Source organism: Gossypium hirsutum, chromosome D13, assembly GCF_007990345.1.
Source record: "Gossypium hirsutum isolate 1008001.06 chromosome D13, Gossypium_hirsutum_v2.1, whole genome shotgun sequence".
Classification (NCBI taxonomy): Eukaryota; Viridiplantae; Streptophyta; class Magnoliopsida; order Malvales; family Malvaceae; genus Gossypium; species Gossypium hirsutum.
In genome coordinates this window covers 61,197,647-61,267,454 of record NC_053449.1, presented here as the reverse complement: position 1 = coordinate 61,267,454, position 69,808 = coordinate 61,197,647, and the positions used below count along the sequence as shown (strand labels likewise).

The following is a 69,808-nucleotide window of genomic DNA, read 5'->3' as shown; positions in this document are numbered from 1 at the left end:
ATGTGGAACAAAATTAAATCCCGTTTCAGATGACGGTGTACTATATTCACCGACATTATCTTCCATCAACATCATCCATAATGAAATAGATATTCTTAATTAATAAAATATTTTAATAAATATGTTCATATTTAAATAAAAATATTAATATTAATAATTAAATCTAATTAAATTTTAATTGAGTAAGTTTTTGTTTTAATCCATTATTAAAATTCCTTTTTAACATTTTAGATCATCTAATAATGAATATCGGAAAAAAAAATTTATTCAATCACGAAAAATATCACTACATATTTCATCACTACTATCATAAAACCAATGAAATCTCAAATCTGATCTCACATGATATCACATAAAAAGGGAAAAAACGCAAAAATGGTTAATGACATAATCAACAGAACAAAGTCATGGCAATAGACATGAAGAAGACGAGAGACAGAGTAGCAACATGGGAGGAAGCTGAGTTGGTCCCGGGTGAACTCGAAGTTCCAGGCGCGGCGGCGCTTGGGGTTCCAGGTGTGGGGGAAGTACTGGTGCGGTTGCCATTTCGGACTTCGACCTTGAGTTTTTGGCCGGCGGAACAATGACCGGGGATACTGCAAATGAAGTAGTGGTCACCGGTCCTGTTGAGGGTAATCCTTGCCGGACCGGTGGTCAAAGTAGATATGGCATTTGCAGCGTTGCAGTCGTCGTAACCATCTTCAGTCACCTCTGCAACATTATGCTGTCCGGTCGTAAAATTAAACACTGAAAGAAAAGAAGAAAAAATCAAACAGTTAGATCAAACAACATTTACATATCATAATTAATATCAAAATTTTTAAATTTAAAAGCTCACCTAAAACATCCCCAACAACGAAGTCTTTATGATCAGCCCAATCCTCATAAAAATCATCATTATTGGTAGGGACACGCCAACCAGTAGAGTCACCCACCGTAAAAGTGGTGGTGCTTGGAGTTACAGGCGGCGACGGAGCAACGCCACCGGTGGTGTTACCAGTTCGAACTTCAACCTTGAGCTTTTGGCCGGCGGAACAATGACCGGGGACACTGCAAATGAAGTAATTGTCACCGGTCTTGTTAAGGGTAATCCTTGCCGGACCGGTGGTCAAAGTAGATATGGCATTTGCAGCGTTGCAGTCGTCGTAACCATCTTCAGTCACCTCTGCAACATTATGCTGTCCGGTCGTAAAATTAAACACTGCAAGAAAAGAAGAAAACATCAAACAGTTATATCAAACTACATTTACATATCATAATTAATATCAAAAATTTTAAATTTAAAAGCTCACCTAAAACATCCCCAACAACGAAGTGTTTATGATCAGCCCAATCCTCATAAAAATCATCATTGGTAGGGACACGCCAACCAGTAGAGTCACCCACTGTAAAAGTGGTGGTGCTTGGAGTTACAGGCGGCGACGGAGCAACGCCACCGGTGGTGTTACCAGTTCGAACTTCAACCTTGAGCTTTTGGCCGGCGGAACAATGACCGGGGACACTGCAAATGAAGTAATGGTCACCGGTCTTGTTAAGGGTAATCCTTGCCGGACCGGTGGTCAAAGTAGATATGGCATTTGCAGTGTTGCAGTCATCGTAAGCATCTTCCGTCACCTCTGCAACATTATGCTGTCCGGTCGTAAAATTAAACACTGCAAAAAGAAAAGAAAAACATCAAACAGTTGGATAAAAAAAAGCATCAAATTTCGATTCAAATGTTGACTTAAGAAACTGACCTAAAACGTCTCCGACAACGAAGTGTTTATTATCAGCCCAATCCTCATAAAAATCATCATTATTAGTAGGGACTCGCCAACCAGTGGAGTCACCCACCGTATAAGTGGTGGTGGTTGGAGTTACAGGCGTCGACGGAGTAACACCGCCGGTGGTGTTACCATTTCGTACTTCCACGTTTAGCTTCTGGCCGGCAGAACAGTGACCAGGGATACCACAAATAAAGTAGTACTCCCCTGTCCTGTTAAGCGTAATCCTCGCCGGTCCGGTGCTCACCGTAGATACAGGATTTGCAGCGTTGCAAGCATCGTAACCAACTTCGGTCACTTCGACAACATTATGTTGCCCATTAGTAAAGTTGAACACTGCAAAACGAGAAGAAAAAAGAAGGAAAAAAAAACAGTAAACAAGAAGTTCCGGTTCAAATCATCAATTGAAGTTCAGATTTTGAGCTTAAAAAACACTGACCTAGAACATCCCCAACAAGGAAATCTTTATTGTCAGCCCAATCATCATAAAAATCATCGTTATTATTAGCAGGGATTCCCCAACCGGTGGAGTCTCCCACTGTGTAAGTTCTGCCATAAGTACTCTGCAACAGATTTGCAGCTAAAATTACTAAAAGAGCAGCCATGGTACTTTTCCCACCCATTTTTTTCTCTGAAAAATTGGTGTGTTCTCTGGTTACAGTCGCCCCCTCCTAGATCTCTCTACTTTTCTTTCTTTTTTCCTGTAATGTGTGACTGTATGTTTATCCTTATCTTAAGGCAAGAGAGTACATTTATAAAGAGAGAGAGTGACAAGTGTTTTGGAAGATGATGAAGAAGCTTCTGGGTATGACTTTTATTCATTATTACGCCCTTAAATTTTGACAAATGATCGTCAACAATTCAAACTAGAAAAAATGGAAGAGATGGGAGTCGGAACCGGACGGGAGTCTGCAGAGTGGTTGAATTGAGACTAGATAGGCTTTTCGGATCGGAAAAAAAATCGAAAATCAACCCGAATCGACGAATTTGGATGGTTAATGAAATGTAAGTTTAAAAATCGCAATCCTTCAACTTGACCCGAATTCTTTTTTTATTTAATATATAATTAATTTTAATTTTTATAATGTAAAAAATAAATATTTTATATCTAAAATAGTAAAAATAACTTAAAAGTTATTGAAAAGTTATTTTTTTAATATTTATGAAAAAGATTTTGAAGTTTTGTCAAATGATATATAAAAAGTCATAAAACAAAACTCATTTTGTCAAAATAAAGTCTAAAATTTCAAAACAAAAAATTAATATCGAAAAAACGAGAACTGAATCAAGCCAAACTTAATTATGATGGATGGTTCAAAAAATCCAAAAAAATTCAACCAAATCGAGTCGATATCACCCTAAATCGTCACTATACAAGTTTCATACATCATAAGTGAATAATAACATGACGTTTAATCGTTGAATAAAATAAAAAATCGTGAAGAATGTATAAATAAATATTAATAATTGTATTCAAATATAATTAATTATTAATGGATTATAACTATTATAACTAAATATTAGAGTAATTTCACAAGACATTCTTAAACTATAAATCTCATTTTAAATTGGTCATTAAACTTTAAAACATTTTAATTACATCCAAAATTATTGAGGTTAAGTTGGTAAGGTGCTTACATTTCTAAAACTGTTAATTTAACCGTTAAATTACATGTCATGTCACATGTGTCCTGATTTAAAATGAAATTTAAAGAAAACGTAAAACTAGAAATAATGTAGAACTGAAAACATAGAGATTGTGCGATAAAGCTTTATTAAAAGCTTCGAAAACTTCAAAATCAATATTTTTTACATCCATTTTCGTAATATTCATTTTTATTTAAAATTTACATTTTAAATTATGTCACATGAAATGCGATGTCTACTTTAAGTGTTGAATTAATGATTTTAGTAATAGAAGGACCTTATTGATATAACTTTGATATTTTAAGAATGCAATTAGAATATTTTAAAGTCTAGGGACTAATTAAAATGAGGGTTGTTGTTTAAAGATGCCTAATGTAATTATCTCTAAAATACTAATAACTTTAAGATTTAGGACTTAGTGTTTAGAATTTTAATATTACTTACAATAATTATTTAAATAAAATTATTAATATTTATTTACAAGTCTACTATTTTTTTATTCAATGGTAAACTACATCGTTAATTAGTATGGGTTAGTTTTGGCTTTGGTCATTTAATGAAAAAAGTTACGATTTAGTCACTAAACTTTTTAAAATTATTTTTTTGTCACTCTGTTGTAGAGGTGCTCATGGGTCAGGCTGGGCCCAAAAAATTTTTGACCCGCATCCTAGGCTTGGGCCCGGCCTTATTAATATTTATTTACAAGTCTACTATTTTTTTATTCAATGGTAAACTACATCGTTAATTAGTATGAGTTAGTTTTGGCTTTGGTCATTTAATGAAAAAAGTTACGATTTAGTCACTAAACTTTTTAAAATTATTTTTTGTCACTCTGTTGTAGAGGTGCTCATGGGTTAGGCTGGGCCCAAAAAATTTTTGACCCGCATCCTAGGCTCGGGCCCGGCCCAAAAAAAATTCCTAAGCACTGGCCCGGCTCGGCCCATTTTTTTAATAAACACCAAAAATTTATTTTAAAAATAAAAAATAAAAAAGTATTTAAAAATATTTTAAAATTAAAAAATATATTTATTATATTCGGGCCGGCCCAGGCCAAAAAAGTGGTGCCCGAGGCCCGACCTGTTTTCTAAATGGGCCTCATTTTTTTGCCCAAACCCATATTTCGGGCCTATATTTTTACCCGAACCCTCTCATATTTCGGGCAGGCCGTAGGGCCGGGCCACCCGGCCCATGAGCACCTCTAGTCTGTTGTGTGAAGTGACACTTTTTAGTTGGTATAATAATAATTTCAGTTCTCAACTTTTACCTTTTTTTCAATTGGACCTTGGTTCTATATAACAATTATAAAAAAAAAATAGAAAATTCTATACAAAAAATCTAGAAAAATAAAATCTCGAAAATGTTGTTATTGAAGAACCAATATGTATGGGAAACAAAGAAAATTATCATTCAAGAGAATCCAATAACAAATTAAAAACAGAGCAAACCCCAAAAAAGTTAAATCACTAATAGTGCAGTTTAGTTAAGTGACCAAAAACGAAAATTTACTCATAGTTTAGCAATTAATGATGTAGTTTACCCTTTTGGTTATTATTTATTAACGGTGCATAGAACATGCATAGAATATTCTCTTCGTATAAAATTTGAGTATGAAAATCGTAAATTAAATAAATTATAAATTATAAATTACAAAAGCAAGTCCCATGTGTGAAGAATGAATAAAATTGTTTAGTGGCCAAAGATAGAGAATCCAACGAAAAGGGGTCCTCATTCACATGCTTGACCACTATAGTTTTAACTTTTAAATCATAAAGGGACTAAAAAAACAAATATCCCTCAGGTGTGCCAAAAAAAGGCACACTCTTTTTTAACGTCTAAACTTTCAACAAAGTTGGATTTTTCTTAATTAAATAATAATTGGAGCTAAATGAATCAGGATTCCCAAAAATTTTATTAAAAGTCTCACCGATTTCACATCAATTCCACTAAGCCCATCATTTAACAAGTTTAAATTAAATTATCAAAACACTAATTCAAACATGGTCTCTTTTGAGGAATAATATATGAGACCTAATTAAAAATTTTTAAAATTTTGAAGGTCTAATTTAAAATTTTAAAAGTTTAAGAGATTTAGTTAGTATTAAAAACAATAATTTAAGGACTTGATTAAAATTGCGAAAAACCTCCAATGAAAAATTACCCCTTTAGTTTTTTTGAGTATTTGTAAAGTTTTAAATTAATTTAATAAAAAAAATTGTATTTTGGCCTCTGAACGCTATCTCCAAATGTAAAAAATTTATAGTTTAAACACTTGAAAATTGTAAAATTTTATATTAGTACGACGAAAAAATTACATTTTTAGCTCTCTCAAAATTTTATAAATCAAATTCGATTTTAAAATTTTTGACTTCTCTAATGCCTATATGTAAAAATTTATTACTTTCTTTTATTAATTTTAATAATCCAAATAGAATATAAATACATTTTTTTTACATTTTATTAATTTTAATCTCATTATAGGTTCCGATCATATTGGTTTTTTTTTGACACAATGCGTAGAACTATCTATAGCCTCTTCCTAACCCATAAATAAAAAGATAATGCGTTTCAACGCGCTCCAACCTGCATTGAGAATTAATAATAATTAATTGAAATGTGATGTTTCCCCAACTTAAAAAAAAAAAGGGAAAATATTTATGGAAAGGCATCCAACACACCTAACAAAAAGCAGTCCATTTAAAAATATAAATAAATACTCGTATAGCAGCCCATGATTCTTTTATAAAAAAAAAACTATTTAAGTTGTTTTAATTATATTAGAGCATTGGGATAAGTATTGTTACCAATGTAAGAAGATATAGATTTGAGTGTACTAAAATACATTATCCTCCTATTTAAGAGTTGAGTAAAGGCTATAGATAGTTCTAGATATTGTATAAAAAAAATACAGATATGATAAGAACCTATATAAATAAATAAAACTTTTAACAGAATAATTAATTTATTTTATAAAACAAAATGTAATCCGATTTTTAATATAAAAACTTCATGCTCTACATTTAAAAAAAAATAAAAAGAATTTTTTTTTTAAAAAAAAGGAGAAATTGCTCGAAATGTGAAAAAATAGGCATAGGTTGGTTTAAAGTTTGGAGTATATGCACGTGCCCTCTTCCTCCCACATTTGCTTTTTATAGCACACCCCGACATTGGTCAAAGAAATTACCTATTTTATATTTTATATTTTATATTTTATATTTAATTGAGCTTACATGAATGTAACAAGTTATAAACAACGTTAGACCGCAATTGCAGAATTAAACAATTATATATTTTTCTCCAATTTATATGCAAAATATTTTACTATCTTTCGAATTTCGATGTGGTTCAATAAAAAATTTCCACAATAACAACGTGACACACTCTCGTTTATACATACAGAGTAAATTAAAGGAATATATATATATTATAAAATTTAAGAAATTAGGATATTTGTCGATTGAGTTTTAGTTCAATTGGCATGCATTGTTATCAATACAGGAGAATGTGAGTTCGAGTATGCCGAATCACAATATCATCCTCCTATTTATAGATTAGGAGGGGCTATGAGTACTTCTAGGTATTATGTTAAAAATATCAGATATGATAAAAAACTATAATGATATTATTCAACAACAAAAATTAATTTGCCAATATATGTCATTTTTGAAGAAAGAAAGTGAAAACGGATATTATAGGGTGTGTTTTTAACCACGTTAGGTAAAAATGAGCACTATAGAATGTGTTTTCATTGAAAATTAATAATGTAACTTCTTTGGTTATAGTTAAATAATAATGTTTTTATCCATGAGTCTTGGGTTCGGTTCTTTTTCTACTTGTATTTGTATTTTTTTTATTTAATGTTGTTTTAAGTTTTTTTTAACTAATATTTTTAATACATTAGCTCATTTAGTTAGATGGTTAGATAATTGCGATTTTATCTTTGAGTCCCAAGTTTAATTCCTTTATAAGCATTTTAATATGTATTTTTATTTCATTTCGTTTCAAGCTTTTTTATTATTATTTTTAGTTAATGTATATAATTAATAAATATATTGTTTTCAAATTTTTATTTTTATTTTTAATTCATCTTTTTAATTAATAATTATTTTTAGTAAATATAATTTTAATATATGTAATATTTAATTTACAATTCATATTAGAAATCGCCATACCCACAATATAGGTGGAGAAAATAAATAAAAGAGTTAGTTGATGTTTATTATTTGATTTTATAAATTAAATAATTATTAATTAAAAATAAAAAATTTAAAAATAATATATTTATTAATTATAAAAATTAATTAAAAATAAATTTTTTGTTAAACAATATGAAATAAAAAATACAAAAATTACTTATAGGAGGAATTAAACCTAGGATTCAAAGACGACATCGTAAATATCTAACCATAATTATCAATTTTTAATGAAAACTCGTTCTGTAAAGCACATTTTCAACTGACATGATTGAAAGCATACACTGTAGGACGCGTTTTTTTTTCTACAACATATCCTAGTAAATAAATATTAAAAAGAAAAACAGCTTAAAGGGGCATTTGAAAGTGGAGAAAGAGTTTTTGTTTTTATTAGTTTTAAGTGAAGCCCAAAGGACTTTCAATTACAACTTGTATAAGAGGAATTTGGCCCAAGCATTTGAATGAGTAATTGGGCTACAAGATTGGTGGGCTCTTTTTAAGAAAATTGTTTATTTATATCATATCAGAAAATTTAGGGTCTGTTTGATTGACGGAATTGATTTTCCGGAAAATCATTTCCAACTTTTCCAGCGTTTGATTGGAGGAAAACATTTTCCATTTGGAAAATGAACTCCAAAACAAGGGAAAATGGGTTACATTTTAGGGAAAATGTATTACCCTTTCAATTTCCGTAAGACATTTTCCGTGCTCTCCTCTCTATCGCCTCCTTCATTCCTTCATTTCCGGTGGAAAACTGCTTCTGTTTATCGATTTTCCAGTAACTTGTTTTTTTAATTATTCAATACTTGTTTTTTTAACACAATTACAAATAATTTATTTGATATTAGTTTTTTTCAATTTATAACGATTAATATTGTAGCTTAATAATTGAGTATTATTATAAATAAATCATTGCAATATATGTAAAAATAATTTAAAATATAAAAATTTATTAATATATATTAATATATGTAAAAACAACTTTTCCGAAAAATATTTTCAAAAAATCTGCCAAGCAGCAGAAAATATTTTACACAGATTCAATCAAATACCAGAAAATATTTTCCAGTAAATCATTTTATAGAAAAGTAAAACATTTTCCAGAAATCATTATACGAAAAATATTTTACTGGCAATCAAACAGACCCTTAGTTTTATTGTTAAATAAACTGTAATGGATTTTTATTTTATTATGATTTTTAGATTTTTTTTCTAATTATTGTTGAATTTTTTATGATTATTTAAATTATCGTGTTATAATGGAATTAATCGATTAAATTAAGAATTAATGATTTGAATAGTTTAACTATCAGTGCGATTCTTGGTAATATTTTTTAATTTTATATTTTAATTATTTATTTATTTTCTATGAAAGAAACAAATTGCTAGTAATTCATATGGCCCAGTACTCCTCACTTCGAATCGAAAGTTACCTAAATTTCTTTTATGAATGGAATTATATGATTTGAGTAAAAAAAATATTTATTTGCGGTGAATGATAAGCTCCATCAACATAATAAATGCTTTAACCTCAGCATCAATAAAACATTACGACACATTGAAAATTAACTTTATCACAACTCAAGTATGACATATCTAGAGTGATTGTAAGCAACTATTACGATAAGAAAATCAGTCTCAGATGGTCCAAAGTGGTGGGCAAAATCGACAAAGGAATTGTGTGGCCACCCAATTGGAGAAGACATCAACAAAACCATCCCGAAAAATCACTTGCAAAAGCAAGTCTAAAAAACGTGTTGAAAGAGCAGACAAAAACTTCTAAAAGTGGAGACTTATAAGCAAGGGAAAACAATATATATAACTAAAGAGAACACGAGTTCAAACCGAGTAATGAAATCATTTATAATTCTGAAATGCTCTCAAAACAAAAACAGATTAAGAAGCCGACGAAGAGCCATTCACTTTCTAAGAGAAATTGTTGGTGGCCGATGGAGTTTCAATGACGATAGACACCGTTGTCCATTACAACTTGTGAAGACAACAGACAAAATAGATCTATAAACTGAAAAGAGAGAAGACACATGGTGCAAATAAGGAAAAAAAAAGGAAGAGGGAGTTGTTAGGAGAGAGAAAAAGGCAGGTGGTAGCTAGCCCGAAGGCTGGCAACACTATTGGGCAAATCAAGGGAGAAGAAGCAACGGTTTGAAGAAAAAAGAAATTAGGGTTTATTATAAAATAATCTTCCAAAAATTACCTAAATTCAAACAACGAAATCAAATGTCACGTAATTTGTTAGTCTATTATATCTCACTCTAATTATTTTTTAAAAATATTATAAATAACTTAAAATTACAAATACAAATAAAAATACATATTCGAGGAACCAGAAGTATCAAATTATTATAGCATAGATTGTCTAAGACATCAAAAAGTATAATCATACCATTCGGCACAACTAGAACAAAAATGAATTCAATTCAGACTAAAGCCAACAAATTGAACTAAAACTTACACATGACAACAAAAACTTAAAAACTCATATATATATATATAATACACGTATAATAAATTTTAAACTTAAATACTCAAAATTAAATAATTTTACATGGATTATTCAAAGATTTTATTTTTTAAAAAAATCGAAATGTTAGTTTTTCTTGTAACAAAAAAAAAGTGATTAATTGTGGTTATCATATCTTAATAAAAAAGATTGAATTAAGTGTGCAAAATTTCAAAAAATGATTATTACTTTGGAAGTAAAAAAGTAACAGGTCATATTTTACCTTTTGATTACCATCATTGGCCCTCTTCTTAAATGACATCTTATCAATTTTAGTTTTTTCTCTTTTATTTGTCAAATATTTAGCTTAATTTTTTTTCAACATAATTTTTATTTTTAATCTCTCAAAATTTTATAATTTTATTTTAAATTTTAAAATCGAATTTTTAATTTTGCCCTAATTTCTAACTTTGCTCATGAAAAGCATCAATAAAAGCTTAGTACTAAAGCCATTTGCTCCATATTTCTTTTGCTAGTGTTGTTGTCGCTATCATGAGTGTGAAATTCTCCAAGGAAAACTTGATGATAGCTTTGCTTTCTTTTTTTCTAAAAGATAATTGTTTTATAAAAATTAGGATATTAATTTCTCTATTTTAAATTGTTAATTTATCGGGATTTGATGTATATGCTTTATGAAAAGTTAATCCATTTAGTTTTGAATCGTATGAAATGGTTATTAAAGTCCTTTTCAAACACTCATTTGTTATAGGTTCAAAAAGTTAACCGGTTATTGTTGGAAAGATTTTAATTGAACACCACCCGACCCGAACAAAACTAAGTTCATATCGTAAAATGGATGAAGACACCTGTAATTGTACCAAAAAAAAAATGATAATACGATTAAACCATATCATTGAATAGATGACTTGAAAATCAACAATTTAATAATTTATATTCAAGAAATTAGTAAAAATTAGTAATTCAAACAATTTATACATAATATGTTAGCTAAACGAGTAATTTTAGTTAATGTACTAAATTCTAACCAAAGAAGTGGTTGATTCTGGAAAGCACAAATTCATGGTTTGACTGTGTTTATGTGTCTCTCATTTATCAGCTCCCTCAAAGTAAAAATACATATATAGGCGGAAAGTGGTGAAGATGAGAGGGAATAATAGTTCAAAACAACACATACGATGATGGAATCAAGTTCCTGCAGATGGATGGCTAATTACTACATCAACTGTCCAAACATACTCCAATTAATTGCACCAAACGTTTCTATTAAATGGTTCGGAATTTCAAAATGTTCTAATTGAGTCTTCAAAAAATATGATAGAGCATATTTAAAACATGTATATACTTTATTTTTAAGGTATCAAATTCAAATGATCAAATACAATTGGCATAAACATAGGCAGACATTGAACCTTTTTTATGTTACTCGAACTTGAATGAGTGTCTGTCTTTGAAGATCACATCGTTATATCCATACGAGTACCGAGAATAAATGTTTGCAAGTTGTGAAATGATCATCTCACGAGGCTACTGAAATATGCCATTGCCAGCCCCCCCTAGTCCTTCAGGTAAGATTCTGATTATTAACCTGAAAAGACCAATGGCATGTTAACCCATGGGCAGTGGTAGCAGAAAAGCAATGACAAAAGAAAAGGTATTTCAACCTCTTGCCATCCATTACCGTCCCCACAAACAGCGCATATTTTCTAACAAGCATGAGCCCCCCATTGGTTCCAAAATCCCAAACCCATCAATCAAATCCCATCATCAAGTGGCTCCAGCTTGCCCTCCCATGTTAGTCAAGCAGGTTCAACTAAACCAATTTCAGAAAGGCAGCTAGCTAAGCTATATTGCATTACAAATACCATTTAAGCCTCTTTGCTATTGACTAGCTTAAGCTGCTACTCTCTGTTAGGCTCAGTTTAGCTTTGTTTATATGCCATTCTAATCAACAAGTCAATTAATCAATTCTCTAGAACAACCTTATACCTTATTGCCAACCTTAAATTCCAACCAAAGTACTGCACTTGCAATCTTGTAAGTGCAGGATATGCAAGAAATGGAAAACCCAAAGGCTTCAACAGGTCATCAGCTTGAGCCAAGGGATACTTACAGAGTTGCTTATGTAATCCATTTCTTGCTTGGTGCAGGCAATTTGCTTCCGTGGAATGCTTTCATCACGGCTGTTGATTACTTCGGTTATCTCTACCCTGCCAAGCATGTCGAAAAGGTTTTCTCCGTGGGTTACATGAGCACCTCGGTGCTGGTTTTAGTTGTTATGATGAGTTCGGGTTCATGCTGCAGGACAAATCTGGCTCTGACTCGTAGGTTTAGACTGAACATGGGGTTTTCCATGTTTCTTCTCTCCCTAATGGTGGCTCCGACTATAGACTGGGTGTGGCAGGGTGGTTGGTCTGAAGAGAAACAGAATGCAGCCTATTTTGTGACGGTCACAGCCGTTGTAATATGCGGTTTAGCAGATGGATTGATAGCAGGGAGCTTGATAGGATCAGCTGGAAAGCTTCCAAAACAGTACATGCAGGCTATTTTTGCTGGAACTGCTTCTTCAGGTAACACTTTCACTGTTTAGTTCCCATCATGATTCTCCTATTGCTTTTCTGAATCAAGCAATCATCTAAGAGTAGTTTTAAACTATATCAATGACAAGAATGAAGTGACTTTTACATTAACCATATACAAGAAAACATGCCAAAAGCTAATATCAGACCTAGTGACCTTCATTGCGTGTCTTGAAAGGATTCTTCAGAGTATGAAATTTATTCCATGAAAGTGCAACCTTTATTCCTCTAATCACCATATTTCCTGTAAGAATGACCATAACAGTTGCTGTGTGATCTGCAATGTTATGTGACTCCAATATCTAACTAAATTCGACATACAGGTGTGCTGGTTTCACTCCTGCGAATAACAACTAAGGCTTCACTTCCACAATCCCCAGAGGGCCTGCGAGCAAGTGCTCACTTCTACTTTATAGTCAGTGCAACTATCCAGCTTTGTTGCATTCTTTGCTGCAATTTGCTATACAAGTTACCAGTTATGCAACAGCATTACAGGATTCTTGGAGATGACCCATTTTGCTCCAGGCCACAGTTTTGGGCCGTGGCGAGAAAGATCTGCTGGCCAGCACTTGGGATTCTCATGATTTACGTAGTGACCCTGTCAATTTTCCCTGGATTTATAGCCGAGAACCTGGAGTCAAAATTTCTACAGGACTGGTATCCTGTTTTACTGATCACAGTGTATAATGTGGCAGATTTCATGGGAAAGTCTCTGACCGCAATATATGTTCTACGGAGCATTAAGAAAGCTACATGGGCTTGCATATCCAGGCTTTTATTTTATCCGCTTTTCACAGCTTGCCTCCATGGACCGAAGTGGCTTAAGGGTGAAATACCAGTAGTGGTGCTTACATTTATGCTCGGACTGACTAATGGATACCTAACAAGCGTGTTGATGATCCTAGCCCCCAAGACCGTACCAGTGTCAGAAGCAGAATTATCTGCAATCGTGCTGGTTGTGTTCCTGGGGATTGGTTTGGTCAGTGGCTCAGTTCTTGGTTGGTTTTGGATCATTTGATCCCCTTCCTCAGCTCCCCTTGTCTCCCAACAGCTTGTTTTCCTTGCAAAAGGAAAAAAGCTTTGCCTTCATGTGCTCCCCAATCTGTGAAAAACACCAGAAGGAAAAAATCCAAGATCTATCAAAAAAATCTGGGTGTTATCTTCTTTAGCTACACCATACATGAGTAATTAATTTGATCACAGTTTTCCTTCATTTTTTTTTCTGCAAAGAAAAGAAAGAACTCATAAAGTTGGATTAAGGCACAATCTTTGATTAATTAAGTCAAAAAGATAACGTGAAAAGAATTGAATATTCTCGCCTGCACAAAGTTTATTACCATCCAAAGGCAATGAATAATAACAAAACAACCAAAAAGGAAAATACAAATAAAAAACAGTGGTTTTTGTCTTTTAATCTTTTGATAAGATCAACAACAGGGAATCTTTTTACAAATGATAATCATCAATAACCTGAATTCACAAAAAGGAATCAAAATAGATGGATTGAAAAGAAAGAAACAAGAACATTCACTGGAAGATTTATTTTTCATATATTATTTATATTCCCTTTTACATTATATGGTATTACCAAGGATGAGAAAAGGCAAAACAGAGTTCTCAATAACTACACATAATTCACTCATATCATTTCTACTTAAAAACAAAGAAAAAGGTAACATGAACAAAAAAAGTCAGAAAAATAGCTAAATATACAAGCCATGTCAGAGAAGGATCTTAAGAAGCAGCAGTCAAAGGTGGAGGCATTGAAGAAACTCCATGGATAAAGCTTGGCTCTGGTACTTCACTCAAATTTTCCCCATCTTCTTCTTCCTCAGCATCCCAAAGAAACCTTGCATATGATGCTAGCACAAAACTGCAAATTTTCATCAAAACAAAGATGACAATATTCAATCAATCATTGTGTGGTTGAACATAAACGATTAAACCCATTGTTTAGAATTTAGTTTTTTTGGGGAAGGAGGGATTTACCAGTCATCAGGAGCTGCTTTAACAGCTTGATCGAAGTAAGTTTCAGCTCTGGAACTATCTTTGTGAGTTTCCCAGATTAAATCAGCATACATAGATAGAACATTCCCGTCATTTGGATTAGCCAAGATCGCCCTCCCGCAGTATTCCTCGGCTTTCACGAAATCCCCACGAACCTGTCCGGTTTTCCCACATTAGATCAACTCAAAAACTCGTTTTATTTTACCCTTCATTTATTTTTTTTAAAACTTAATTGCATATCCTTAAATAACGACTTAAAATTTAAGTTAGTCTCAAGTTTGCTAATCAAATGTCCTTCTAACCATTAGTTTGAAAAAGAAAAAAACACAGAGATCAGATATCAGCTCAAATTTAAGGTAAAAGATATGTATCTAGGCAGTTTAAATCTAATCTAATGCAAAAACAACTCTTATTTACAATTTAATCACGAATTTTAAATATAGTTCATAGTGGATTCAACCTGACTGACACAATAGGATTCGATTAAAATGTTTTGAGATTTAAGGATCAATTTAAAATGAAGTAACAGTTTGGGATGTTTGATGTAATTAAGCATTAAAAAGAATCCAAGTTACCTCTTTTAAGAATCTAGCGTAATTGCTGAGGAGAAGTGAATTTCCAGGATTAGCCTCGATCATTTTCTGATAATACAACTCGGTACTATCGTTTCCGTTATTCGAATCCCACGAGCTCCATTCGTTATCATCACCACTGTCCGATCTACCACCACCATCAGCCCCGCCAATTTCACACTCTTCCTCCACCGCGAGCGACGCCGTTCTCCGCCACTGAAATCCAGCTTCTTCTCTCTCCACCTCCTCTTCTTCCTCAACAAAGATCGTATTCAAGATCCCATTGTTTCGCTTAACTTCTCTCATCTTAGGGACCACCATCTCCCTCAGATCCGTCTCCGACACCGCCCTCGTCATCCTCCTGCTCGAGTCATCGCCCGACCCAACAGAAATCGAGCTCGAGCTCGAGGTCGAGCTCGAACACAAAATCCTGAACGAAACGGATCGGGTTCGGCCAATCAGGTGCAACAAATCGAGCTCCGGCGACGGCTCCTTCGAGTGTGGGACCCATGAATTAAGTAACGGCATCGATGCGCTCCTTAAAAGCATGTTGGACTAAATTGAAAAGTTAAGAAAATTAAAGGGTGAATATGTAGAATAAGCCAAAGATTTGGGGTATCTAATGCTTCTCTGCTGCAATTGCAGCGTTAAAGAGAAGTTGAGAAAGAAGGGAATAGGCGGTGCTGGATTTTTATCGGGAGAATAAGTGGATGTACGGAAATCATTTGGGCCGTTGATCTGATTGAATCTTTCATGGTGATGACCAGCACGTGGGTTTTTCCTCAGCTGTTTGGTTTCCGAGAAAGTAAAAGAAAGTAGATTTTTAGGTAATCTTCAGCGTTTCTACCTTATCACTATATTCATTATTTATTGATATTCATATAATCATTTTATATATATAAATCTTAAAAATTATTTTCCTAATTAATATGGGCAAAATACCAATAAAAACCCTTTTTTTTAAAATTACTGAAATAGGCCCATTAAAAAATTAATTACAGGAATGTTCCAATTCCTCGAAAATGCGTCCACGTCAGCACATTGTCAGGTGACGAGGTAGTAAAACGCTTCCTCAAGGGAGCGCTTTGCCTACGTGGACATAAAGCGCGCCCTCAAGGACGCGTTTTGCCCGTGTCTCTTGCTGGTTAGGGTTTTGGGTTTTTGTTTTAAGGTTTAGGGTTAGGATTTTAAAGAAAAAATTAAATAAATAAAGGATTAGGGCTTAAGGTTTATTAATTAAATTAATTATAATTTTTTCAAAATTATAATAGGTTTCGTGTTTATAGTTTTTAAAGAAAAAATCAATTAAATTAGGGTTTAGGATTACTTGAGTAAATTAATTAAAAATTTTTAAAAATTAAATTAGGGTTTAGTGCTAATTTAAAAAAGCTCCCACGAGGACGCTCTTTTGCTACAGTAGGTCTTGAAAAAATAAATTCAAGAAGACGTTTCTGAGCAAATAGTGTCAAAAACGCTTTAAGCAGGATGCTTTGTCAGTAAAAGTACTGAAAGAATCTCCCACGTGGATGCGTTTTTACTACAGTAGCTCCTGAAAAATTAATTTCGAGTAGATGTTTCTGAGCAAATAGTGTCAAAATACTTTAAGCAGGATGCTTTGTCAGCAAAAGTACTGAAATAAGCTCCCACGTGGACGCGTTTTTGCTACAGTAGCTCTTGAAAAAAATAATTTCGAGTAAACGTTTCTGAGCAAATAGTGTTAGAACGTTTTAAGCAGGATGCTTTTTCAGCAAAAGTACTGAAATAAGCTCCCATGTGGACGCGCTTTTGCTACAGTAGCTCATGTTTGGCTTGAGGCTATAAATGAGGCAAATTTTTTTCTCAGATTGCATAAGTTACAGCAAAAAAATATTAAAGAGTCTAAGAAGGATAGAAATTAAAGATGAATGAACGTATTAGTGCTGTTATTTACTATGATGGCGAGGTTCGTCACCCCGAGAACGGTGTTATTTTTTATCGGAGAATACAGTGCGACTGGTTTTTAACCAGAACATATATTTGACAGAACTTCGTAAAAGAATAAGGCGTAAAATATTCGGAATGACGCCAATAAAAGTTCTGTCTATTACGTATCGGTTCTGTTCTTCTGTTTATCTAGTGACATATGACTCGTTTGACGTAAAAGGTGCTTGTAGCTTGGAAGTAATGGTGCAAACTCGTTCGCTAGTGGAGCACCCTATACGAAGTTATATGTGCAATTTACATCGCCAAATGATGCACTTGCGACTGCTGTTCGAGAGGTATACACGACCCCTGTCCGACACTCGGTTAGTGGGTTACAAAATACGGAACAACCCATGTTTGGTAGCGGTATGGAATACACATCCCCTGCACGACACTCTGTCAGTGGATGAGACATGCACCTTGATGGGTCGATGTTTGATGCTGGAAATACGTATTGGAGAACGGCATCAACTTCTAGTGGTTGGCAATCTACATCCAATTGGGGACGTTATGAAACGCCCTGAAGAAGGGATGATGTACTCCCTACGATGTCCACTGGTGAGGGAACCTCGTACGTTGCAGATGATGGTGGGTTAGAATATGACTCTGATGTGGATCCACCTTGAGAGCCCGGACCCGATGGTGTAGAAGTTGTATTATTTTCTTAACCGGAGCCTATTCCAACCGAACCTGAAAATGTTGAAGGGGGTTCAGATGAAGAAGAAGATCCAAGATTCAGGACATATTCACCTCCAGCCCATATGCATAATGTCGATCTGTCTGTAAATGATGCGTTGGAGTTTCCAGATCTACCACATAGGTTGCATGATCGCACAAGTTCGATACTAGATTCCGGTGAATTTGAAGTTGGTAATGAGTTTTCCAACAATGATAGTTTTATTGGTGCATTGAAACAACATTTTTCTTGTAAAATGACTTACCCATTTGAAAAGCGTAAGTCATTTTTCGGAAGAGAGTTCCTCAATATATAATTTTACTTTTATATAAAAATTAACTTAAATCAAGTTTAATATTTTATATTGATAATAAATTTTATTTTTATTTTTAAAAATATTTAAAATATTAATATAAATTATTATATTTTTTAATATTATTAAACATACGTATTTAATTATTTATATTTAGTCATATAATAAATTATTTAATATTTAAATTTTATTTTAATATTAAATTTTAAAAATAATAATTTTAAATAATATTATTCACATATTATTGAAAATATCAATATTAATATTTTAATACTAAATATTTATTACAATTATAAATATATTAATAATAAATGTTTTGTAGTATAAATGTTAAAATATGTCTTAAGTCTATATATTCTTCACAAATTTGCAATTTAGTTTCTGTACTTTTATTTTCAAAAATTTAGTCCCTCTACTTTTCAGATTTGAAAATCAAGTCCAACTGCTGACATTGTTGATTTTTTTTGTCAATTTTGTTAATGTCACATTTTTAAATAAAAAATACTCAATTGATAGTAATGTAACTAAAAAAATAATTGTTGCAATGAACCTAAATTTAATAAAATATTTTTAATATATGTAAAATATAAAATTATAGATGTAAAAATAAACTCAATTAAACAATGAAAAAATAAAAAAAATCTCAAATGTATGTTTGTTTAATTGAAAATGACTTTTATGAAATATTTTTAAAGAACCTGCCAAACAAAAAAAAATATTTTACATAGATTCGTCCAAACACCAAAAAAATATTAACTTTTTCAGAAAAATAAGTTATTTTCAAAAATTATTTTCCGAAAGTTATTTACAGTGAAAACGGAGCCTAAAATTAAAAAAAACATGTTTAAAATTTAAAACACATATAAATGCCGGCGCGTAGCGGGAAGGATGGTGTTGACCAAGTTGGGACCGTGGTGCGCAAGTGGTGAAGCCACACGGTGGGTGGCTGGGTGGGTCCATACCATAGTCCATGGCTCTAAATGAGGTGGGCTGTCGTTCATTGGTTAAAGTGGGATCTTCTTTCCCTAGATTTTTTTTTTTATTCTGCCTACCCTAATCCCCCATCTTTTGCTTTCTAGAGACCAGCAAATCAAAAGGATAATATCGTCTTTTGACCTCTCTCAATTATTGATTTATTTCTTAGATATTTTCTTTTGCCTTTTTTTTTTTCACACAGCAAATCAAATCATATTTTTAGAAAGCATATTTTTAAGAGGTAAGATATGGTTGTGGGGATGATGGGAATATAAATCATAATTTCTAAAGATTTCTAAACTTCTTAATTGATCACATCTCATATTGAAGGTTATTATGTGTCATATTTGATTGGCTGGTAGTGTCGCATCAGCATAAATTAAGGTGTTAGAATAGACGTACCAACTCGATAAAAAATTCAGACATTAATTTGATATTGTTGGACAAGTTTAGGGGACAAACTACAAATTATAGATTTATATGTTGTTAGAGAATATAAGTTTTATTATTATACAGTTTTAAGTTTTAAACAGTTTTTGTAAGGTAATTTAAAATATCCGTTAAGCTCACAAGAAAAAATTATATTCAATTAAAATTTCAATCAAAAGTTAGCAATGAATATTTTCATTGAAGCTCTCATGGCTTGAGCCCTTGAATTTAATTTTTACATCAAATCTTTGATGATACGTTAAGTAATGATGCGATGAATAACGTAGTGATTGACATAAAAAAATGGTTGTTATATTTTTATTAGGGGTTAAATTATTTTGTAATTCTTTTCCACGAGAGAGTTTTTCAAATTTATAAATTTTTTTTCAATCCTAAGAATCTAAATAATATGAAAATTAATAAAACACGAATTTTAAAATACTCTCAAAAAATATTAAAAAAATCATTTACATATAAATCAAATATCTATAAAATACTCTACTTATTATCCAAATTGAAGTGTCGAATATGGGCGTTGATTGAGTTTTAGTTCGATTAGTATCGATATTGTTGTCAATGTAGGAAGGCGTACCTACTTAAGGGATGAAATGGACTATAAGTAGTTCTAAACATTGTATAAAAACATATGTAAATATCAAACACAAATACTTTTAAAAAAATTCCTACTCGAAGCCACCATACAAATAGATATGAACGTCGTAGAATCCAAAGAGAGAATTTGATAGTCAAGTTATTATAAAAGCATGAAGAACCCAGAAAATAATCTCAAGTGCAAGTCCCTATCAAATTTATCATACATAAAATTCCAGCCAAACACTATCTTTTTCACAAGTGAGAAAAAAATATCAACTTGGTTTACATCCCTCCAATCAAATCCTCATTCCTGGTAGGTCACAATTTTTCTGACCATTTTAAATAAATAAATGTCGTTTGTAGAAATGATTAACTAGTGGATAGTGATGTTTTTGTCCATAAATTCTAAAGTTTCATGATATTTATATATATCATAAAAAATATAATATCTATTTTTAAATACTTTTATTTAGATTTAACAATTAAACTATTACGACAAATTTATATGAAACATAATTAAAATATCAACATAAACACTTGTAAATAATTTTAATTAGGCACGGCATAAAAATAGTGCTCTCAAAATTCATATTAAACAAATTATTAACATTTAATATTGTTTTTGTATAATTTTATATCATTTTAAACACGTAAAATATAACACAAAAATATTTATAAATGATTTGCCTAATGTAGAAACTATAATTTTGTTTCAATTATATATATATAATTTTGATTTTGATTTAATTGTAAATATTTTAAAAACTAAATCAATCAAATAAAATTCATGTTAGGTATATAATTTTTTTCCTAAAATGATGCTACATCGAGTACGATGTTAATTATTTGTGAAAATTGAGCTAAATTTAATATTTATGTATTAAATTGTATAAAATCAAAGTTCGTATATCAAATTGAATATTAAATCATAATTTATATATAATTTTGATATATACCCCTTAATTATGATAAAAAAAAAGTTTTGTATTTTAATTTATACAAATAATCTTCTAAATTTAATCCCAAACTTTTAATTTTTTTTTTGAACATCAATATCATTTGCTATTTTGGATACAATATCTAAAACTACCCATAACCCCTTCCTAATCCTTAAATAGGAGGATAATGCTCTAAAGCATACTCGAACCCACATCATTTCACACTGATAACAACACTAATACTAATCTAATTAAGACTCAATCGTCCCGATACTTAATTTAATAACATTGCATTGTTGTCTAATAATCCAATCCTTTATTTTTTTATTTTTTTCTGAAAAGCCTTTAAAAGTAAATTCTCAACTTCAGTACTTTAAATTATATTTTATATCTATGCTTAGGTGTCATCAAAACAAACCCTTTAAATTCTAAATAAAGATATAGTTATAGATATGATTGATTGTTAAGGTCCAAAAACAAACTAAGTCAAATCTCAAACAATCATGTAGCATGTTGAATTTTTTTTAATGGATATATTTTTGGATTCATTCATAATGGTAAAGTTTAAAAGTATTTTTGTCGACTAAGTCTTAATTTGATTAGTATGGCATTATCGTTAATATAGGAGAATGTGAGTTCGAGTGCGTTGAAACGCAGTTAAAGAGGGACTATAGATGATTTTAAGTATTGTGTTAAAAATAACAGATATAATGAGAATGTATAATAATAAAATTATTAAAAATAAATTTGAAATTTTTTTCTAAAATAATTTTTCAAAGTAAATAAAAAACCATTAATAACTTTTTAAAATGGTATTTTTTGAAAAAAATACTTTTTATATAAAAATTTTAAGTTATTTTAATTATTTTAAATATAAAAAACTTATTTCTATATTATAAAAATTTAAATTAATCATAAAATAAAAAAAAATAGAATTCCATTAAGTTAAAGTTTCATTTTTTAGATAGTCCAAACACATGGATTCGATTCGTTTTATTTATTTATTTATTTATTCAGCACACAAGAAAAAATATTTAAAAAATCAACCAAAATGAAGGTGGTTAGGGGTGTATGTGCAAATCCATTGCCATTAGCCCATTATCAAAGCCCACCAACCCTATGTTACCAACATTTTATTTATTCTTTTAAATATGTATTCGAAACTCGTATTCAACTCATTCGTAAATATGAAAATATGATATATATATATGACTCCCGAATACATAAAATCCTAAAAAAATTTAGTATATCTACGTTGACAAGTATTTATATTCATTAATCACACTAAAACTCGAATAATATAATACGATATATGACATCTAAACATAGAATTACTCAAAGCAACCGCTAATAGACTATACGACTTGTGTAGGAGTTACAAACAAGGTAGTTAATATTACACTGATGGCTCAACGGTTACAACATATTTACGAGCTAAGTTGAGTTATGGTCCAATTCTTAAAAAGAAAAAAAAGGTTGAATTTAACTCAACTTGATCCATTCAAATAATTACGGGTAAGTAAAACTTGATTCAATTTAAAAAATAAAAATAAAAAATTGTTCGAATTTCAAGTTAATTGAATTGCATTATTTGAGTTATTCAATTTTTTTTTTCAAATCAATTTGAACAAGTATTAGAAATTGCGTGACTCAAATTCCTGTTAAAAATAAAATACAAATGGCAAGATAGGGGGATCTGTTAGGGCGAAGGCTGCACAAAGTTTTTAATCTTACTGCATCACTTCTATTTGACTTTGATTAGAATAAGGTTTTTAAACTTATAAATAGACGTAATCGTCTCTTATCTTGTATCATTCGAATTTGACATGGAGAATTTTCTTCCCTCTGCCTGTGATTTTTTCTCGAAAGGGTTTCCACGTAAAATTTTGTGTGTTTTATTTTTCTCTCTTGCTTTGCGATTCATTGTCATTATTGACGTTCAATTTTACAATAAGCAATTCAATTTTTTGGAGTTTAATTCGAATTGTAAAATTCAATTAGAATAATAAATTGATGTAAATACTCTTTGGATCATTTTTACTCGTTAGTTTTATAAAATATTTTTCAAATTTCTTTATAAAATATATTAAAAATTAAATTATTTTTTAAAATATTTAAAATATATAAAAATGCTAAATTATATGATGTCTTGAACAAATAAATTATTAAGATAAGTTTATCATACTAATTACCATATATTTTTTCCTATTTTCTTTTAAAAAGTGTTCAAATATATATGATATTTGCGTTTTTTTAACTTGAATTTTAGTCGTATCGTCAACAAGATTTCAATATGACCAGTTTATTTATTTTTTAATTTGACTTGAATAAATTTATTTGACTCGACTTGATTTGGAAAATATTTAAAACGAGTTAAGATGATAAAATATGACTCATTAACTGAACTAAATCAAATATTTTTCATTCGATTTGATAAAATACTCACCCCTAAAAATAACTCATTTTATTATTTATAAAATTTTAAAAAACCGAAATTTAATTTCACGCTATTATTTATTTATTTTATAAATTAATTTAAAAAACAAAATTTATTTAATATAAAATTTGGGTCTAAACCTAACTCCAGAACAATGAGCCCATTTAATCGAGGCCAGGCCACCAGGCCGTAGACCGGTCTACTGTACAATGTACATCCAAGATTCATTTGTACTTATGAGCTATTTTAGTTGCTTTTAGCCCTTTACACGTTTGAGTAAGAGATACCTTGAAGAAAAGAATTGATGAATGAACACGCAATTTAAGAAATAGATTATATTTTCGAGAAAATTAATTTTTGTATGTTAAATTAAAGAGTAAATTAATTATTTCTGTTAAAATTTTTATTAATTTTTATTATTAAAAATTTACGTGTCTCCAACATTTGATGTTGATATATAAGAATTTGTTTTTATTTTCTGAATAAAAGAGATAGAATACAACCTTATGATATGTTTAGGGTAGTGTGAGGTTACAATACATTCCAAAGGATAATACCAATATTTGGAGGGTTAGTTCGAGACTTATTATAGGCAATTATACGTATAGGTTTCCAAATTTTATCATGTGAGTTTTAATCCTGTTAGTTCGGATTATACCCATTTTTAGTCCATTTGTATTATATTTATATTTATATTTTAATTGTGTTACTCGTTACATTTAAGAAAACAAAAAATACTTCAAAATTAAATTAATGATATTATCGTAATATCCAATGAGACGACAGCAGTTTGGCGGATTTTGATTTAAAATTATAAAAACTGGAGATATCCAATGATGCAACAATGGCAGATTTCTCCTAGATAATATAAGCAATCCATAAAACTTGCACTTCTCATTACACCCAATTTTTAAAGCAATTTATTTTCCATCGCTTCATCTTCAAGATCAAGAGTAATCCAACCGCCAATTCAATCCCCCCCCTTTTTTTTAAGATTTTTCTTTTCATTATTATATCCTTGTTGAATCCTCAATCGTTTTCTTCTTCACAACCCAAAACCAAATTTCAGTATAAAGAAACTCTTTCGATGGCGTCTCTGACCTCAATTTCCCAATCCCACACTCTTCTCAAAAAACCCAACTTCACACCCTCTATTCCTCACAATTTGTCTTCCAGTTTCACCCCCCGGGACTTCCTGTTTTCCAAAACGCAGTCGTTTAAACTCCCCCAGATGGCTTCCCGGAGCTACGTCGTGTCGGCCTCGACGACGGAGACACCACGGAAGAGGTATCCTGGAGAGGCTAAAGGGTTCGTGGAGGAGATGAGGTTCGTGGCTATGAAATTGCATACCAAAGAGCAAGCTAAGGAAGGTGAAAAGGAAGTGAAACAGCCCGAAGAACATTCCGTACGGAAATGGGAGCCTAGCATCGATGGGTACTTGAAATTCCTTGTGGATAGTAAGCTGGTTTACGATACTCTTGAATCTATCATTGACGAGGCTGCTTTTCCTATCTGTAAGTTTCCTTTTTCTCTTTGTAGCTAATTTTTGTTCTTCTTTATGTTAATGACGTCTTTTTTGAATGGTTTGTGTACATGTTTATCTTTGTGTGTGTATATACCATAGCTGTTAATGTTTTATAGTTGGTTGAATATATGATTTTAAGATGGGTTTACAAGGGAGATTTGATTTTGATTTGATGGAGTTTTGGTTGAATATATGTCGATGCTGTACCAAATTTTCTTTACTTTTTTCTCTGTTTCTTTGATCCAATGGTCCGATGTAGGTACATTCTTGGCCTTTTACAGAGCCTTCGAAGCACGTTAGCATCTAAAACTAGATCATTTTAGTCCTTGAAACGAATGCCCTTTAAAGCATCAATGGTGCATCACACAGTTCATAGCTTGCTCATGTTATGTATGTCCAATGATTCTTCACTATGGTTTTCCTACTGCTAGAAAACTAACTTGATATGCCCGGGTCTGCTGCAGATGCTGAATTCCGAAATACCGGATTGGAAAGGTCTGAAAAACTGGCAAAAGATTTACAGTGGTTCGAAGAGCAAGGCTATGCCATTCCCAAACCATCTTCTCCCGGTATTACCTATGCTGAGTATCTTAAAGAAATATCCGACAAGGATCCTCAAGCGTTCATATGCCATTTCTACAACACGTATTTTGCCCACTCAGCTGGTGGTCGGATGATTGGAAAGAAGGTAAACTAACTAGTATATTACTCGGTCCTGACCTTATGAGTTTCGATCTAGTCAATACCCTATAGTTGTGCTTTTCTTTAAAACGAAGGCACTTCCTCCAATCCACATGGACCTTCCTCCCTCCTTATCTCGATTTAAGAACTAGTATACTCAAGCTCTCCTATTCCCTCCCTCTATATCAGGTAGCTCAGCAGATACTTAACAACAGGGAGTTGGAATTTTATAAATGGGACGGTGACCTTTCTCAACTGTTACAGAATGTCCGGGATAAGCTGAATAAAGTAGCCGAGGTATGTTATATCGAGTCATTGCAGAACTCTCTTTCCCTTTTAAGGCCGTGGTCTATAAGTTCATAGTAAATTTCATCACTTTTAACACCTATGTTCATCTTTGGTAATGCAGAGCTGGACTAGAGACGAGAAGAACCATTGTTTGGAAGAAACCGAGAAATCTTTCAAGCATTCAGGGGAGATCCTTCGACTGATATTGTCGTAATGTTCGTAACCACATGGTTGTTCTTGTTGTTTGTAAGTACGGGCGTAAGCCAATGTAAGTTAACTCTGGGTCAAACCCTGCATATATCATCATTTGGTTCAAGAACAAGATGACAATCCATTGTGTATATCAAAATTTGAATGAAGTTACAAAAGTATGAATATTTGGCTAAGCTAGCATGACGGAAGTGCTTGATCTATTCTTGGCCTGAATTGCATAGATTTCATTATAAGTTAGGATGCTATAATTTGGTCATTTAGTTTTTTTTTCGATATCTTTCATGTTTATGGTTCGTGTTTGTCCTTCCTAATAATGTCGTTTTTAAAGTTCGAATATGCATTATTTCATTAAAAGTGCAATGTGCCTTACCTACGAATCAGTGGATACTAATTCATCGTACCAATTATTAAATAAAAGCTTATTAGCCAAACTTAAAAAAAAAAACGCTTAACAATTAGTGATTTAATAAAAACTTATCAATAGTCCAATGACTTCAATAAAATTTTTTGCCTAGTTCAATTATAATTTTGCAAGCTTTTAAAATTGAGTGATCAAAACATGAACTTGCTAATAGTTTAGATCGAGCGACTTATATTTACTTTGATAGTATCATCTCAATCCAAGGATGGTAAAAAAATCTAGACTCGACAAGTTTCGAACTGACCCGATCAAATAAGGTAAGTGTTTTTTCTTTTTTGAAATCGAATTTCAAGACGAGTTGAGTCTAATCATAGTTTTGATTTTTCGGGTCAGATTTAAGGTGGATAAATAACAATTTAATTTCAGGTCAAAGTTAAGTTTTGTTGGGAAAATATTAGGTGGAGTGAGGCAAAAACCACCCTACCCTGTTCCATTGCCATCGCTACATATCTCGCGCCTCCTTAGATTATAAATGTATTGAGCATACATCTGTATCAAAAAATCATATCTGGGAAAAAATACTGATGAATGAAGCAAAGGGTATCGTTCATCTAAGAAACAAAACAGAAGTTACAAAAGATTATTATAGTAAACATCCATGAAAAAAACTGATTCAAAAAGACTGAGCCTCTTTTACATTCAGTCATCAAATGTGCTCATAAATCCACCAATGAAACCAGCTCCATTGCAGTCTCCACATAAAATCTCCCTTTTCCCCCTGCAACAAACAAATTTTGCTTGTTTATGTTATGTTTGATACACTTAAAAACTACGTTACTCAGACTCGAGTATGTTGCTAACACTGGTATTGTTAGATTTTTCTAAGTTCTTCCGTGCATTTGTAAGATCTTTCGAGGTCATATCCTCACACTCATGTGCGGAGCACAAGGGTTAAACACGGATATTTCAAGAAAATAAAGAGTCAGAGCAACATAGCTTAGAAGAAAAAAACTTCCAAGGATTTGTCCTTAAATCTAGTTGTTACTCGGACTCCAGTTTCAGTGTTGGATATGAGTATGTCTCTGACATGGGTATGTTCAATTTTTTCTTTTAAAGATTTTCAATGTATTTAGAGGGTCAAATCTCATAACCATGTATGAATATGCGTTAAACACGAGTGTTGGACATCATAGAACTTAAAAGAAAAACAAAGAGTCGAAGCATTATAGATTTCTACAACTGGAAATGATGGATTGAATAGGATAGGTCCCAAAATATCAATTACTTCAACATTTACGGAATCCGGTCCGCCCTAAACATAAAACTAACAGAGAGAGTTCTATGATTTGTAGCCACTTGACCAGTTCATAGATTAATATTTTTTTTCTTCTTTTACAACAAAATTTGCAACATGAACAAATCAAACTTCATTCCTTGATTTATATACCAAATATTGCAGACAAGTAGGAAAACTGACTAATTAACTCCGAATGCTATAAGTTAACTCGTGATGACAGAAATGGCATTTACGAAAGCTAATGGAATGGTGACGGATAAAAGGGGAAGGAGAAGGAGGAAAAGAAGATGTCACACCTGCAAAGCCAACACAATCCACCAGCTTTAAATCGTCCATTGTAGTGATCAACGGAATTCACTCCGGTACCTTTGCATTGAGAACACTGTTTGGCACCTGGTAATCGAGTGCATAAACAAGTTTTTTTGTTTAGGTGATGAAACGTTACAAACAAGTTTACTATATTGTTTAAGATACCATATACAACATTAACAGCAAAAAGTCTTAAAATTTTTCAACAGTTCACTTTGATAAACTACCTCATTGCAGGCTAGGGACTGCATAAAAAGCATTATCATAATCAATGAAATATCTAGTGATAAGAAACAAAGAAACCTAATCTCGGACGAAAAGACCAGTCCAAAGATAAAAATCATTAGCCACGGTTTTGCTTACCATTTCCGTCACAATCAGCGCAAACAATGCTCTTCGGTTTAGCTCTTTGATTATCATCTACAGCCTGTCAAACCAAATGCTAAGGTAAACTTACAAGCAGAAAATTACAGAATATTAAGAAAAAAACGAAGAAGATTATAACAAAACCGAAAACATCCCCCCTCCCCTTTCCACCCTTCTCATTCCAAGTTACATACAAAGATACAATGAAGTCTTTTACATGGACCTCAACCCGTAACCATGATAATTCTGATTCATACCATGAATCGATAACCCACCCATGAATCGATTCCTTACTCATAACCTGTTTTTACTTTCATTGCGAAATACCGATACATTAACTAACTATGCCTGGTCTGATAACCATAAAGTTGAATGTTACATAGTTTTTTTTCCCAGTTAGCCTTAGCCATTTTCAGAAATCATTCTATTTAATATCTTAGTTCTTGACCTTCATTTTTTTTCTCAAAAAACGAAAATTATCCTATACCCACACACGAGTCCGAATAACAAGAATTCCTTACTTTATACTCCATCTTCTCACCAAAAAAAAAAAAGTACAAAAATACAATCCAATTCCAAAATTCCAATTTACAGATGAATTTGAAGCACTTTGCAACAATTGAGCAATTATCAGACTTCAAGTTCCGCAATTCCACTAATAAAATGCAAAATTAAGATGATTTATGAGATGGGTGGTTAAAAAAACTCACCTTGGCCTCTAAAGATTGAAATCTGGCACCTTTGGAGCTCTTAAACACTTCATTTACCCCAATAACCTTCCTTGGGATAGAATCATTGATAATTATCCCTAAAAACCAATGAAGAACAATATGAAAATTAAAAAAATGGGGTTTAATCCAATATCACTAAAGCATAAACTTTTAAACGTACCTGGTTTATTGGGAGTGCTGAAGGAACAAACTGAAGTGAAACATACAGAGTTAGCCATCCTTTATTTTCTTTATTCTTGAGTGAGTTTTTCAGTAGGGGTGATGTTTTTTCACTTTCTCTTAGACTGCTTAGTGTGTTATAAATAAAGCTTTGAACTTTGAGAGGAGAAGCAAAATGATAACAAGGGTAAGGTGTTTCTTAGCGATCAATAATTCAACTGGATAAGAGGCCTCAGGCTCCACAATTAGATATTGGTTAAATTATAGTTTTGGTCCTTTTATTATGTTAGAACTTTAAATTTAACTCATATTTTTATCTTATTAATTTTATAATATTCTTGGTTAATCCCAATTACTTTGCATCCTTATTTATTCCGGACAATATTAAAAAGATAATAAAAACATGATAACATTTATCTAATGTGATTTTATTTATTTCTTCCTTTGGCCAATAATTTGTTGTATATATATATATATGTATGTTTGTAATGCAAAATCAAGCAGAAAGATTATATCAACGAAATTTGAATTATAAAGATTAAAGCATTAACAAGGGACCTTAATTATTACCCTTTGCATTTTTGGTTTGGTAATTTACCAAAAAGTATATATTTAATATTTATATTACATAATTAAAAAATAAGATCAATTAAACTCAAGTTCAAAAGTCAAACCATCACTTAACAAGTTTCATAAAGATAAATTCTCATGTCCAGTTCTATAGTAGAGATAAACCCGTTACGGTAAGACCTACAGAAACACGTATGGGTTCGGGGAAAGGATCTCCCGAGTAGATATTTATTTTTTGCTTAAGCTCATTTCTTAAAAATATTATTTTTGTCTATATTTTCTCATCACTCAATAAGTTTTGTTTAAGTCCATATCTCAAAAATATTATTTGTCTATATTTTCTCAAAAATCGAACGGAATAATGAATATCAAACAAAATTTACTCTCAGAAATACCAAATGAACTTCTGGACTTGAACAAATAATTAATCATAAGACAAGCCCATTCAAAATCAGAAACACCATGAATCCAAAAAAAGTCATTTGACCGATTAATTTGAATATTAATATAAACCAATTAAATCAGGCAATTGAACTAGTTAGATTATAATTTTTTAATGAATTTTTAATAATTTATTTAGTTAAACTAAACAAATTGATCGAATGATCAAACCGATCAAACCAGCGAACCAAAAGTTTGACCCCCTGTCCAGATTTAGAAAACACTTTTGCTCTGAAAGTTCTGAAAACCCCAGAAAATGTCCCAACACAACATCTAAAACACAATCCATTGTTCACATTTCATGATAGAAAAACAAGAAATGAAGACAGTTTTATCGGTCAATATAGCTTAATTAACATCAAAATGGGATGGTCTGCATATGCAATATGAGTCCAGATAAATATTCTGGACAAGCATCAATCTTGATATATAGCATCTTACATTAAACAATGTCAAGAAACAAAATTAGTATGTGGTCTAATGCTCTCTTAGCAAACTTTAGAACCCCATATACAGGATCTGGAAACCTTAAAAATTATGGAAATTGCAAAGATTTAGTGTTTTTTTTTTTGCCATGTCATGAGTACTGTCCAAAACAGAGTGCAGTTGCGTGTGTTTGCATAGCATGGGCAGAAAGCAGAGAGTGCAATGCGACAATTCACGACCTTTTTTGTTCAGTCTATCGCCTGCATCACAAATGGACATTGTTAGCGTATTAAGACGAAGGGGGGAAGTCACTCTTTCTCAACACCTTCATCAGCACAAGCAAGCGATGAAAAAAGGTATTTTCATCTCCGGTGATACCTGCTCAAATGACAGATTATATCCAATTCATTCATTAGGATTACTGTTAACGAAAAATACCACCTCACACTAGGTGCCATGAAAACCCCACAGGTAATAAATGAAGCTCAAATTTATGTTTAACAACAGTAAATGACTGTTGAAATACGAAATCAGCATGCTACAAACAGAAGGAAATCATTGTTGCATGGTCAAATGACATCGTAGATCAAAAGACATACAAAAAAATCCAAGAGTATAGATATGCCTAAAAAAAAGGAGCGATTCAAGTTGTCCTTACTCAAACTCCTTCATAAGAATCCTCAAGCAGTACACCAAAAGAACATGCAACCACTAGACCTAGCTAAGCTCCAGCATTGTAGATGATGTAACTATGTATGCACTTTAGCTTAAACACTGTATTTGGTGTTTAGAAAGGAACAATTTGAAAAAGCCAAACTTTTTGTCATGTTTCAGCTGCATAGATAAAGTGTATGCATGTACCCGCTAGCAAGAGAAACTTGTCTCTTACTGCAAATGAGCATAACAATGTCAAGCACTGCCAAAATTAAAAAGAGACATTGCTTTCCATAATTTGTTGAAATCAAAGCAAGGTAATAAGTCCCCGGTAGCATCTATATATAAAGCTGCATGTAGTCTTGAATAGGGGGCACATGACATCAGGAGTTCTGATGAGGGTGAGTATTAGTTATGAATATGTATTTTAGCTTATTATTGTGTATCCTAGGTTGTTTGAGTTCGGAGGTCACAGCAGTCGGTTTGATGGCACGGTTTTAAATGGTCAAGAAAGTTCCAAGACCTCATCACTAGTAACAACAACAAACATAATTCTAGAACATATACAAGTACTAGCATAGACTGCCAATAAACTGCTTTAAGAACTATTTTCAATGGGAGCAGAATGGCTAAGAACAATTAGAGCATATTAAAGGAACAAAAATGAAATAGGTTTCAACTCTAACTAAACCACATTTAATTTTGATCATCATGAAGCTAATAACACAGGCATACTATCATCATGCTTGACGAATAAACATATCATTCAGACATAGATGAGGTTATATTAATAAAGTCAATATCAAATGAATAACAAGCTATCAAACTATATACTCCGAACCCCGATATCTACATGTCATAATCACATACATGTCAGTATTATACCCATGCTTAATGGTCACAATCATTGCACTCAAAACTTAATGGAACAAGAAAATATTACAGGAGCATGGAAAAGACCTTAATAGAAGCCATTAAGCTGCCGCCGCAGCAGACTGAAACTTCTCCAACAAATCACAATGCGGCGTCTCGCGGATAAATCCCCATTGCTGCCGCTGAAGCTCAAATCTACAATTCTGAGCCAAAACAGAGTAATAATCTCTCTCAACACGCTCCTCGATCCTTACACGCTCGACACTATTAGTCGGATAATCCTGCTCAAATTTTGTGGACCTCACATAATAGTTCACACCATTCTTTGTTGTGAACTTGTACTCATAAGGATACGACCTGGACAGTGAAAAAACAGGCTCAGATGATGGTAAAAAGCTAAACAAGAGGATTAAAAGAACCGGCAACAACTGAATCAACATTCGGATGTTGAATCCAGTGGAGCCTTGATCCCCCATTCTAGCTCCCATTCCAGGCCCAAAATTGAAACTTCGAAATTGGGTCGTCGCCGGAGGCATCCCACCGAAGAAGAAGTTTCTAAATATCTCATCAGCATCAAAATCAGTATCGTAAAAGCCGCTGAATCCATTGCCCCCGCCACGGAACGGTGAAGCTCTCCTTTCATAAACAGGTTCATCTGATCCAACAAGATCGTACTTTTTCCTACTTTCTTCATTGCTTAGGCACTGAAACGCTTTCGAAACCGCCTTAAAAGCTTCCTCAGCACCGGGAGCTTTGTTCTTATCGGGATGAACTTTCAAAGACAGTTTCCGATAAGCTTTTCGAATATCATCAACGGAACACGATTTCTCTAACCCCAAAATCTCATAATAATCCTTCTTTTTCCTGATTTGCTTCACGATTACGATTTGTTCTTCGGTGTAGGTACCCCCAGCCGCCGACGCCGGAGAAGAAGCAGAAGCAGACGCAGCCGATCCATTCGGTATATTCCTCCGACGAATCGAGGGTTGATCAGAAGATTTAGATGGAGAAGACCCAGACGGATCTTTAGCAGACCCAACAGGTTCCGAAGCCGGCCGATCGTCAGATTTCCCACCTTCCGCAGCAGATAAGAGATTCTCGATAGGAAGCGATGGGTCAAGACGACGAGCTTTGGTGAGGAATTTGAGGGCACGGGCTCGATCTCCGGCGTCCAAAGCATCTTTGCCGATTTTCAAGCATTTCAAAGCATCGTCTTTGTTGCCATCCATGATTGAATTAAAAAAAAAAAGAATCAAATTCCAGAGATAAAGGATCGAAATTGAAGGGAAATCGAGGGATCTTTGCCCTAGAAGAACTAGGGGGTAAAAAGGGGAAAGGGGGAATAGGCTAATAAGGGTTCATATGCTATTGATAGTGAAAATAAGGGGCTGAAATTCTGGAAATAGGAAGAAGAAGAAGAAGCCCAAGGGAAGAGGAAATTGTGAAAAAGAAGAGAGTTTCCGTGAAATTGTTGATCTTGGGGGATAGAAGATATTTATCATTAAAATCTATTTTTATATTATTTAAATAATATAATTATTTTAGAATTTAATAATTTATATCAATATCTCTCAAAAAAATAATTTATATTAATTAGGCTTTTTGAGTTGATTTAAAAGTTTTTGTATGTACTGAATTTTTAAATTTATTAATTTATGAATAATTCTAATAAAATAAAAAAATATTTAGCCTGAAGATAGATTAAAGAAAATGATTAATTTTGTTTAAAATATGGGTTAGATTTGAGTTTTTATATCTAAAATTCGAGTTTGATTTAATCTGGTTAAATTTAACTTTTAATATTTAAAGTTTGAGTTTGATTTAATGTAAAATGTTTTGTATGTAATTTTACGTATTTAATATTTAATTATTTTTTAAATGTTATATTTTTAGGGTTTTTATTAAAATAATATAAAAAATTAAAAAAATACTAAAATAGTATATTTTTTTATTTACTAAAATGATACAAAAATAATTTAAAAAAAAGAAAAATATGGGCCTGCCACAGGCGGCACCAACATGCTAGTATTTTGACCCTTTGTTCGTATTTTTTTCTCAGATTTTATTACTTAACAAAAAATATACTATTTTCTAATTTTATTATTTTATATTATTTTAGTATATTATGTTTGAAATGTATTCATTTAGTGTGTTTTTTAAATAAATTAAAAAAATCCTTATTTCGGCCCTTTGTTCGTATTTTTTTCTCGAATTTTATTACTTTCAATAAAAATATATTATTTCCGTATTTTATTATTTTACATTATTTTAGTACATTATGTTTGAAATGTATTAATTTACTGTGTTTTTTAAATAAATTAAAAAAATCCTTATTTCGACCCTTTGTTCGTATTTTTTTCCCAGAATTTATTACTTTTAAAAAATATACTATTTTCTAATTTTATTATTTTACATTATTTTAGAACATTATGTTTGAAATGTATTCATTTAGTGTGTTTTTTTAAATAAATTTTTTTAAAAAAACCCTTATTTCGGCCATTTATTCGTATTTTTTTCGCGAATTTTATTACTTTCAATAAAAATATATTATTTTCTAATTTTGTTATTTTACATTATTTTAGTACATTATGTTTGAAATATATTAATTTACTGTGTTTTTTAAATAAATTTTAAAAAAACCTTATTTCGGCCATTTGTTCTTATTTTTTTCCCAGATTTTATTACTTTAAAAAAATATACTATTTTCTAATTTTATTATTTTACATTATTTTAGTGCATTCTGTTTGAAATGTATTAATTTACTGTGTTTTTTAAATAAATTAAAAAAATCCTTATTTCGTCCATCTGTTCATATTTTTTTCCCCGGATTTTATTACTTTTAAAAAATATACTATTTTATAATTTTTTTATTTTACATTATTTTAGTACATTATGTTTGAAATGTATTCATTTAGTGTATTTTTTAAATAAATTAAAAAAAATCCTAATTTTAGCCCTTTGTTCGTATTTTTTCTCGAATTTTATTACTTTCAATAAAAAACACACTAAACGAATACATTTCAAACATAATGTGCTAAAATAATGTAAAATAATAAAATTAGAAAATAATATATTTCTTTAAAGTAATAAAATCCGAAAAAAAATATGAACAAATGGCCGAAATACGAACATGTTGGTGCCGCCTCTGCCACAGGCACCTTTAGTGTCTCCTGTGGCAGGCCCATATTTCTGCTTTTTTTTAACTGTTTTTTTGTACCATTTTACTAAATAAAAAAAGTATACTATTTTGGTATTATTTTAATAAAAAACCTTATGTTTTTATCTACAATAGCTAGCATAAAATAATATTTTTATTTGAATTATTGTATATAATTAAATTATATTAACTTATCAATTCAAATATTATATTATTTTAAAAATATTCAACAAATTAACATAATTAACTCTAATATTAATTAGGTAAAAATTAAGATGCTTAGAATTCTATTTTACATCAATAAAATTAACATTCTTAGGTCAATTTTTAACTAATAATTATAATTATAATTCTAAATGTTTTAAATATAATTATTTTTAAATATAAATTTAATAATATTATAAAAAATAAAAAGCATCGTCGTATGATTTTATGTATATTATAGATATAATTTGAACACATCATGTAAAACTAAACATAAAATACTATAATATAAATATTAAAAGAATATGTTAAGTGCTTTATATGTGTAAATTTAATTAAGAAAATTTTAAAATTAATATTAACAAGCCTAAATATAAACTTTAGGTCGACAATTTATAAATACAATCAAACTAGAATAAAAATTTAAATATGTTGGTATTATGTTAATTTTATTCATCTATTTTCCTTTTTCACCAGTCTTTTCTTTTTTTCTCATTCTCATTCATTATACATGACTTCTTTTTTTTAGTTTGTAGATCTATTTTGTGAATATTTTTGTTGTTTTCACAAATTGTGATGGACAGATGAAAGTATCTATTATTCGCTAAAACTTCATCGGCCACCAATAGTTTTTCTTAAACAGTGGGTGGCTCTTCATCGATTTCTTAATATGTTTCTGTTTTGAAAGTATTTCAGAATAATAAATGATTTCACAAGTTGATTTGGACCCGTATTGTTTAAGTTTTATATATATTTTTGGTTTGTTTTTCCATTTTTTAATAAGACTTCAATTTTAGAAATTTTTGTCTGCTCTTATAGCACGTTTTTAGTCTTGTTTATACATATAATCTTTAGTTTTACAAGTAATTTTAGGAATGATTTTGTTGTTGTCCTCTCTAGTTTGGTGAATGCTCGATTCTTTTGTCGATTTTTGCTCGCCGCTTTGAACCATTCGGGGTTTATTTCCTTATTGTAATCACACCAGATATGTCGTATTTGAGTTATGAAAAAACCAATTGTCAACTTATCATAATATTCTAGTGATGCTGAGGTTAAAACTTTTATTTTCTTGATAAAACTTATCCTTCACTATTTACGAAGAGTGTTTGCTATTTTTTTTTCTTGAATGAGTTAATAAATTTACCTATTAGATTTGGATCCAACTGACCCTTTTATAAAACTTTTTAATTATATTAGCAAAAATTAATTACCAAATGTAATTATGTTGAATATGTGAAGAAGGTTAAACCATAATTGTCATTAAGGCATACTTCACAATGATACCAACATGGCACCAACATATTTAAAGATGATATAAGCCCCCCAAAAAAAAGGAAAAAGAAAATCAGTAAATAGAATGGAAGATTGAAAAAGTAAACAAATATTCTTTTTAATTTAATTTAATTTAGCATCCAAGTACCACCAAGATAAACGCAAAATACCTACAATGTGTAAAAATGCCCAAGTGCCTTAAAAGCCAATATAAGGCTAACAAATAAATAAAGCTTATTTCAAGTTTCAAGTCTGTTGCTCTTCTTCAACCACCACACCATCTCTTTCTTCGGCAGCTGCCGCCATTAATTCGTCGAAGTTTTCAGTCTTTCCCAACAATATCTCAATCTGAGAAACAACATAAAACCATAGATATATGTATGTATGTATATCAGTATTCAAGCTAAGAGGAAGAACAAAAGTCAGCACTACAATGGCTATATGACATTAGAGTTAAATAAGAACCGATGACGGGGGACGACGGAATACGAAATTTGATACTGTTTTTTTCCCTAGATTATCTTATAAGGACAGAGAACATGTTTCTCAGCTTGTGAATATGACTTTTGCATAAACCATGTCATGTGTGAAAGGAAGAATGAAGAACTAATACGCTGATCTTTTACCTTTGCTTTTTGGACCGGACGCCCTCTAGAGTCCTCCTTCATGTCAACAGTTGTGGTTGTGATCTCTACACAGGTGCAGGTTGATTCACAGTATTATCAGGATTCAATGGTTGCATTAATCGGGTTTTATCTTTTCAAATATGTATAAGAAAGGTGAAAGATAGCTTACTCTTCTCAACAGCCAAACCATTGTTTTTCAGAATTTCTGCAATCGTGACGACCGTCGCAATAGCTGTGCATATACGAAATGATCAATGAAAAGACCGGTTCACCACGATTCTCAACAATGTAGAATAAACAATTGTTTATAGGTTCATCAATGAATAATACAGTACAATACCACTTTGCACTCAAGAAAAAGCTTTACTACATCAAACCCAGAGCTTTGTGCAACCATCCTTAAGATGTGGCATAGCCCGGGTCTAGGATTCGAATAAACATTAGCAAGCCCTCCCTTTATCCCCAACTTACAACCTCTTTTTTACCATAAAATTAAACCTTTACCACATCTAAATGCACAATATCCACCCATAAACAAGCATATCATTAAATCCTAAAGTCAAAGCAAGGGTATTGGAGATTAGCACCATTGCCTTAAGGGCAATATTTATAAAGGAAAAAAAAAATACTAAAACCAAACCACAAAGCTACAATGCTGTATACAGTTAAAACAATCTAAACATAAACAACTTCAGTAAGGGAATATTAAATTAAAATTATATAATGATAATAAACAATTAATATTATTAAAAAAAAGCATTAAAAATGGAGGATTGAAGAGGTCAATCGTACCCATGCCAAGGGCAGATAACTCCACCTCATTGTACTGTTGCATATATCTCTGCAAAAAGAAAAAAAAAGGTTATCTCATTAATGTTTAAGAAAAACACCCAGATCGGAAAAACCCAAAAAAATCACTAAAAGTTTACTGGGATTATTCAAATTCAACACTTTATAGGACTTGGAAAAGGAAAAGGGGGGGAAACCTTGGCGAGATTAACGTAGAAAAACAAGGGCTTTTTGGTATTGGAGACTTGAATCCGGTTCTTCTTGTGGGAATCGGCGGCCAAGTTGATGTTGTTGACTCCTTGGGTGATTTCTTCCATTTCTTTTTCTTGAGACCTTTGCAACTCAAATACTAAAACCCTAAACCTTAAAACACAGCAGATTTCTGCTGAGCTCTGTGTGTTTTGATTTGGGTTGAATCTTGTGGTTGTGGGTGGCTATGACTGGCTAGGGTTTCTCTTTCTCACTGTTCGGGAACTGAGGTGACCTGAAAAGATAATAAATTTTTTTATATACACTTTGAAAATAATTTTTAACTATTATGATTACGTTGTAAATATTTTATTATCAAGTAATATTTCTATTAGGATAAGAAAGAACACTTATCTCTATTAATATTGGAATTTTAAATATTTTGTTGGGGAAGTATCGTAAATATTACCGGTGAAATTATATGGATGGTCCCTCTATTACAGGAATGGGATCAAATTAATCCTTTTATTGTTAAATGAATCAATTTAATATTTGTACTATTAAAAGAGGATCAAATAAGGCCAAATTTTCACAAAGTTAATATTTATTGTTTAAAATTTTATATAAAAAATTTACAGTTCAACTCCAAGTAAAAAAACAATAAAAGATATTTTTTAACAATAAATGTTAGTCTTATTTAATTTTTTTAGGATAAACTATCAAAATAGTCATTTTTGCTTGTCTCAGATTACATTTTAGTCACTTATGTTTGAAATGTTACGTTTTAGTCACTTACGATATTGTGTTGTAACATTTTAGTCATTGAGCTTTTAATTGCCGTTAACGATGTGACAGTAAGCTGATGTGGCACGTTAAATCATCATTCCAAACAAAATTTTAAGTTAAATTCTACAATTGTTTCCTATATATTTTTCATTTTGAGCAATTTAATTTTTTTCTTTTATGTTATTTTAACTTCTTCTTTTTCATTCTCTTCTGCTTCTCCCTCTATTTTCTTCTTTTTAAAAAAAAACATTCTTTTAATGTTGGTTTTCTATGAGTAACATAAGGCAAACAAAAGTGACTATTTTAGTAGTTTACCTTTCTTTTTAATAGTGAGAGGATTAAATTGATTGATTTAACAGTAGAGAGACTAACTTGATAAGACTCGTATAATACTTTAACCAAATATTATATATTATTATTCAAGTGTTTGATTGAGTTTGTGCTACACTAATGCAACACCAATCCAATCAACAAAAGTACTAAAAATCCAAAATTTAAACTATTAATAAAGATTGTCATACTATTTTGATATGATGGTGAGATTTGAATCCAAAACAAAAGGCATATTAAAACTTTAACTTTACCATATTAACCAAAATATCATTGTTATCTTATATAGATTTTTTACTTAAAATTTATTTTGGTTGATATAAGTGTCGGACAAAGACAACTAGACAGGCAAGGGCTTTGGGCTCACTTAAAATTGATAAATTACTTTTTTTACTCTTTAAAATATATAAAATTATAAATTAATAGCAGTAAAATTACATTTTACCTCTCAAAAATATTAAGCTTTTAGTTTAGTCCTTTAAAAAAACATGAAGATATTAACTAATACAAAGTGAAATTGCTTTTTAACTATCATTAAAATTTATAACTTCATTCCGCCATAAATTATTTTTTTAGGTTCACCCCTGAGGGAGGAGATGAGAAAAAGATGATAGAGATGAGAAAGCCAGTTCACCTGTGACAAACAGAGATTTGGAGTAAGAGATTGAAGAGAGGAAGAATACTTGGGTATTTCTTGAGAAAGAAAGAGATCTTGTGTCTCTCGTGCTCTGCAATATATATAGGAGTATCTCTTTATCTTAGGGTAGCACAACAGGATTGTGCAACTTCCCATTTAACTGTTCAGATTTTTTTACATAATCCAATATTTCTATTTGATTCATAATCTACTTACCAATGAATCAAATGCTGGAATGCAAATACACCCATGCATTTGGAGAAAGACCACTGAAAGACAACACACAGAACGTTGTAACATAGAAAGGGCTGGACAAATTCTTGTTTAACTAGTTTAACTGGTTAACCGTTGCAGTTATACGCAGAGAAAAGGTAATTTTTAATGTACTTCTCAAAATGATATGCAAGAAAATATTGTATCCTGAATATTCATAGAAAACTCTATACAAGAAACCAGGATGAACTTCCGGGTAATGAAAGTCTACAAAGGATATGCTAACAACTTGCCTGTTTCTGGGGTTAAGTTCCATTCCCTATGGTCAGGGGTATCCGATAGAAGAAATATCAAAAGACTCCAACACTTCATACCATCCTGTAGGTTGACTCCTTCAAGTTTTCCTCGTCTTTATCGGTAATAAGAGAAAAATGTTGGTACCAACATTTTTGAAACTTCAGAGAATATGGCAAGAGGTTGAATCTAAGATCTAAAGGTAACTTTTTTCTTCTTTTTTTTGGTAAAAATGGAAAGAGCTAAGGTCCTTTCTTGGCTAGCCGCTCCTTGTCCTTGAGGATTTCACTCAATGGTTTTGGACCCTGGAAGTCTGCTGATGCAGTTACAATTGAATGCCTCATTTTCCCGCCGTTTTCTTCAGTTTTCCTCTTCTCTTCTCTAATCTGGGCGAGGGTCTTGGGACCTGTAAAAGCAGTAGGTGCATCTTCGTATTTCCTCTCCCTTGAAATCAGATTTCTAGAAACCTCAGATGAAACAGACTTCCGCCTAGGCAGCCTTTTTTCCCTATAAGGCCGCCTGATGGAGCGGTTAGGCTCCAAGTGCTTGAGCCAGCCATGCCGGTTGGTACCATTGCGAAAACCACCTTGGCCTCCTGTTGATTCAATATAATGCTTCCCCACTTTTGATGCCAGTCTTCCACTTAATTTCCGACCCATACTACGCCTTCGTGGCCTTTCCAGACTACGACTGATCAGATGAGAATAGTCAGACCTCGACAAACACTTGAGAGGATTGCCCTTGACTACCCTGCGTTTACTCAAATAGTCTCTAAGATCCACATCAATTGACCGTTTGACGGGCAAGAGTCTCCTTCTCTTTTGGGAAAACATTGAATCCAGCCTTCTTTTATCTCCGGGGTGGGCAAAAGGATTCCTCGGATTATTGAAAATATACTCATTGTCTGAACCCTCATAAGCATCATACGCATCTCGATCATACGAAAATTCTAAATCCGGGTACCTGGTCTCATGCTGAACTGAATCTTCATAATCATAACTAAAGAAGTAATCTGTCTGCTCCTCTTCAGGGTCCTTCTGATATTCCGAATCATTCCCATAATCCAAATCCTCTGATTTGTTATCCACGAGAACATCGAAACCTTCGGAGGACTCCCACCTCTCCTCTGGCTCCTCTGGCTCAAAGGGGTCATCCAATTGCTCCTCCAAACTTTCATCTGTGCAGATCGGAGATCCGGTTTGAGTGATGCCTTCTTTTAGAAGCAAGGACTGTGAACTAACAAAACCAGCTTGTTCTAATTCAAAAACAGATGTTTTTGGAGAGACACTCCTCTTTATCATAGTTTTGGGCACTGGTTCTTGGAGGTCCGTTTTAAGCTGCACAACGGTGTCCTTGATAGAATTTGGGGCAGTTTTAGAAGGATTGGGATGTGTTTCTGTCTGAACTGCTCCAACATCATTTTCGACGAATGTCTTATGGTCCAAGGGAAGAGCACCAGTTTTTAAAGAATTTACAGTAATGGTACTCTCATCGGGGCCATGCAGAAAAGAGCATCTGTCACCTTTATTGCAGAAACCGTTGAAGTAAAAGTAACAAGGCAAATTTGTCTTGTTCGCTGCTGTAGAACATTGGTATGGCAACGCAGCAGATTCAGATGGAACTTGAGAATGCACATCCAATGGCTGTGAAAACAAAGAATTTAGTTCATATGACCACATCGAGCAGCCAAGCAATAACTAAAAAAAGCCAAGAATATCAATTAATAGCTCATTCGAAAAGGACATATTATATATAGGGGAAAGAAGTTCCATTACAGTCACTCAGAAGGCAAATGCATTAAATGGGTCGTTTAGATGCCAAATACACCAGTACCAGTTGCGAAGGCATTCATACTTTACCCTTTTTAACATATAATTGCTTCTAATGCTCTGCGTTTAATGTTCCTAGATAGCCAAACATGATGAGAATCAAAAACAGATGTCGGATAATAAAATCATGGAACCCCATAATTCTAGTAAATTCGCAGCACGTCAGCGATAAAGGACCCAGCAAAGTCTTTTAAGCATTTTCTTTTTTTTCTTAAAATGAATATATGATCAAATATTTTAAATGTACAGGTGAAACCAAGGCAACATAGAGGAAGCTGCAACAAACATAGATACGCCATAAATGCAAGTGCGATATCCAGGCAACATATCAAGCAACCGATCCAAATATTACAATCCTATTATGATGGCCTTTCGAGTTGTGTACATGCAATATTTTGTTCTAAAGCTACAATTCATGATAGATTCAACTGTAAAATTTCCAGAACATGTAAAAAGATCTGATTCGTTCACAATATATCATTCCAATAATCGGTATGAACTTTTCAAAATAGAAAACGAGCTCACAGGATGCCGAAAACCACAAGTCGGATTAATACAATTCCCAGCCAACCAATACCAGCAGTCCCTCGGGTTGAGCCTGGCAACTTCACTATGCCGATACTCGCAATCTAGTCCCTGATTTAAAAAAAAAACAAACAAACAAGAATTAAACAAATTAAGAACAGGGTCATCCTAAAACAATGGAAAACATCAATCCATAAACCCAAACAGAATGAATAAAATAATTAGATTTCTCCAGATAATAATTTCATGTCTATACTTTATATGTACACATCAAGTTATTCATATTAATTTTCCTTTTACCTTTGGTTTTCACGTTTAATATTTTGAGAACGCAAATGGTTAACTGTAAGTAATACCCAGAAAAAAAAATCCAAACAGACTCTTATTACATTAGAATTCGCAGCTATTGAAAAATGGAGAAAATATATGTAATAAATTAAACAAACGCAAAAAAAAAAAAGAAACATATATATACACACCATCTTTCCTATGGAATCTTAATTTTTTAAAAACAAAAACAAAAATTAACCCTAAATATCCAGATCCTTGAGATGCAGTGACAGAAGCATACAAATAAAAAAAATTAATCGGAAAAAAAAAAGCAAAAACAAAATGCGAGCTGAAAACCGGAAAGCGTGAAAGAAAAAATATACCTTCTTGCAAGTGAAAGGAGATGCTAAGAAATAAACGCAATCGGTGTTGCGTTTGAGCAATTGTTCCTCCATTTTTTATTTTATTTTTGCTATTTTATGCTTTTCATGAAAAATGAGAAGAAAAGAAATTATGAAAAAAGACTGACACACCGAGAGTACTGCTTGGGTTTACAAATTTACATGGCGGAAAAGTGAAAACTGACGAACACGAAATAAAGAAACAAAAACGAAAACAGTGTTAATAACGGGAGCGGGTTTAAATTTATTATAAAATATTATATAAATATATTTATATTTGTTTCGGTTAAACTACACCCAAAGTCACTAAACTATCAGTAAGTTTACGTTTTAGTTACTCAACTTCAAAAACTTACAAAATGGTCACTGAACCATTCAAAAGTTTTTATTTAAGTCACTGAAGTATTGAAAGTTTGCAGATTCGCAACGTTCAAAGTTATTTCATAAAAAAATTGAAAGGTATAAAAGAAGGGGAATGAGAGTTTCGATTGGTGTAAACGGTGTGAATAGAGAAGAACATACTGTAGCAATTTTAACAACTCAGTAACTTAAATGAAAACTTTCAAATAGTTCAATGACTATTTTGTAACTTTTTAAATTGAACTAAGTACATTTTACCTTTTTTGAGGATTTTTTTTTGAATAATATCTACTCTTTTTAACTGGAACTACCCATAGTCGCTCTCCAACCCATAAAGAAGAGGACAATGCGCTTCAGCGCACCCGAACCTATGTCCTCCTATATTGGCAACAGTGTCCATGCCAATCGAATTAAAATTCAATCAACTTTTTTGAGGAAATTTAATATCTTGTTTTTATTTAAACAATAAAACGGGTCAAATTGATCCGATTCAAATTTGGACATAATTTATAGGTCAAATCTTATTGTTAGTCCTATATTCTGCATAAATTACAAATTGAGTATCTATATTCTAATTTACTTATTTTTAATCCGTATATTTTTAAAATATAGAAATTTCACTATTGACTAAACGATAATCAAATATAAATTCAACTATTTCCAAAATATTAACGTCAAACATATTATAATATTTGTAATATCATGTATCATCCCAACTTGCTATCTCGTATAATACTCGTAAAAAGGCCTAATCATGAATTTAATGGCTATCATTTGAGTCAAGATTGACATTTTAAAAATGAAAAAAGTATAGAGATTATGATCATATTAGAGAAAATGAACTATATCTACAACATACACATTATACACGACTAATAGAAGATTTTGACCTAATGAATTTAAGTGATATCATTTGGGTTGAGACTAAAATTTCAAAATTCGAAAAATTCAAAGATTAAGATTAATCAAATCAGAGAATAGAGATTGAAATCCATAACTTGCACATAATATAGGACTAATAACAAAATTCCATAATTTATTGGGGTTAAAATATGTCATAAATCCTTGTACTTTTCATAAATTTGGAATTTAGTCCTCATACTTCTATTTCTAGGAATTTAATCCATTTACTTTTTAAATTTCAAAATTCAGGTCAAATTGTTAACACAATTAAAAAATATTTTTTTCAAATTCAAGTTTATTACAATGTCATTTTTTAGTTATATTGCTACTGAGTGAGTTTTCTTCTTCTTCTTCTTTTAATTTCAAAATGTCATACCAACAAATTTAACAAAAAAAAATAAACAATGTTAACAATTAGACCTAAATTTTGAAATATGAAAAGTAGATGATCTAAATTCTTAAAAATAAAAGCATAAGGATTAAATTTCAAATTTGTGAAAAGTATAAGAACCTATAGCATATTTTATCCTTTTCTTTTTCTCTAAAATCCAACCATAATTCAATTTAAGCAAGGTTAGCATGTAGTTTGCCTCTCGCACCTGACGGATATAAATTTTAAAAATCTTTAAAGATATATAAATTAATTTAAAAAGTATAATTTTTTTTTTCATATCAAGAATGAACCTTGACAAAAATTTATATTTTTTATTAATTAATTTACTTTTACAATTTTTAATTTTACATCTGCCACATGACATATTGACAGGTTGTCATGTGTCACCAACAAATTGATTTTTAGTGCTACGTCAAATGAACTTAAGTGAAAGAATACAAATTCAAGTACCAACTAAGTATTTTTAAATAAATTTAGGGAACAAACTACATATTAATCCATTTAATTTTAATGCATTCTAAGAAAATGAGAAAAAAAGTGTTTATTAGGAACTCTGTATAATCTTATACCATTTCTATAGGGTAAACACTAATTTTTTTTTTCAATTTTTTCATGAATGTTTTTGATGTTTTTGATTTGGTCATCTTAAATGGTTAACGAAAATAATGATATTAACACATTTAACCCTCAATACTTACACATTCTATCAATTTGATTCTATTTTTAAATATTTCAATAAACTTAACCTTCCATATTTACATTTTCTATCAATTTAACCCTCAAACACATGTGGTTAAATTATTATATATTGTGAAAACGCATAGAATATAATTTACATCACATTACGCGAAAGTACAAAATATACTATTATTTATATATATTCTAACAATATCATCTTCAATGTCATAACTGTTGAAAAGTCAAAAATGGGAGGTGCAAGTGGCACCGAAAGAAAAAAAGTGATAGGCAAGTTGTTTAAAGTTGAATGGGATAATTGCAATTTTGGTCCCTAATTTTTTAGGCCATTTGCAAGTTAGTCCCTGAACCTCAACTATAAATAGGCCTAACCATTTCTCATTTCAACCATCCCAACCAATCTTTCTCTCTTAGTTTTCTCTCTTCTCTCATTTGAGAATTCTTAAGGAATTCTATTTGTTTGTAATACTTTGGAGATAGTAAAGTTATCATCTGGTGTTAGAGCCCGAGGACGTAGGTATAATTTACCGAACCTCGTTAAATCTCTTGTGTTCTTTCTTGTCCTATTTTTCTTTCAATATTTGAGGGTATAATAGTAGTATTTAATTGTGCTATTAAATTACTATAGAAGGGATATTCTGTCTAAGGAAAGACTTGGTATTTAAGAGATCCATGTGATCCACCTCTCTTCCCTGGGAATTGAACTTTGTGCGATTTTTTAGTACAATAATTTACACGCTTCCGACCCTATTGGAACAACAAATGGTATCAAGAGCCGAAGGTTAATCGTAGTATGCTCTGTGGTTGCAGTTTAAACTGATCTTCCACATCAGAAAAGATTTCCTTAGGTATATTGAAAGATTATGGAGAAAACGGTCGGTGTAGGAGATTCAACATCGCCCATGTGGACAAGACCGACAATTGCAAATGCAAGATTGGCCGTGGAGATCTTTGATGGCACGGGCCATTTTGGTATGTGGCAAAGTGAGGTTCTAGATGCCCTTTTTCAGCAGGGTTTAGACATTGCCATTGATGAAGAGAAACCAGATGATGTACAGGAGAAAGATTGGAAGGCGATCAATCGGTTGGCATGTGGCACAATTCGATCATGCCTTTCTCGAGAGCAGAGGTATGCTTTTTCAAAGGAGACTTCTGCAAATAAGTTGTGGGTGGCACTTGAAGAAAATTTTTTGAAGAAAAACAGTCAAAATAAGCTCCACTTGAAGAAAAGACTGTTTCGCTTCACATATGTCCCAAGTACCACAATGAATGATCACATCACCAAATTTAATCAGTTAGTCACTGATTTGCTGAATATGGATGAGACATTCAAAGATGAAGATTTGGCTTTGATGCTGTTGGGGTCACTTCCTGAGAAGTTTGAGTTCCTAGAAACTACTCTACTTCATGGCAGGAGTGATATATCTCTGAGCGAAGTCTGTGCGGCCTTATACAGTTATGAACAGAGAAAGAAGGACAAACAGAAAAACTTAATCAGAGATACAGAAGCTTTAGTAGTCCGAGGTCGTTCATACACTCGGAAGAAAACTCAAAAGGGGAGATCAAAGTCAAAGTCCAGACTCGGGAAAGATGAATGTGCTTTTTGTCATGAGAAAGGCCACTGGAAGAAAAATTGTCCAAAGCTGAAGAATAAGGGAAAAGCTGCTGTAGATGCTTGTGTTGCTAAGCATGATACTAGTGACTCTGAACTATCACTGGTTGCATCATCATCGTCGTTCCATTCAGATGAGTGGATATTGGATTCGGGTTGTACCTATCATATGTCCCCTAACCGGGAGTGGTTCTCTGATTTAGTAGAACTAAATGGAGGAGTTGTTTATATGGGCAATGACAATGCCTGTAAAACTATTAGGATAGGTTCAATCCAATTAAAGAATCAAGATGGATCAACTAGAGTTCTGACTGATGTTCGGTACGTGCCCAGTTTGAAGAAAAATCTCATCTCATTGGGAGCCTTGGAATCCAATGGTTCAGTTGTTACTATGAGAGATGGGATTTTGAAAGTGACATCTGGCGCACTTGTGATATTGAAGGGCATCAGGAAAAATAATTTGTATTACTACCAAGGTAGTACAGTTATTGGAGCAGTCGCTGCAGCTTCCGGCAACAAAGAATTGGACTCAATACAGTTGTGGCATATGAAGTTGGGACATGCCAGCGAAAAATCCTTGCAAATTCTGGCAAAGCAAGGATTGTTGAAAGGTGCAAAGGCTTGCAAATTAAAATTTTGTGAGCATTGTGTTCTGGGAAAGCAAAAGAGAGTGAAATTCGGTACTGCTATCCATAATACAAAAGGTATTTTGGAATATGTTCACTCAGATGTGTGGGGGCCTTCCAAGACACCTTCATTGGGAGGAAAACACTACTTTGTTACTTTTGTTGATGACTTTTCCAGAAGAGTTTGGGTGTATACCATGAAAACTAAAGATGAAGTGCTTGGAGTTTTTCTTAAATGGAAAACTATGATCGAAAACCAGACCAGACTGGCAAGAAAATCAAGCGGCTTAGGACGGACAATGGAGGGGAATATAAAAGTGATCCGTTCTTCGATGTGTGCCAAGAGTATGGTATTGTTCGACACTTCACAGTTAGGGATACACCACAGCAGAATGGATTGGCAGAGCGTATGAATCGAACATTGCTTGAGAAAGTTCGATGTATGTTGTCCAATGCTGGGTTGGGCAAGCAATTTTGGGCTGAGGCTGTGACATACGCTGGCCATCTTGTTAATCGTTTGCCATCATCTGCATTAGAAAGAAAAACTCCTATGGAGGTATGGTCTGGAAAACCGGCTACAGATTATGATTCATTACATGTGTTTGGATCCACTGCATATTACCATGTAAATGAGTCAAAGTTAGATCCGAGGGCAAAGAAAGCTCTCTTTATGGGAATCACTTCTGGAGTGAAGGGATTTCGTCTTTGGTGCTTAAGCACAAAGAAAATGATCTGTAACAGAGATGTTACCTTTGATGAATTTGCCACATTGAAAAAGGTAGTAGATAAAGATATTCAGACGAGCAATACTCCACAGCAGGTGGAGTGTACTCCAAAACAGGTGGAGTTTGAGCAGATGGGGATTTGCCCAGTTAATAAGTCTAATTCTCCAGCCACAATGGAGGAATTAGAGGTTGAAGAAGTTCTGACCCAAGAACCACTAAGTACACCAGAACCAGTTGCAGTTGCAAGGCCACGGAGAGAAATTCGTAAACCTGCTCGATTTACTGATATGGTGGCCTACGCCCTTCCCGTTGTTGATGATATTTCTATCACTTATCAAGAAGCAATGCAAAGCTTAGAAAGTGATAAATGGAAAAGCGCCATGGATGAAGAAATGCAGTCTCTCCTGAAGAACAATACTTGGGAATTGGCGCAATTACCGAAAGGTAAAAGGGCAATCGGATGCAAGTGGGTATTCGCAAAGAAAGATAGATCTCCTAGCAAGAAGGATATTCACTACAAGGCAAGATTGGTAGCTAAAGGCTACGCTCAGAAGGAGGGAATTGACTACAATGATGTATTTTCCCCTGTTGTGAAGCATTCCTCCATTAGAATTTTGTTGGCCTTGGTAGCACAGTTGAATTTGGAACTAACTCAACTTGATGTTAAGACGGTTTTCTTGCATGGTGAGTTAGAAGAGGAGATCTATATGACTCAGCCAGAAGGATACACAGATGCTAGTGGTAGAAATTGGGTTTGTAAGCTTAACAAATCGCTATATGGATTGAAGCAATCCCCGAGGCAGTGGTACAAGCGATTTGATAGCTTTATGAGAAGGCAGAAGTACACAAGAAGCAAATATGACAATTGTGTATATTTGCAGAAGCTGCATGACGGATCTTTCATTTATCTACTATTGTATGTTGATGATATGTTAATCGCTTCAAAGAGCCAAAATGAGATAGATAAGCTGAAGGCTCAGTTGAATCAAGAGTTCGAGATGAAAGATCTAGGTGAGGCCAAGAAGATTCTCGGCATGGAGATAAGTAGAGATAGACCGAGAGGCAAGCTCTGTTTAAATCAGAAGCAATATCTGAAAAAGGTATTACAATGCTTTGGTGTAAATGAAAACACAAAACATGTAAGTACCCCACTTGCTTCTCATTTGAAACTTAGTGCTCAATTATCTCCGAAGACTGAAGATGAAAGAGAATATATGGCGAAAGTCCCATATGCTAATGCAGTTGGGAGTTTGATGTATGCGATGGTGTGTACAAGGCCTGACATTTCACAAGCTGTTGGAGTTGTGAGCAGGTATATGCATGATCCTGGAAAAGGACATTGGCAAGCTGTGAAATGGATTCTACGGTATCTTCGAAAAACCGTAGATGTTGGTTTAATTTTTGAACAGGATGAAGCACTTGGTCAGTTTGTAGTTGGATATGTTGATTCCGACTTTGCTGGTGATTTAGATAAACGTCGTTCAACTACGGGGTATCTGTTTACTCTTGCGAAAGCCCCAGTGAGTTGGAAGTCTACCTTACAATCTACAGTAGCTGTGTCTACTACAGAGGCAGAATATATGACAGTTACAGAAGCTGTTAAGGAGGCTATTTGGCTTAATGGATTATTGAAAGACTTGAGAGTTGTTACAAGTCACATTAGTCTATATTGTGACAGTCAGAGTGCTATTAATTTAGTGAAAAATCAAGTCTATCATTCAAGAACCAAGCATATCGACGTAAGATATCACTTTGTGCGGGAAGTCTTTGAAAAAGGAAAAATTCTACTTCAGAAGATTCCGACAGCAGATAATCCCGCAGATATGATGACCAAGGTGGTAACAACAATCAAGTTTAATCATTGTTTGAACTTGATTAACATCCTGAGAATTTGAGCACCTTTAGGTGTATGGCGCTCGAGAGCGCATTTGGAGGCACTACAAAAGATAGCTTTATCGAATTTAGGGAGTTGAAGGAAGTGTGTGAAGATGTGATTATCCTAATCAAATCTTCAAGGTGGAGATTGTTGAAAAGTCAAAAATGGGAGGTGCAAGTGGCACCGAAAGAAAAAAAGTGATAGGCAAGTTGTTTAAAGTTGAATGGGATAATTGCAATTTTGGTCCCTAATTTTTTAGGCCATTTGCAAGTTAGTCCCTGAACCTCAACTATAAATAGGCCTAACCATTTCTCATTTCAACCATCCCAACCAATCTTTCTCTATTAGTTTTCTCTCTTCTCCCATTTGAGAATTCTTAAGGAATTCTATTTGTTTGTAATACTTTGGAGATAGTAAAGTTATCATCTGGTGTTAGAGCCCGAGGACGTAAGTATAATTTACCGAACCTCATTAAATCTCTTGTGTTCTTTCTTGTCCTATTTTTCTTTCAATATTTGAGGGTATAATAGTAGTATTTAATTGTGTTATTAAATTACTATAGAAGGGATATTCTGTCTAAGGAAAGACTTGGTATTTAAGAGATCCATGTGATCCACCTCTCTTCCCTGGGAATTGAACTTTGTGTGATTTTTTAGTACAATAATTTACACGCTTCCGACCCTATTGGAACAACAATAACTACATCTAATACTTGTTCCCAGAAACATGGCAACCATGAAAGAACATTCTAACGCCTGCAAATTGAATCATTGAAGCAAAACATAAATCAATTAATCAGTACTAACCAAGTATTTATATGTAAATTCCCATGTTGGAATTACGCTAGAAAGCGTACATAAATGAATCAGTGTTTGAGCATTGAATCCGATTGTTGATTACACAAACCAAAATGGCAAACTTTACAGAGTAATATCCTAAGAAGTAGAAAAAAGGTGAATTCCTTTCATTCATATTTTTTTAATGATTATTGATATATTTATAGTAGAAGATGAAGAGCTATAGATTCGAAATGGAACTGCTAGGCTGTTTTGAGCTGGCTTCGACACCGTCAGTCGGTACACCTTGATTAGCCCAGGTAGAGATGAGGTGATGGGCAATCGCGAATGGACCGGGGAAAAACATGGGAGTGAGTTCCCCACTTTCGACGTTAAAATCTGCCGACAAACTCCGTCCCTTCTCGACTCCTTTGCACATTTGATCTACTTTGGCTGCGGTCGTTTTTTGCGCCTTCTTGTATTCTGCAACCGCCAATGCTTTCCTCACGACTTCTCTACTGTGCCACTGTGCGTCTAGACAAACAAAAAGTATCACCATTATTGCTATTTTTGAACTGCAGCGAATAGGTATGAGGACTTAAAACCGGAAAACAAAACTCGACTTGCATGCTTGAGGGAGAGACTGTCGTAGGGCTTCTAGGGTACGTGAGTGCAAACATGAAACACGAGCTGACACACAAGCTGACGTGCGTGTTTGTACATCAATTATGATGCAATCCACTAACCATAACTTGTTTCTTTCTATGATTCTATGGCAAAATCTAGGGAACCTATTGAACATCAAATGCAATGGCACACAACGAGGCAAAAACCACTGATAGCAGATGTATAGATTAAGCATGTTCTACACACCACAGATTTCTGGCAGTGAAGAAAAAGAATAGAAGAAATACATCGGAAAAGGACCAGAAATTATGTTTCCTACAGATTAAGCATGTTTTCAAAGCATAGATGTACCGATAAGTTTTCCGGGAGTGAAGAAAAATAATAGAATTATATGGCAAGAAATTATGTTCTCGAAGATAAAGCTACCTAGAAAGGAAAACTGTAAATGAGAATACATTTACGTGCATTCAAGTACCTTCTAGTTCTTCCTTATCCACGTTTATTTCAAGAGATTTAGCGTATGCAAAGAACCCGACCATCAACTGGCATGGTATGCTACTCGGACCAACTGACCAAAAAAAAATCAGATTAGTGATTTTAAAAAGTAATAGATGTAAATATCTTACATAACATGGATAGAAAATACAAAATAGAACTTTCGAGCCAAATGATAAGCAAGAAGCTAGTCAAGGATAATAGAATGCTAGAAAAATACAGACAGTTACAAGTAGTAAGCGCAGGCTGCAAAATTGATGTCTAAACCTATGTAGCTCCGATTTTTAAATTTTCTTTTCAAGTACCTATGTCCAACACATATCCAAATACAAGTATGAGGATATGATCCTCCAAGGAGTTCAAGTAAGCATATAGTTCTAAAAAATCAGGATATAAATTTATTATGAAGTATTATTGCTACATAAACCACAAGCACAACATAGCAAAACATGTTATTCTTCTAAACAATCATTCGAAGAATGTTTACCCGGCCATGGCTGAGAACTATGATAAACAACTTCTCCGACTTCAATACCGGCCTCTTCATATGTTTCTCTCCTCACTGCTTCTTCTAAGCTTTCCCCTGGCTAATGGAAAAAAGAAGATAATCCCACAATGAAACTGCGGAAACAAACATCGATCATATTCGCTAAGATATCGGAAATGAAGGCGAGTTACCTCTATGAATCCGGCTAAACAACTCCACATTCGAGGTACGAATCTAGACTGTCTACCTAAAAGTGCACGATCATTTTCTCTATCAATGACCAACATAATGACAACCTAGAGAAAAACATTAGTTAAAGATAATAAAAGAGACACACCCCTATTCAAAAATTCAATTGCAAAACATAAAAAAGAGAAAACTGGTTTTCTTACAGGATCAACACGAGGGTAAATCCTCTTTTTGCAGGATTCATTGGAGCATTGTTTCCTTCTTCCAGCTTCTTTGGGAATTGTTTTTTCTCCACAATGGCCACAAAATCGTGATAGGTTGTGCCATTCAAGCAATGCTCGAGCCTAAATCAAATGGTTTCAGTTCAATGCAAAAATCAAAGATTAAAAACACAAAAATAACTGTTTTTTTCACTTACATGACCAGCAATAGCCAATTCACCCATGGCAATAGAATCAGACCAATCAGTAGCCACCATTAGTGTTCTAAGCTCCACAAAGCAAAACTGTTTGTCACCCAATTCAGGGACCAATCTACTTTCCCCAGAAACATCAACAGCCCAATAAACAACATCGTCTTCAACCTTTGAACCCAAATAAACCAAAGAGTCTTCAGTCAAGTCCACCCCACATTTCCCCAGAAAATTCTTACAATCAGGTAAACTGATCCACCCCAGATGCCAAATGGGCACATCATCATCATTATTCCCTGTGATAGACGAAGAAGCTAAAGGTCTGCCCTTTCTAAAAGGCAAGACCTTGAAAAGAGGGGACTTTGGAGGAGGTGGAAGGGAGGTGGTTTCTGGGTTTTGGAGGAGATGGGTTTTGAGGGACTGGAAAGCTGAAGAAGGGGAGAGTGGGTCATGGGCTTTAGGGGTTTTGGATCTTATGGGGTTACCAGCAAATGCATGGGCGTTAAGGTTGATGGACATGGTAGATAGGGAAGAAAAACAGGTCCTTTTTGTTAGGGTTTTAGAAAGGAAGAGCAGATGAGAGGAAGAAGAAGAAGAAAAGAAGAGAGAAACAGAGAGCATGGCTGCCCTTTTGACCATTGGTGTGGTTGATACTTAATCAGAGAGTAGAAGGGGGTAGGTGATGACTAAGGCGATTGGTGTTGTGACACGTGTCCCGTTTGAGGGCCTGTCGTTTTCTTGTGGATGGGTCCCGTTGTTTGATCGGCCGACCACTCCCATCAGTTTTTTCCCCCAGCTATTTAATTACGAAAACTGAGAAATTAATTTTAACTATTAATTTTATTAAATTGTTGCAGGTAAATTATTGAATTGTAAATTTAATTTAATGATAAAAGTTTAATAAAATTATTTGATTGGACTAACATTTCAATTTTCAAAAAAATAAAATAATCAAATTTTATCTTATTTAAGTGAATATACAAACTAGAACTATTTATAAGTCAGGTTATTTATCAAAGTCTAAAGTTTTTCTCGGAATTTAAAAGGATTTAGACAGAAAATTAAGTTCAGAAAATGAGTTTCTATAAAAAAAATTAAACCTATTTAAAATATGAGTTGAATTCGAGCTTGAACATTTAAAGTTTAAACCTGGTCTAATTCATTTTTAAAGTTTGTAATGTTTTATTTTATGTTATTTTTATATACTATGTGATTTATAACAAATAAAAATTAAATCTATATTCATATTACTATAATGTAAACTTTAAAAAAAAATTAAGGTGACTAAACATAAATTTTTAATAAATAGAAATATATAGAACTAATAAATATTAAATTAAAATAATATAAGCGGACCTAAAATAAATTTAGGTTAGTCATTTATAAATGTAAGTGGATTTGAACAAAATTTTAAATTATATTTTGAGCCGAACCAAACTTTTTTTAAAAAATAAATTGGGCTGGACTTTATAATAAAATAAATCAAAGTATAAGCTAACCCATTGAAGATGAGCCTACGATAGTGAAGAAACAAACAGAATTAAAAAAAATAATCAAAATAAAAGCCAACTTACCCACTCTCCAAAAATAAACCCTAGAAACTTGTACAGTGTTAGATTCCTAAAATCCAAATGTTCCCAAAAAGTTGATCTTTTGCATTTCTTTGCCTTTCCTTCTATTCAAATGTTCTCTTTTCTGCTATCAATCTGGTTCGCTTGGTCTGAGGAGCAAAGATCCCGCTCCGATGTGGTTTATCGTTCCTAAGTCCATGTAACTTTCTTTCCCTGTTCATCGACCTATAAACTATTTTAACTATTACTCAGCAATCCTTTTTTTTTCTCACCATATTCATCTTATATTTTTTTTCAGATTAATTTTGGTGAATTATAAGAGAAGGTAAAGCTCTAACAACAATACGATTAACATGACTCAAGCTCAAACCACATCTGGAGTAGTGAACACCCTAACTATCAGACACACATGAGATTTTCCCCCTGCAATAAACTGGTTTATCACTTAAACATATCATGTAAGCTTAATGAAACCCCAAATTTCTTTTTTCTAGATTTTGAAACCCAAACAAGGTTAATTCCTTTTTTCTCTGCCTCTGTTGCTGGTTTTTTCATGGTTGAAATGAAATGTTAACTTATCCAATATATTATTCATAAATATTATAATAATAAATTTCTCTGTAACTTAAATTATTATAACAAGTTCATAAACATAAAAAACTAAATTGTATTGTAATTAAAATATTTATAACATCACTTAAATTTAATTAAATAGGTTTTAAATGTCAACTTGGGATTAAAACATATTTTTAATTAAATAGATTAAATTTAGACTGACGTTAAAGAGGTGACGGAGTTTTAAGTTTGTAACAAAACGATAACATTTCGACTAAAATGTACACTGAGATAAATAAAAGTGACTATTGTTAAAATTGTAACAATAAAATTAACAAAATTGGAGCACGATTTTGATAAAATTTGAGTGATACGTTATTCCCCATTTTGGAGTTTTTTAGCAATAAAATATAAATAAAAAATGACAACAAAGTTGGCTCTTTTGCCAATAAATAAATTAAAATAATAAAATAATTACAATTAAAAACATGCGTAGCATTTATAAATAACATATTTTCCTTTTAGTGTTATAATAACATTTTAATTATTTTTTTAGAGGAAGATACTTACTAAAGTTTCCTATTTAAAGCAACTATAATAATTAATCTCTAACTCACCCTTATTTTTAACTTTCGCTCCTTAGTTTATTTTCATCTCCCATAAATTTAATCTGAATTAGTTTAAAGAAAGAAAAATGAGCTGGTGGTGGGCTGGTGCTATCGGAGCTGCTAAGGCAACTCTCGTTTTTCATTTGGCTTGTTGGATTTCTGTTTACCCTTCACGAAATTGATTTTATTTTATTTTATTTAATTTTTGCAGAAGAAATTTGAGGAAGATGAGACACCGAAAAGCTTCAAGAGCGTTGGGCTGGTCATTGGAGTCACCGGCATGGTGGGCAATAGCTTGGCTGAAATCCTCCCGTTGTCCGATACCCCCGGCGGCCCATGGAAAGTATACGGGGTGGCTCGTCGGCCCAGACCCAGTTGGAATGCCGACCATCCAATAGAGTACATTCAATGCGATGTATCTGACCCGAATGACACCAAATCGAAGCTCTCTCAACTTACTGACGTCACCCATATCTTCTACGTCAGCTGGACCATGCGAACTTCCGAAGCCGAGAATTGTGAAACCAACGGTTCCATACTCCGCAATGTTTTGCGTTCCGTGATCCCAAACGCACCCAATCTCCGCCACATCTGTCTACAAACAGGATCCAAACATTATCTTGGATCGTTCGAGTTGTTAGGTAAAATCCAACTGCATGATCCGCCTTTCACAGAAGATTTACCACGGTTGAACGCTCTCAATTTTTACTACCATCAAGAAGACATCCTCTTTGAAGAAATCGAGAAAAAAGAAGGATTAACCTGGTCTGTGCACCGACCCGCAATCATATTCGGGCTTTCGCCTTACAGTTTAATGAACCTCGTTGGAAGTCTTTGCGTTTACGCCGCCATTTGCAAACACGAAGGCAAACCGTTACACTTTCCTGGGAGCAAAGCCGCTTGGAACTGTTACTATGAAGCTTCGGGTGCGGATTTGATTGCGGAGCAACATATATGGGCGGCGGTGGATCCGTACGCCAAAAACGAAGCCTTTAACGTGACCAATGGGGATGTTTTCAAGTGGAAGCAGTTGTGGACCGTTTTGGCAGAGCAATTTGGGATAGAAGAATATGGGATCGTGGACGGGGAGAATCGGGGGTTGGAGGAGATGATGAAAGGGAAGGAAGGAGTGTGGGAAGAAATAGTGAAGGAGAAGCAGTTGCAGAAGAGGAGTTTGGAGGAGGTGGGAAATTGGTGGTTTGTAGATCTGGCATTTTCGGCGGAAGTGCCGCTACTCAATACGAATAAGAGCAAGGAGCGTGGGTTTTTGGGGTTTAGGAATTCCCAGAAGTCGTTTGTTACTTGGATTGATAAGATGAAGGCTTACAAGATTGTGCCTTGATCTCATTCAATCTCTTGTTCCAAGTTGTGTCCTGGGTTTTTCAGATGAAATTTCTGTTGTTGTACTTGTAAAATAAGCACATAAGGTCAGCTATTATGGCAGTGGCGTGGAACCGTACGATGTTAGAAACACTGACTTACCTTCAAATGTTGATGCATTCTATTTTATCCTATTTTAATCTTTGAATTATACAATAAAAACTTGTTCCATTAGACAAAATCCCTGGCCGGAAATTTATTGTATATCAGTTCGATATTAGACCTCTTCGTGGCCGATTGGTTCAAACTTTTAGGCGCAACTTCGGATTTAGTTCAGTTTAAATTATAAATTAATAATAATAAAAAAATTATACAATATTTAAAAAAAAATAATAAAATAGTAATATAATATTAGTAAAATTATAACAAAACAATAATAAACAACAATAGAAAAAAAGTTGTTCTAATAAAAAAAAAACTTACTTGAGACTTGATTTATTTAAAAATAGACTTTATTTTTTATCTAAGCCTATTTTAACTTATAATTAGTCTATGTGCACAAACATTATTACGAGTTGTGTCTAGTACAAAAACCTTCTTCATTTTCTAACCTACGTTTTTCATTTTTGCAGCTCAACTACGAATATTTTGTAAACACTAATAGCAAATAGAATTTTACATGGTTTTTGTGCACAAACAATATTAAGGACTGTGTCTTGTAGAGAGACAAATCCAATATTTTATTCTCAATGGGCGAAACTTCTAAATTCGAACTACCTTTTTTTTTAATGTAAAAAAATGTCAATTTTCTAAGATATTTTTTTATTAAAAAAAGTAATTTAACGTTTTTTAAAAAGTATAAACGATTTAACTGTAAAATAATTAAAAGAAAAAACCACACTGTATAAAATTAAATATTTCTTTCTAATTTCCAATTTGCAAAAAAAAGAATAACTAATATTATACTAAAATTTTCATAAATATCATTATAATTCCAAAAATTAAATTAAAAAAAATTTGGCCTTAAACCTATTTCTCATTACTAGGCATCCTAAATTGCACCATCCGCTTTTTCATAAAATTGAACTCATCACTGATAGAATCTGTTAAAAATTATCGAGAGGTCTTTTGCGTAAGGAGCCGGGAGGAAGATAATTTGTATTTTTTTGCTCTGTGCTCTTAGTCTCGGCATCAAACTCTCTCTCTTTTTTTTTTTCTCTCGTGGCACCTTACTAAAGGAAGATAATTCCTTAACAAAACATGCATATCAAAATACAAGAAAATCACTCACATAATATGTATGGGTATGGGTTAAATCAATTAATTCTTGAATTCTATTTTAAAATCCACATTGGACCTCTAAGTTTAGTCTTACAAGGCCCTTCATACATTAATATTTGATTATTATTAAAGTTATATAATTAAAAACTAAAAAAATATTTTGTTAATATAAAGTATAACCTTATGACTTAATGTGGCAAATTATATGAAATACAATTTGGCTAAGGGGGACAAATATTATATAATGTAGACATCAAATCTAAAATACACAATAATTTATATATAAAATTTAAAAATCTGAAAATTCAAAAAAATTCACTCCAATTTTTATTTTGCTGAACTTATTTGAATTCGACAATAAAATATTAAATAAATTTAAAACATTCTACATATTTAGAAGGATCTATGTTTTTTGATACGACAAACTATATATTTTATATTCAAACCTTACACGATGTATTTGATCTATAGAAATTTTAAACAGTTGGTAAAGATAGATATTTAAGAAAATTAAAAAAATTCACCAAAAAAAATATTAAGTTAATTAATTTTGATGAAGAAAACTTGATATCAATGGGAGACCGCAATAAGGAGTTGCTCTAAATTTTATTCTGTTGAACTTATTTGAATTCTATATTATGATAGTAAAATATTTAATAAATTTAAAACATTTAATCTAGACTTTCGGATAAAGGCAAAGAAATTATTGATGAAACACCTCATACTCTATTTGGTTGTCGGGTTTGAGTTATGAAATGTCATATTCGTTGATGGAGTATGCCAAAATCAATTATATGTCATATTCGTTTCAGGAAATATGTCAAAATCTTCAAATATCTAAAAAAAAAAAATTGCAACTTTAGGTGCATCCAACCATAACGAGTTTTAGATAGAATTATCATATTTCATTGCTCATAAATAGATCTTTCACAGTTAAATATTTGTTTTCAATTCCTTAATGGGGATGATGATAAAAGAATATCACAAAGATTATAAAATAAACATAAATTAATATCCCAATCCTCACAAAGATTATAAAATAAATATAAATTAATAACCTAATCCTCTCTTTTTCATTCTTTCAAAATAGATATTTATCGCAATAGTGATTTATATGAAATATAATATTTTCCTCATTCACAATCTCAATATAAGATCCATTATAAAAATATTTTAAAACCAATGGATTAATCATCACAAGATATTAACATATTAGCTCTTCTAGAGCTTTCGACTAATTTTGTACCATCAAATATTGGAATAATATTTGTTTGTTTTAGTACCAAATAAGATAAATACTTTCTATCTATGATGATAAAATTTATTACTACGTTCTCATATCTTTCCTTAAAGAATATTAACAGAAACAAAATATTTAGGCATATGTGTAACAGCCCAATTTTCAGTAGTGTCAGAACAGTGATTTGAGATCTCTAAATTCGATGAAAAATTTAGAAAAATTTATTAATTAATAATTATAAGTTAAGCGTGATTTTATAAATATTTTTGAATTAGTAAATTTTGTGATTTAAAAGAAATTATTAGGTAAATTGGGTCAAAAATGAGGTGTCGAGACCTCAGAGATTTTAAACCGAGCCATAAATATTTTTATAAATATTTATGGAGTGTTAAAAAGTTATTATTAAAGTTTGGTCAAGAAATTCTAAAGTTCCGATAGTTAATTGAACAAAAAGGACTAAATTGTAACAAATGCAAAATTATGAGAAATGATTAAATAGCTTAAATGATAAAAGAAAGAAGGCTTAAAGGGTAAATAGACCCAAGGTCTATTTGGGCTGGACGGCAAAGACATGAAATCATCAAGAAAGTAAGGAGAATTAAGGACAAAATTGAAATATTGCAAAATTTACTTAATAAAGCTAGGATCAAAGTGGAATTATCTAGATTTCTCTTTATTTTTCTGCATTCTCATCACCAAAAACACCATAAAAGGGTTTCTTTAAGCTGGTGGTTTTTCATATTTTTACTGCAAGTAGTTCAATTCTTGATTATTTCTTAAAATTTTTGTGTTTTTGTGACTTTTACAACTAGACCCACTTATTGAATTCATTAGTTTTTGATTCTATGAAAGAATTTGAAAGTTGCTAGGAATATGTGCGGGAAGTATATGATGATTTAGCATGGAATTAGAGATTTAAATTGTTTATATGCTGATTTTATTGAAAGAATTGAATAGAAAGTGAATGTTTGGGACCTAATAGCAAAATAGTTTGAAGTTAAGGTTTTATGTGAAAGCTATGAATTTCAATAGTTGTGAAATAACTTATAATGTCTAGGTAAAGTACTAATTGAGAAAAAATTGCTTAATTGAGGGGTTAATTGAGTAAGGACTGAATTGTATGAACTGTGAAATTTGGGGAAAAATGGAAATCAACATTTTACACTAAAACAGTTTTGGACAGCAGCAGTAGTCTAACTTTGAAAAATCACCAAAAATTGTGAGAATCAAATTAGAGGATGAATAAAATATGAAATCAAAGCTTGTTGAGTCTAGTTTCTCATAGAAGAAACGATATCAGCAATGGAATTGTAAATCATGAGATATAATAAATGTTGTGAGACAAGGTCAGAATGATTTCAGGTTCCACTGTTCTGAATTTGGAAAATCATCAAAAATTTAAGAAAAATAATTATGGGATAAAATTTATATGTTTAGAATCCTCAGTAAATCTATTTTCAAGAGAAACAAATGGAAACAATATCCGAATTCTGTACAATGAGATAATTAATTTTTAGTGAAGAGTGGTCAGAACTGTCGAGCAGTGAAATAGGGGAAACTTTAAAGAATAAACCGTACTATTTGGCTAAACAAAAAATTCTAAAAATTTTATGGTAAGAAGATATATGAGTCTAGTTTCTGGAAAAATTAACAGATCTTAATTTGGAGCTTTGTAGCTTGAGATATAAATAATTTAGTGACTCTGACTCGGATAGACAACTTTGAATTTACTTATAAGTAAATAGTGAAAATATAGTTAATGTTATTTAAGTGTGTTATATACATTAAGGATGTGGAATGGAAAGAAGGAAAGAAAAAAAAAAAGGAAAATTGTGGTTTTGAAGTTCCAAGCTTAATTTGGCAAGTCAAATTAGTCCATTTTCTTGTAATTTTGATATTTTTGGAATCCTAGAACAAAATACTACTTGATTTAAGTTGAAATTTTGAAACTTAGTTAATTTTTAGATGTTGTTCATGTTGAATTAATTGATGAATTAGGGGTTAAATTGATTGAATTTCAAGTTAGAAGTTAGTAAAAGGTTGATTTGTAAAATAAAACATAAGTTTTGAATTAATAGGGACTAAATTGAGAGAATTTCGAAATTAGGGATTTATGGTGAAAATGAAGAGTTAAAATGAGTTTATAGTAAGAATTAAGAGAGAATATGGAGTTAGATTAGGAAAATAAAATTAGTATTGATAAGGGATTAAATTAGAATTTAGGTAAAGTTTAGGTATAAATGGAAATATTTTAATGAAATTGTGTATTAATGATTTTTAATTGTTTAATTACGTAGCTAACGTCGTGCAAGAGTCATTGTCCGAGAAAGGAAAGGAGAAGGTGAACAAGGAGTGACTCGAGAAAATTACGGTTAGTATTACCATAATTCGAATTTAATTATTAATTGTTAAAATTTAAATTAATATACATGATAAGCAAATTGAGGTAAGTATCATGATTGAATTGAATGAAAAATATGTATTGGTATTGAATTTATTAATAGTAATTGTTGAATTTTGAATAATATGTTTAATAAATAAAAATAAGGTGAATATCGATATTGAATTAAATAATATTTAATTGTATGTGAATTGAATGGAAATTACTAGTGATATGATTTGAATTAAAAGATTTAATGTCGTATTGAAATGCATATTGGATTGAAAAATTGATTTGAATTGTGAACATGAGAAATTGTGAATTGAATGAAATTAAAATGAAGTATGAATATGTATGAGCATTTGATGGTATACTGATTGGAAAGTGAAAAATTTATTGAATTAAATTGTGATTAAATTGGAATGATTTGAATTGAAAGTATGAGAAAGTGATTGAATTGAAATGTGATTCGGAAACCCTATTAACTAGTCGGGTTGAGTCGAATATAGTTGGCATGCCATAGGATTGGAAGAGTTCAGGGATACTTCGACCTCGAGTCGATGAGATACTGGGTGTCATACTGTTACTTCGAATAGATTCGATGATGTACTGGGTACCAAATTACTTCGGCTTGGCCGATGAGACACTGGGTGTCAATTATTGCTTCGAACTATCCGATGAGACACTGGGTGCCATTCTAGTGTGTTTGGTTGGATCCGTGTATCCGTCAAAGTCCAAGTCTTGTTAATAGGGGTAAATAATTGAAATGAGAAAATTTGAATAAGTGTGATTGGTTGAGCTATGGAAAGAAATGAGAAAGTGAAATTGTGAATTGATATGTGAATTGGAAATCGAGACATGAGATTTAAAGATATGAACCCAAAGTTCATGATGTGATTAAGAGTAAATTTTGTTATATGATATTAGTGTGTAAAAATTGCAATAGAATTGATACTGAATACAAATTAAATGGAATGAATTGAAATGAACTATTGGAATGAGATGTGAAAAATCCAATGAAAATTGAGATAGTGAAATATAGCTTATTGTTATTAATTATCAAGTTGATTTAAAGTATGAGATAATTAATGAATAATTGTAGACATAAATTAAATGTATATAATTTATCGATTAATGTTATAAATTTGAATTATGGTAATACTACTGAGTATACCTATACTCAACGTACGGTTGTTTCCCTGCGCAGGTTAGTAGAAAGCCAGTGTCCGGTCTAGCATCTAGAGCAATCCCGACCTCAGAGAAATTTTAGTGATGTACCTTTGTTTTGATAATGCGGCATGTACCTAGGTGATGTATAGGTTAAGTATAAGAGTTTTGTGGTTATGGCTGTAGAATGATGTTTAAATTGGTTATAAGTATGAAATGGAACTAAAATGAAATAATTTATACAAATATGAAATGAAAATGATTAAAGTATGCTATAGAGGTTCTCATGGGCCGGGCAAAAATATAGGCCCAAAATATGGGTTTGGGCAAAAAAACGAGGCCTGTTTAGAAAATGGGCCAAGCCTCAGGCACCACTTTTTTGGCTCGGGCTCGGCCCTGCCCGGCCCGAATATATAATAAATATATATTTTTTTATTTTTTTAAAATTTAAAATATTTTTAAAATATTTTTTTATTTTTAAAATAAAATTTTGGTGTTTATTAAAAAATGGGCCGGGCCGTGCTCGGGCTTAGGAATATTTCCCCGAGCTGAGCCTGGACAAAATTTCAGGCCCATATCGGGCCCGGCCCGGGCCTAGGATGCCGGCCGAAAATTTTTTTTGTGAGCACCTCTAGTATGCTATGTTTGTTATTTATTTGTGAATTAGTTATAAGTTATCCGATATGTCTGGTAATGCTCCATAACCCTGTTCCGGTGACGGTTGGGGTTAGGGGGTGTTACAATATGCCAATAATCTTTCATATCACATTGATAACATAAGTTATCTTTACCCTTTGAAGAGTTATCTTGAGAACTCTCATTGTTCTCTTATTTATTACTATATTCCCACTTTTAGTGGTCCATGATTATATTTTTTATTTTCTTTATTTTTTCATTCACTTCAAGGAATACAATAAATCTAGTAGGATAGACTTCTAAACACCTCCATTGATTCTTTATTTCATAATCACCATTGCAAAACATGCGTGGATTTCAAATCAAAATCTATCTATTCATGTTGTCATGATTAGTCTCCAATCACATTCTCAATTACAACAACAATCATGATTTCTATATTTCCATTTTTCATAATTGTTATGTACTGCAACATTCACTTCAGGGAATGAAGCAAAACTAGCGGGAAGAATTTCATAGTTTTTCATTAGTAACTTATTATTTTGCTTAGCCACTAGAAGGTATGAGATCATTCGAAAATACTGTTAAAGTCATTTTCACAATATTGCTACTGCAGGAGCACATTAGATATTTCAATCATATAGTGTAATGTATTTCTTCGAGGAATATATATAATACAAATATATGAGCAACTCATGTATGGTTTTAATGTAAAACACATGAAGATTTTATTCAACATATATCTTCTTGATCTGAAAAACAATATTATATTTTATAAAATTTTGCATCACAATGAGCTAAAATATAAGCTTTTAAAGAGCTTTTTACAGTTTGATGCAATATTAGCTCTTCATGAGCATATAATCATTTTATTGTATAACCTTAATGAATGCTTAATTTATTTTAAATAAAATCTTATTTATTCAAATAAAAATAAAATGAATAGATATAAATAAAACATATATTAAACGTAACAAATAAGAAATTTATGTTACTAATAAATCATTGTGGTTAGATAATATATATTTTATATATCATACCACAACAAAATGCAAAATATTATAATGTCAAATTAAAATAACTTTACAGCTATAAAAGTTTAAACATAAACATTTTCTAACCTTCACCTCTTATGACATAATTTCATCTCAAATTATACAGCGATATGAAATTATCACAGAAAGGGTGAATATTCCAAAGTTCATGACAAGTAAGTATTTTTACTCACATTCCGCAATAATCATATATCTTAATCAAAATAAAAATTAAACCAATCAATTCTATTAAAAATGAAAAAAAATATTTATCTCCACATAAAAGTCCCAATAACTAAATGCGTGAAGGGTTTTATAAATTCATAGAGATACGGATAGTGAATTATATAAATTGAACTTTTTAATAGAAATCAAATCAAATTTCAAAAGAAGTTGATTAGATTGACTTACGTTACCATGGATGAGAAGTAGTGATTATAAACATCCTTTGTAATGAAGAGAAAGAGATCATCCCCGAGCAAATATCAAAAAGTAAACTTTGAGAGTGAATCTTAATTCTTAATTTCATATAGATAACGGTATCAAATCTTTCACCATCCTTAAGAAAAAAAAGTAAAATAAGTTAATCAAAATAATGATAACGTATAATGAAAGAAGAATGAAAAATAATAAACATATATGAAACATTAAATAAAAGAAACTTCTTGTAAAAACTTTGCATCTTGCCGTCAAAGATATTGAAAATCATGAAGGATAAATTTGATCGACGAACTATCACTTTAAGCAAGATCGTGCTAATAATGTGTTATAAAATAAAGAGAGATAAAGAGAATAAAGAACCAAGAAAATATGAAAGCAATAGAGGATGTACTTTATTGATCAAATGAATGATTACAATGCTTCATCGGAGTCTCTATTTATAGCCATAAGAAGTATAAAAGAAGTTTAATAACTATTAGAATTTAAAGTATATTAAAACTTTATCTTGGTCATGATAGACATCCACTTAATAAGATATTCATAGCAAAGTCAATTAATTTTGATGAAGACAACTTGAGATCAAAGAAATTTCTTTAAGTATCTCAGTGGGAGACCACAACAAGGAATTGCTCCAAATTTTATTTTGCTAAACTTATTTGAATTCTATATTATGATAGTAAAATATTTAATAAATTTAAAATGTTCAACATATTTAGAAAGATTTAAATTTTTGGGTAAAGGCAAAGGAATTTTTGATGAAACACCCTATACTCGATCTGATCTTCGGATCTGAGCTATGAAATGTCACATTCGTTACTGCAGCAACTACAAATATAATTCCAATCAATTCAACATATTTATAGAAGTTATTAAGATTAATACATCAATATAACCTATAATATAATCTTATCAAAGGTTTATACGAACTTATGAAAGCTTTTATGATAACCTGAGACCATCTGAGGACCTAAGTGCAAAGTTTTCAAAGTTTATTGGGTTGGTGCACAACCATGAAGGACTCACGTCGCGACATCAATGATAGAAGCTTGGTGTTGCAACTTCATCAGTGCAATGTCGTGAGTTCAAAGGCTGTAGGTTGATGTCATGACTTCAATAGGGGACATCACGATGTTGAGAGCTGATGTCGTGACATCCATAGAATGGTGTCGCGACTTTGAAGGTAGACACCCATAATGCCATACATCATTTGATTCTACCTACCAAATTGTATGATCCAACTGATTTAAAGTCCCCAAAATGCAATAAAACTCATCATATATGATCAAATACATGCATCAAATCATGTAGGCCTTAACATTAATAAACCATTCCATTAACTAACATCTAATACTCAAAATGCCAAGTTACCAATTTACAATTCAAAACCGGTTCAACCCTAGGTACATGCTATTCATCAAATCCAAAAGAACTATACAAACATTGTTGAGTCGATAATTTGCGGAATGCTACTTCACCTCTTAAGGTTTTGAGATCCACTAATACCTGCGCATGGAATAAACAAATTGTATGCTGAGTAATAAAACTCAGTGATACTTTCCTGATTCAAGTCATAAAAATGAAACATTAACACGATAAATATAATCAGTTCATGATTAAGTTTTTAACCATTTCATTTTGAATCGGTTCATGTCATATGCTTTAAATTCATACTTATGACAATTAGTAAAAACCGAATGTTTTGCTCTTTGTCTAAGGCTCTCGCCTTTCCTTTCTCTCCCGACGACTTAGTGTCGTCTTTAACTACATTTGATAATTCAATAAAAAAAAAACAATATCGATTTACATCTAATTCACAACCAAATACATAGTCAAACATATTTTACATTTTATTCAGTTTAGTCCTTATACTTGGGATACACATATATTTCTATATCCAATATTTGATTTCACATTCTTTCATTAGGAACCTTCTACTTTTCATCTATAACATAATCTCATGAAAATTTTTAATTTCTTCAATTTAATCCCTAATGTTACAAAGTTATCTAACAAGCTTAATTCAATTCTCAATTTATTCTTAACATAATTGAAATTCACCATCTAATAATATCTTCAATTTCATGCCTACTTCATTAATTTCTCTTTAATGACAACTTGCTAAGACCTTAACAATTGAACAAATTAATACACGGGCTAACTAATTCAAACTCACATGATAAAAAAAAAATCAAAGAAAAAGGGCTTAACAACCTTACTCAATTGAATGGCCGAATGCATGAGAAATTTTGAAGCTTTTCTTTCTTTTTCTTCAATGGTGGACGGTGGGATGAAAATGATGAATGTATTCATCTTTCCATCCACTCACCTTAATATATAACATAGTTTAATGTTTAATTGATTAAGCTAATCTTAATTAGTTATTAACTTAAGTAATATATGTTAATCATAATTAGCATAATTAATAGTTTCCATCATCACTTCCCACTAATTTAAAGAGGAAAAATGTTTTAATAACCATTTTGGTACTTCGGATAATTTCTATCTAAATCCTAAAGTTTTTTCTAAATTAAAATTCAATAGTGATTGAACTTTTACAATTTAATCCTTAAGCTTGAATTAACGATTTTTCGGTTAAATTTCTAAACCGATTTTCAATGTATTTTCTTAATAATTTCATTAATCTTTATATTCCATCCTCGCGGGCTCGGTTTACAGAAATGTGGTTCCAAAACCGCATTTTTGACACCATTTAAAATCGGGTTGTTACAACTGATTTTAGTTTTTTTTTTAAATTCTAAAAAGAATTGGAAATAATTTTAAAATAATATGATATATGTTAGATTTGTGGAAAATTAATTTCATATTTCATATTTTAAAAACGAGAAAAAGGAATTGATATTATATATATACATGCCAATTTTGAAATAAACTTTAATATTTAATATTTTTTAAAAATTACATATTTTATATTCAAACCTTACATGATCTATAGAAATTTGGTATAATTAGATCTAAATAATAGAAAACTGAAATTGTGTAAAAAAATTACAAATATCCATTTAAAAAAAAGAACACACTAAAATGAAATAAAAGGAAACTAAATTTTCTTTTATGCTATTGGCGGATGGGTAAATAGCAATAAAGATCCCTCTGCGTATTCTGATGTTGCAGAGATACCCTTTCGCAAATTAAAAATTCTTTATCGGTCCTCTATGTTTTAAATACTTCATAAATTTATATCAATAACTTTATGTATTCATCACTTTGAATCATTCAAACATATTCAGACTCAAAAATCAATAATCGACTTTCACTTGTTTTTTAACGCGTGGATTAAAAAACTTATTGCAGGTGATCCTAGTGTTGTTTGTAGTCCTTGTTGGGTGGTTCAATGATTTAGTCGAAGAAGTGAAGCATCTATATTAGATGTGATTATAAGTCGGGTTACTTATTCGGTCC

At 31.9% G+C, this 69,808-nt stretch overlaps 10 protein-coding genes across 11 annotated transcripts; 3 read left to right on the top strand and 7 right to left on the bottom strand.

Annotated features, from left to right (window-relative positions):
- Positions 1-249: 249 nt before the first annotated feature.
- LOC107942465 (uncharacterized) lies at positions 250-2,787 on the bottom strand. The gene is made up of 5 exons (XM_041109431.1): positions 2,203-2,787; positions 1,737-2,099; positions 1,293-1,652; positions 839-1,201; positions 250-747 (listed from the first exon to the last, which is right to left on the bottom strand). Exons 1-5 carry the CDS (start codon positions 2,384-2,386, stop codon positions 392-394), a joined length of 1,626 nt encoding a protein of 541 aa, XP_040965365.1. The 5' UTR covers positions 2,387-2,787; the 3' UTR covers positions 250-391.
- Positions 2,788-11,277: 8,490 nt separating this feature from the next.
- On the top strand, positions 11,278-14,330 carry LOC107942468 (equilibrative nucleotide transporter 8). The gene is made up of 2 exons (XM_016876134.2): positions 11,278-12,649; positions 12,982-14,330. Exons 1-2 carry the CDS (start codon positions 12,130-12,132, stop codon positions 13,674-13,676), a joined length of 1,215 nt encoding a protein of 404 aa, XP_016731623.1. The 5' UTR covers positions 11,278-12,129; the 3' UTR covers positions 13,677-14,330.
- LOC107942469 (uncharacterized) lies at positions 14,185-16,106 on the bottom strand. Its single transcript, XM_016876135.2, has 3 exons — positions 15,241-16,106; positions 14,648-14,820; positions 14,185-14,531 (listed from the first exon to the last, which is right to left on the bottom strand). Exons 1-3 carry the CDS (start codon positions 15,784-15,786, stop codon positions 14,393-14,395), a joined length of 858 nt encoding a protein of 285 aa, XP_016731624.1. The 5' UTR covers positions 15,787-16,106; the 3' UTR covers positions 14,185-14,392.
- Positions 16,107-24,074: 7,968 nt separating this feature from the next.
- LOC107942471 (heme oxygenase 1, chloroplastic) lies at positions 24,075-26,441 on the top strand. Its single transcript, XM_016876136.2, has 4 exons — positions 24,075-25,075; positions 25,551-25,774; positions 25,957-26,064; positions 26,177-26,441. The coding sequence occupies exons 1-4, from the start codon at positions 24,649-24,651 to the stop codon at positions 26,267-26,269; spliced, it is 852 nt and encodes a 283-aa protein (XP_016731625.1). The 5' UTR covers positions 24,075-24,648; the 3' UTR covers positions 26,270-26,441.
- A 777-nt stretch (positions 26,442-27,218) lies between these two features.
- On the bottom strand, positions 27,219-29,729 carry LOC107942472 (protein BUNDLE SHEATH DEFECTIVE 2, chloroplastic). The gene is made up of 5 exons (XM_016876137.2): positions 29,493-29,729; positions 29,312-29,409; positions 28,599-28,662; positions 28,223-28,319; positions 27,219-27,407 (listed from the first exon to the last, which is right to left on the bottom strand). The coding sequence occupies exons 1-5, from the start codon at positions 29,548-29,550 to the stop codon at positions 27,329-27,331; spliced, it is 396 nt and encodes a 131-aa protein (XP_016731626.1). The 5' UTR covers positions 29,551-29,729; the 3' UTR covers positions 27,219-27,328.
- Positions 29,730-30,882: 1,153 nt separating this feature from the next.
- Positions 30,883-33,955, bottom strand: LOC107942467 (chaperone protein dnaJ 49). 2 transcript variants are annotated; one of them, XM_016876132.2, is made up of 2 exons: positions 32,543-33,955; positions 30,883-31,188 (listed from the first exon to the last, which is right to left on the bottom strand). In XM_016876132.2, exon 1 carries the CDS (start codon positions 33,682-33,684, stop codon positions 32,557-32,559), a length of 1,128 nt encoding a protein of 375 aa, XP_016731621.1. In that variant the 5' UTR covers positions 33,685-33,955; the 3' UTR covers positions 30,883-31,188; positions 32,543-32,556. The 2 variants fall into 2 exon arrangements, with proteins under 2 accessions (XP_016731621.1, XP_016731622.1); XM_016876133.2 differs by having other exon boundaries at positions 30,883-31,306; positions 32,543-33,940.
- A 3,226-nt stretch (positions 33,956-37,181) lies between these two features.
- On the bottom strand, positions 37,182-39,139 carry LOC107942461 (uncharacterized protein At2g34160). Its single transcript, XM_016876126.2, has 5 exons — positions 38,701-39,139; positions 38,507-38,555; positions 37,884-37,946; positions 37,715-37,779; positions 37,182-37,436 (listed from the first exon to the last, which is right to left on the bottom strand). The coding sequence occupies exons 1-5, from the start codon at positions 38,818-38,820 to the stop codon at positions 37,335-37,337; spliced, it is 399 nt and encodes a 132-aa protein (XP_016731615.1). The 5' UTR covers positions 38,821-39,139; the 3' UTR covers positions 37,182-37,334.
- Positions 39,140-40,817: 1,678 nt separating this feature from the next.
- On the bottom strand, positions 40,818-44,207 carry LOC107942473 (zinc finger CCCH domain-containing protein 34). Its single transcript, XM_016876138.2, has 3 exons — positions 43,960-44,207; positions 43,307-43,417; positions 40,818-42,595 (listed from the first exon to the last, which is right to left on the bottom strand). The coding sequence occupies exons 1-3, from the start codon at positions 44,029-44,031 to the stop codon at positions 41,195-41,197; spliced, it is 1,584 nt and encodes a 527-aa protein (XP_016731627.1). The 5' UTR covers positions 44,032-44,207; the 3' UTR covers positions 40,818-41,194.
- Positions 44,208-51,964: 7,757 nt separating this feature from the next.
- Positions 51,965-54,928, bottom strand: LOC107942466 (nudix hydrolase 19, chloroplastic). Its single transcript, XM_016876130.2, has 6 exons — positions 54,162-54,928; positions 53,947-54,087; positions 53,746-53,850; positions 53,555-53,654; positions 53,048-53,140; positions 51,965-52,479 (listed from the first exon to the last, which is right to left on the bottom strand). Exons 1-6 carry the CDS (start codon positions 54,792-54,794, stop codon positions 52,187-52,189), a joined length of 1,365 nt encoding a protein of 454 aa, XP_016731619.2. The 5' UTR covers positions 54,795-54,928; the 3' UTR covers positions 51,965-52,186.
- A 1,932-nt stretch (positions 54,929-56,860) lies between these two features.
- Positions 56,861-58,403, top strand: LOC107942462 (3-oxo-Delta(4,5)-steroid 5-beta-reductase). Its single transcript, XM_016876127.2, has 2 exons — positions 56,861-57,014; positions 57,101-58,403. Exons 1-2 carry the CDS (start codon positions 56,976-56,978, stop codon positions 58,229-58,231), a joined length of 1,170 nt encoding a protein of 389 aa, XP_016731616.2. The 5' UTR covers positions 56,861-56,975; the 3' UTR covers positions 58,232-58,403.
- The last annotated feature ends 11,405 nt before the right edge of the window (positions 58,404-69,808 follow it).

Coding starts and splice junctions, on each gene's coding strand:
- LOC107942469 (XM_016876135.2), bottom strand. CDS start 15,786: ATGCTTTTAAGGAGCGCATCGATGCCGTTACTTAATTCATGGGTCCCA. Junction 14,821..15,240: donor ACGCTAGATTCTTAAAAGAG/GTAACTTGGATT, acceptor AAAACCGGACAG/GTTCGTGGGGATTTCGTGAA. Junction 14,532..14,647: donor AAAGCAGCTCCTGATGACTG/GTAAATCCCTCC, acceptor GAAAATTTGCAG/TTTTGTGCTAGCATCATATG.
- LOC107942461 (XM_016876126.2), bottom strand. CDS start 38,820: ATGGAAGAAATCACCCAAGGAGTCAACAACATCAACTTGGCCGCCGAT. Junction 37,947..38,506: donor GTTATCTGCCCTTGGCATGG/GTACGATTGACC, acceptor GTATATGCACAG/CTATTGCGACGGTCGTCACG. Junction 37,437..37,714: donor GTCCGGTCCAAAAAGCAAAG/GTAAAAGATCAG, acceptor GTTGTTTCTCAG/ATTGAGATATTGTTGGGAAA.
- LOC107942467 (XM_016876132.2), bottom strand. CDS start 33,684: ATGGATGGCAACAAAGACGATGCTTTGAAATGCTTGAAAATCGGCAAA.
- LOC107942468 (XM_016876134.2), top strand. CDS start 12,130: ATGCAAGAAATGGAAAACCCAAAGGCTTCAACAGGTCATCAGCTTGAG. Junction 12,650..12,981: donor TGCTGGAACTGCTTCTTCAG/GTAACACTTTCA, acceptor TTCGACATACAG/GTGTGCTGGTTTCACTCCTG.
- LOC107942465 (XM_041109431.1), bottom strand. CDS start 2,386: ATGGGTGGGAAAAGTACCATGGCTGCTCTTTTAGTAATTTTAGCTGCA. Junction 1,653..1,736: donor CGTTGTCGGAGACGTTTTAG/GTCAGTTTCTTA, acceptor TTCTTTTTGCAG/TGTTTAATTTTACGACCGGA. Junction 1,202..1,292: donor CGTTGTTGGGGATGTTTTAG/GTGAGCTTTTAA, acceptor CTTTTCTTGCAG/TGTTTAATTTTACGACCGGA.
- LOC107942472 (XM_016876137.2), bottom strand. CDS start 29,550: ATGGCTAACTCTGTATGTTTCACTTCAGTTTGTTCCTTCAGCACTCCC. Junction 28,663..29,311: donor TTCAATCTTTAGAGGCCAAG/GTGAGTTTTTTT, acceptor TTGGTTTGACAG/GCTGTAGATGATAATCAAAG. Junction 28,320..28,598: donor CGCTGATTGTGACGGAAATG/GTAAGCAAAACC, acceptor CTCGATTACCAG/GTGCCAAACAGTGTTCTCAA.
- LOC107942473 (XM_016876138.2), bottom strand. CDS start 44,031: ATGGAGGAACAATTGCTCAAACGCAACACCGATTGCGTTTATTTCTTA. Junction 43,418..43,959: donor CTCCTTTCACTTGCAAGAAG/GTATATTTTTTC, acceptor TTTTTAAATCAG/GGACTAGATTGCGAGTATCG. Junction 42,596..43,306: donor CTTGTGGTTTTCGGCATCCT/GTGAGCTCGTTT, acceptor TTGTTTTCACAG/CCATTGGATGTGCATTCTCA.
- LOC107942462 (XM_016876127.2), top strand. CDS start 56,976: ATGAGCTGGTGGTGGGCTGGTGCTATCGGAGCTGCTAAG. Junction 57,015..57,100: donor GTGCTATCGGAGCTGCTAAG/GCAACTCTCGTT, acceptor TAATTTTTGCAG/AAGAAATTTGAGGAAGATGA.
- LOC107942471 (XM_016876136.2), top strand. CDS start 24,649: ATGGCGTCTCTGACCTCAATTTCCCAATCCCACACTCTTCTCAAAAAA. Junction 25,076..25,550: donor CGAGGCTGCTTTTCCTATCT/GTAAGTTTCCTT, acceptor GGTCTGCTGCAG/ATGCTGAATTCCGAAATACC. Junction 25,775..25,956: donor GTCGGATGATTGGAAAGAAG/GTAAACTAACTA, acceptor CCTCTATATCAG/GTAGCTCAGCAGATACTTAA.
- LOC107942466 (XM_016876130.2), bottom strand. CDS start 54,794: ATGGTCAAAAGGGCAGCCATGCTCTCTGTTTCTCTCTTCTTTTCTTCT. Junction 53,851..53,946: donor TTTACCCTCGTGTTGATCCT/GTAAGAAAACCA, acceptor GTTTTTCTCTAG/GTTGTCATTATGTTGGTCAT. Junction 53,655..53,745: donor GTTTAGCCGGATTCATAGAG/GTAACTCGCCTT, acceptor TTTTTCCATTAG/CCAGGGGAAAGCTTAGAAGA.